The sequence below is a fragment of the Canis lupus genome, chromosome 17 (assembly GCF_011100685.1).
Source record: "Canis lupus familiaris isolate Mischka breed German Shepherd chromosome 17, alternate assembly UU_Cfam_GSD_1.0, whole genome shotgun sequence".
Taxonomy (NCBI): Eukaryota; Metazoa; Chordata; class Mammalia; order Carnivora; family Canidae; genus Canis; species Canis lupus.
In genome coordinates, this window is record NC_049238.1 from 38441191 (window position 1) to 38512800 (window position 71610).

Below are 71610 nucleotides of genomic sequence, written 5' to 3' on the forward strand. Positions count from 1 at the left end.
CCAGCTTAGCTCTATGTGGTGCCAAGTGGATACAGGTATGTTGTACCACCTGAACGCCTGCTAATCGCAAGCCAGGATAGGACCCATTCACACGAAAACACAGGGAAAATAGGACCAAAATGCCAGGCAGTCCCCAGAAAGTTGGGGAACCAGGCAACTCTCCACAAAGGACATAACTTACCTGAAGGAGACTGATGACATCTCAGTCCAGGAAAGAGCCTGAATCAGAGATACCAAGACCTCCATGGCTCCTGACCAAATGCCAGTTGGCCTATCATGGTTCAAGAGAAGGAGAGCAGCAAATGGGAATGGCAGCTCATTCTGGACGTTGAGGTGGGGCTGTGTTCCTTTTGGAGGCTCTGGAGGAAAACCCATTTCCTTGCGTTTTCCTGCTTGTGGAGGCCACCCACACTCCTTGGCTCCGTCAGCAATATCAGGCTGAGTCCTTATGCTGCCACTCCTCTGGTTCTCCCTTCCAACTGTGTCTTCCACTTTGAATGACCCTTATGATTCTATTGGGCCCACTTGGGCAATCCAGGATAATCTCCCTATTTTAACGTCAGCAGATTAGCAACCTTAATTTTGTGTGCAGTCTTAACTCTGCTTTGCCATCTAACCTAATACAGACGTGGACTCTGGGAATTAGCACATTGACATCTCTGGGGCCCATTATTCTGTCCACCACACACTGAGAAAAGCCAAATGGGGCAGAAGCAAGGAGAGCAAGAGACGGCTGATTATGGTGGACAAATGGTCAGCCCCTGCACTCCCTTCCAGCTGTCGGGCAAATTCCAGGGAGGTGGTGTGCTGGAGTTTTGGTTAGGAGGATCTAGCCTGGCCTGACCTGGCTTTCACACTTAATGACTGGTGACTTAGACGCTCTGAGTTAATTCCTCATCTGCAGAGAGGTGATGATAATACTTTAGGCACATTTATCTCACAAAGGTTCAATAAGATTTTATGTGGGAAAACACCTAACACATTCCAAGTGTTTGATTTTCTTCTGCTGTCACCCACGTCACCATATGTAGGAGCTTTTTTCTCCTTCTTAAGATTCATTTACTTAGTCAATGTACACGAAATGTGAATTATATGCTAAGTGCATATTAGGTGGTAAGGGAGAGCCAGCCTGAACTTCTGCTGACCTTCAAAACCACAGGAGAGAAAGGTAGATGCCAGATTATGCAAAGGGAAGCAGCAGAGAACGGAGAGGATGGTGAGGATGGTGAGGGGGTATGCCTTTCCCCATAGCTTGTGCATCATTCTGCTAAGCAGTATCTCAGAGAGTCCCAAATGACAGAGCAAGCATGCACGGGTGAAAGAAAATATGATTTAAGAGCGTGGGGTTTGAATTCAGCTCTAGATTTTTTTAAAGCTTTTTATTATGAAACGTTCCAAACAAGTAACAAAACAAGAGAATACAAGACTGTGCTGTCGAATTCAGTAGCCACTAGCCACATGTGGCTATTAAACACTCGAAATGCAACTAGTCTGAATTGAAATTGCTATAAGTATAAAATGCCCACCAATTTCAAAGCTTAGTATAAAAAAATGTAAAATATCTCATTAGTAATTTTTATATTATTTTAGGTTTGGTGAGGTAAATAAACTGTATTATTATAATTAACAGTACCTTTCATTCTTTTTAAAATGTGACTAGAAAAATTTAAATATGTATATAGCTCACATCAAATTTTTTTCTGAATCAAGCTAATATAGAATACTGAATCCCCACTTTAAATGGATCACTTAGCTTCAACAATTACCAACCTCTGAACATTCTTGCTTCATCTTTATCCCTGCCAGTCTCCACTCACACTGAATTATTTTGCAATAAAGTCAAGCTATTGTATTATTTCAAGTAGAAATATTGCAGCATGTATCTCAAAAAGAACTATCTGAAAGAGCACAGTTTTATTATACTTCAGAAAAATGAAATATACCAATTATATTTCAATAAAACTTGGAAAAAACTAATAATAATTATTTAATATTATCAAATAGAGATTCTTGATTCCAGACAAAATGGAATGGACACATTTCTTCATCTTTCTCCCTCAACCAAACTTCAAGTACTTGAAGTACAACCAAACACCAGAAAAAATAGGACAAATATAAGAAGATTCTGAGAGGTGAAAAGGAAAACTGGGTAGGAACCTCAGGATTTGAGGAATGACATGGTGATGAGTTCATAGATTTCCTTATTCTCTTTTCTTATATGTATGATGACTCCCCTCAATCTGGAAATACCAAAAGGTATAAAACAAAAACAAAACCAAAAACTAATCTCCAAGAAAATCTCTAGCCAAATGATTAGAAGAGAGGTGGCCTAGCAGAACAGAAACTTTTTTGAAAATACTCACTCTAGGGCAGTCCCGGTGGCCCAGCGGTTTAGCCTTGCCTTCTGCCCTGAGGTGTGATCCTGGAGACCTGGGCTCCCTGCATGGAGCCTGCTTCTCCCTCTGCCCGTGTCTCTGCCTCTCTCATCTCTGTGTGTGTCTCTCATGAATAAGTAAATAAAATCTTAGAAAAAAAAAAAAGAAAGAAAGAAAATACTCACTATAGTCCCACATTGGGCTCCCTGCTCAGCGGGGAGCCTACTTCTTCCTCTCCCTCTGCCCCTCCCCCTGCTTGTGATCTCTCTCCCTCACATATGAGCTCTCTCTCTCTTTCTCTCCCTCTCTTTCAAATAAATAAAATATTTTTTTAAAAAACGAAAATACTCACTTTACTCTAGTCAAACATCAGGGGAAAAACAAGGCACCTGTCAACAACTGCGGTCAAGTGGGAACCTAGGATTTAATCCATGCCCAGTGGTTATATTCCCTTTTCTACCCACCCCACCTCCTCATCCCACCATTTGCAGTGTCAGCAAAAACCTAGTGGGAAGCCTGAACTTCTGTGTTACCTGGAAGTAATGAGGTTGCACCTTTCTTTCCTCTGTTGGAGTAGGGTCAATGAGACCTGCTAGAATAGTATATTTAAATAATATCCAGAGTCTCATAAAAGTATACCTAGCATATCTAGCTTATGTTAGAAAAACACTCCTTATACCAAAAAATCAGGGATAATTCAATATGAATGAAAAAAAAAAAAGACAATGAGAAAGCGCTGATACAGAGATGACATAGAACTTGGAATAATCTGACAAGGATTTTAAAGTGTTCTCATGAAAGTGTTCTAATAAGCAATCATAAGCACATTTGAAGGAAATGAAAAAATAGAAAGCTTCAGGAAAGAAATAGAAGATAGAAAGAAGAACGAAATGGAAATTTTAGCATTGAAATGATAAGAACTGAAAGAAAAACTCACTCAATGGACTCAACAGCATAATGGCAGAGACAGAGGAAAGAATCAGTAAACTTGAAAATAAATCAAAATAAATTATCCAATCTAGGGGCACCTGGGTGGCTCAGTCAGTTAAGCATCTGCTTTGGCTTAGGTCATGATCCCAAGGTCGTGGAATCCAGCCCTGTGTTAGGGTCTCTGGTTGATGGGAGTCTGCTTCTGCCTCTCCCCTCCTTGCTCACATTGTCTCTCTCTTTCTTTCTGTCTCTCAAATAAATACATAAAATCTTCTAAAAAATTATCCAATCTAGGGCTGCCCCGGTGGCACAGTGGTTTAGCGCCGCCTGCAGCCGGGGGTGTGATCCTGGAGACCCAGGATCAAGTCCCAGGTCGGGCTTCCTGCATGGAGCCTGCTTCTCTCTCTGCCTGTGTCTCTGCCTCTCTTTCGCTCTCTCTGAATAAATAAATAAATAAATAAATCTTTAAAAAAAAATTATCCAATCTAAACAACACAAGGAAAATAGACCAAAAAAAAAAAAAAAAAAAAAGAACAGAATCTCAGGGATTTGTGGAACAATAATAAAAGATCTAATATTTATGTCATTGGAGTCCTGCAAAGAGAAGGGAAAAAGTGTGGGGCTGAAAAATATTCTATGAAATAATGGCTGAAATTGTCCCAAATTTCACAAAAGACATAAACAGATTAAAGAAACTGCTTAAACCTCAGAATAAACCCAGGGAAACCCATGCCAACATACATCATAATCAAACTTATTAAACTAAACAAAGAAAAATCTTGAAAGTAACAAAAGAGAAATGATACCTTATCTATAAGGGGAAAGATTGAATAATAGCATATTTCTCATCCAAATCATGAAGTCCAGAAAGAAGTAACATATTTTTTATTTTTTTTAGTAATCTCTACACTCAGCATGGGGCTCAAACTCATGACCCCACACATTTTTCAGGTTCTGAAAGAATTACCAACCCAGAATTCTATGTCCAAGAAAAGTAAGAAAAATATTCTTCAGGGGTGAAAGGGAAATGAAGACATTCTCAGATAAAGGAAAATTAAGACAATTTATTATCAGCAGACCTGCCCTATGAGAATGACTAAAGAAAATTCTCTAAATGGAAAGGAAATAATAGAAGACTTGTAGACTTTCAAAAAAGAAGGAAGAACATGGAAAAAGTACAATGTGAGTAATTACAACACAATAGACTTTTCTTCTCCTCTTGAGTTTTCTAAATTATGTTTGGTGGTTGAAGCAAAATTATAACATTATATGATATATTTTTCAGAGTATGTACAGTAAATATTTAAGATAATTATAAATTGGAAATATTTAAAATAATTATAAGATAAAATTATAAATGAGATAAAGGGACCTATAAAATTTCTACAGTAGTAAACTGGCATGTTACATATGTATATATAATATGTAGAGCAACTATAAAAAAACTATACATAAATATACATCCCAAAACACTATTGGTATATCAAAATTAAATTATTAAAAATATTCAAGTAATCCATAAAAAGGAAGGAAAAGAGAAACAGAAGAATAGAAAGAGAAGGAGTAAACAAAAAACAAAAAATGGCATACTTAAACCGTTTTATATCAACAATTACACTTGATGTAAATGATCTAAATATACCAGTTAAAAGACAGATTGGGCCAATTACTACAATAATATGCTCCAACTATATGCTAACTACAAGAAACTCACTTCAAATATGATGATATAGGTAGGTTAAATGTAAAAAGATAGCAAAAATACAATGCAAATTAATGCAAATATTAATCACAAGAAAGTAGGAAAGTCAATATTAATACCAGATAAAGTGGACTTTGGAGCAAATAAAATTAACACAGAGAAAGAAGAACAAAACAATGATTAAAGGATCAATTCACCAAAAAGTCATAGCAATCCTAAATATGTATGCACTAAATAATGGTGCTTCAAAAGATATAAAGCAAAAACTAATAGAACTGAAAGGAGAAATAGAGAAACTCATAATTACAGTTGGGACTTCAGCACTCCTTTCTCAACAGTTGATAGATCTGGTAGACAGAAAATCAGCAACCAATAAGGTCTAATTGACATTTATAGAACATTCTAGTGAGATGAAATCCATGATCCTAGGTTTCAGTGAATACTATTCTTTCTAAGCTTGGCACCCTTGGCATAACAGAAGTCTCTAAGTAAAGAGTATATAAAAAGACAAACATTTGGTAACTGCTGATTTTTTAATGATTCTTTTACTTTTTTTTTTTTTAAGATTTTATTTATTGATTCATGAGAGACACACACAGAGAGAGGCAGAGACATAGGCAAAGGGAGAAGCAGGCTCCATGCAGGGAGCCCTCTGGTGGGACTCGATCCTAGGTCTCCGGGATCATGCCCCAAGCTGAAGGCAGGCGCTCAACCACTGAGCCACCCAGGCATCCCAATTCTTTAACTTTTAAATGATTATTTATATGGTTATAAGAAAACTGGAGAAAACTCTGCCCCAACCAATAGGTTGAGAATATTGGCACTGAAGCATATGGTCTCTGGGTGGGATGAAGGAATTATTTTCAAAAAGAGTAGAGCTCAGGAGTCACCCTGGCTGTCCATGACTAGTGCCAAGTGTGTTCAAGAGGGGATTAAAGGAGACCCGAAGATAAGTTTTTCATAGCATCACCTGTCAAATTCACAAGATCACACCAGCAACATAGAGGACCAGAAAGAGAATCTGAGAACATTAATACTAGCACCAAATGTGGCTCCAGCACACAGCAGGCGCTTAATAAACATTTGTAGAACAAATAAATGAATGGTTCCAGCTCTGCTGTTCTAATTATCTATTGTGCCTTGTCACCTTTCTGAATTCTCTCGTGTAGATGGAGTGAGAACTTGGGTCTACTCATCCCTCCAGCCCCTTCCAGCTCTCACAATCCTTAATGCTGCCTCATACTGCAAAGCACTTTCACACACGAGATCACTCATAACGTGATCTTTTTTTTTTTTTTTAAAGATTTTATTTATTTATTCATGAGACACAGGAGAGAGAGAAAGAGAAGCAGAGACACAGGCAGAGGGAGAAGCAGGCTCCATTTCATGCAGGAAGCCTGACGTGGGACTCGATCCTGGATCTCCAGGATCAGGCCCTGGGCAGAAGGTGGCGCTAAACTGCTGAGCCATCCGGGCTGCCCTCATACCCCTTTTAAAGATAAGAACACTTAGTGCCTTAGAACACTTGGTGCCTGGCGCATATGTAGTAACTGTTAGCTATGATTTGTCCTTCTCAAAAATCCTATTAACATAGCAGAAAAAAAAAAGATATTATTAGTACTATTTTCTAGATGTGGGGAATGAGAATGATGTTTCCATTTTTACCATTTCCCGCCGCATCAGTCATTTTGCAAATCAACATGTTTTCACAGCCGCCTCCTTGTAATTTTTGGAGTGGCCAGTGAAATGCCCAAGGTGCTGACATCCCTTGTTGCAGGCAAAGAGGGACTTGAACACATGTTCAAGTTTGTCTCCTAAGCCCTTCATTGTCATCCTTTCATAAAGGCACTGTTTTTAGCTTGACTGTCTCTCTTTTTTTTTTTTTTTTTATCTAAAACACTTGCCAAATTAGTAAACTGCAGCTGCAGAATCAATCAGGAATTCAAAAGCTAGTCAATATAAATATAAATGGAAGCACAAAGGGAAAAACAATGCATGAAAAAGAAAAAAACTCAGAATTTGCCCCAAATCATGTACTAAATTGAATCATCTTAGGATCCCCACGTTACAGAAGGGGAAGCCAAGGCACAGAAAGTCTATGGAACTTGCCCAGTCACACAGCTCATAAGCAGAGGAATCAGGATCTGAACCCAGGCCCTCAGGCTCTAGACTTTTTGTTTCTCACCACCTTTCTACAGTTGCTTCCTATAAGAGGAAAGTGAGGCTCTGGTCATTCGCCCCCAGTTACACACAGCTTAATTGCACTCAGAGCTCCGATTAAAACACAGGTCTGAACTGAAGCCCAGGCTTGAGTGGTTCAAAGAGGTAAAGGGAGGGATTTGGCATTTCCTGAGTAAGCTTCTGCTAGTGCAGGGTCTGTACCTTGCACTTCTCCGACCACGGGAATTGGGCAACAGGACCCACATTTTTCAGATAAAGATACTGAGGTTCTGAAAGGCCCAGAAAAGTTTGGTACAAAGAAGCTGAGTCTTCTGTCTTCCAAGCTGCAGGTTGCACCACTGTTTCTCAGTTGCACCCTCAGGCTTGGGGGAGCCAGGGGACAGGCCACTGCTGTAGTATGGCTGCTGTGGTCATGCTCTGGCAAGAATGAACCCCCTTCTGTTCAAGCAGTCAGCAGTTGAGTTCAGTCAGAATCTCAAATCAGATTCCTATCTGTGATCACATAAGGTGGTAATTCAGATCACTCAGGCCAGGAGTTCCCAAAAGCCCAGTGTGCTGGCTGTGATAGGAAGGACCAGAGCAGGCCATGAAGAGAGGCGTATGGGGCAGACAGGTCCTGTCCCATCCCTCAGCTGTCCTCTTGTTGCACAGAATCTAAGGACATAGGGCTGGCCCAAGTAAGACTTACAGAACGGGCCTGCATTAAAATAGAAGTAAAAGTGGGAGAAAGGGAGAGAGCTCCTCCTAATTCCCCTTGGGGTCAGAAGAGAGACCTCCCAGGATTACAGGGCACTGGACCTGGAGGCACGAGAACAGGACTTTTAGCTGTGCTTCTACCTCTTTTCAAGTGGTAAGACCTCAATCAAGGGGTCACTAATCATCTACGAGGACAGGGGCCCTTGGCCAGCTTTGGACATGCGACCATGGAATATGAGTGAGCAGAGAATCAGACCCAGGCTCATATCTGTGCACAGTGGGGCCTAAGAGAAGGTAATACAGCTGCACTGTGACTCAGTTTCCTCACCTGTAAATCAACAGAATCACACCTACTTTACCTGCCACCCATTCCCTGTCCTCAGGGCTTTAAGTATTGGCTTCATTCTTTCTTTATTTATTTGAGAGAAAGAGTGTGGGAGCAGCAGGGAGAGCAAAGAGAGAGGGAGAGAATCTCAAGCAGACTCCTCTGAACACGGAGCCCTGTGGGGGGTTCGATCTCACTACACTGAGATCATGACCTGGGCCAAAAATCAAGAGTTGGACACTTCACCCACTGAGTCACCCAAGCACTCCTTATGCATCTGCTTCTTACCTGGGTGTCTTCCATGGCTTCCTGTCAGGTCTCCCTGTGTCTCGGCTGGCCTGGACTGCTCATCTGCATCCTCTCCTAGCTAGTCTTACCCTCTGTCTGTTATGGGTTGAATGGTGCCCCCCAAAAGATCTGTTGAATTCCTAACCACAAGTATCCATGAATGCCACCTTATTTAGAGTAGAGGTTTTTGTAGACCATGGCCCATCCACCCCATTCATGTTAAAACTCTAACTTCCAACGTGACTATATTTGGAGATGGGGCCTTCAAAGAGGTAATTAGGTAAAATCAGGTCACAGGTTGGGGTGTCCTTGTAAGAAGAGGAGGAGACAGCAAGGATACATGTGCCCAGAAGGGCCACATGAGCACATGGCACAAAGGCAGCCATCCACAAACCAAGGAGAGAGGTCTCAGGAGAAACCAAACCTGATCTTGGACTTCCAGCCTTCAGAGCTGTGGGAAAACAAAGTCTGTTGTTTAAGTCACCCCATCTGTGCTATTTTATTGTGGCATCCAGAGCAGACTATACAGGGCCTGATATGGATTCTAGCTGGTGTGTGTGGCACACTGCCTGCCCTTTATGATCCCCACTTTGCATCCATCTTCCCATCTTGTCCTGTCTGTCTTATGGATTCCAAGCTCCAGCATCAGAGAAGGCAAGCCTTTCAAAGAGTGCTAACCAGCTCCATAATACGCACTCCAATCCTATAACACATCCCAGAGTTTGCTTCTCTGACTGAAGACTGAATTATTCTGAGGAGAGCTTCTTGTACAGGCCAATAGGGTGGCCCTGATAAGATTGAAACTGAGATGAGTTAAAGAATGTGAACTGCCCAAGGATGTGGGCACACTGACAGCACACCCATGCATCTCTCTCAGAGCTTGGGTGGGAGGGAGCTGGACTGCCCCTTAGGGACCCTTCAGCAGCCCTCTAGGAGGGAGGGAACATAGGCAGAGGTGAGCTGAGCAGATGGGGCCAGGCATGCACCCAGTCCGCTGAGCAGATGCTGGCAGTCCCACCTGCAAGCTGCCAGGCTCTGTGCAAGATCAAAACCCCACAGCCCCAGCACCTGTGCACCAGGCAGCCCAGCCCAGCTTTGGCAGGTAAGGACCCAAGAGTCAGCTGCTTCCTCCCACTTCTTCCCATGTGACAAAGCCCAGAGCCTACAGCTGTCAGGGATTAGAGTCCACTGCCCTAGGTCACTAAGGGGTTAATCTACAGGCGGTTTCCAGATCTTACAGCTTTTTCTCTTGCTGCCTCCCTGCTCTCCCTTGCTGTGTTGTTTAATGTGGGCTCTGAGATTGGGGCAATCCTCAACTGCAGGCCTCTTAAGCAGTCTGATGCTGCCTTTAGGAATAATTTTTTTAAAAGATTGTATTTATTTATTCATAAGAAACACAGAGATAGAGGCAGAGACACAGGCAGAGGGAGAAGCAGGCTCTATGCAGGGAGCCTGATGCGGGACTCAGTCCCTGGACTCCAGGATCATACCCGGAGCCGAAGACAGACACTCAACCACTGAGCCACCCAGGCATCCCTAGGAATAGTTTTTAAAGAACAGAGCCAACCCTCAGAGTTTCAAATATCCTGGCCCAGGAGTCCAGAGGCCTGGTGGAAAAGCAGAAATCAAAGAGAAACCACTGTGTGCCAGACACAGGGTAACTTATTGAGCTCCTACTACATCCCAGGTGGGTTTATGGTTATAATCTCAGCAATCTAGGAAGTAGGTTTTAGCATCTGCATTTTCCAGAGAATTCCCTGAGGCTCTGAGAAATTAGGCAATTTAAAGAAGGTCACAGGGAGATTAAAAAAAAAAAACAACAACAGGAAAATCAAAACCCAGTTTTTCAGACCATAGAGTCCTTCCTCATCTCACTCCCTGAGCCCAGATGAGGTGTGAGTTAGTAGTGGTGAGAGAAACATAACATAGCAGTGGCTCCACCACGGAGTCCAACCAGGGGCAGCCTCAGCATTATCTGCAACCTTGTTAGAAATTCTCAGGCCCACCCCAGAATGTCAGAAACTTTCTGAGTCAGAAACTCTGGCACTGATACCCAGGCATTGCTGCCTTATGCCTTGGCTATTTTACCCTCAGACCAACCTCAAGGATGATGCACATCGTTGTCCTCTTTTGTCTGATGACATTTTCTGATGAACACTGGATTCAAACCTTGACCCCACCACTTCCTAGCTGTGTGACTTAGCCAAGCTACAGGCCTGGTCTGAGCCTTACACTCCTTATCTGTAAAATGGGACAGCTGTGCCTCTACCTGCAAGGGTGGCGTGCCATGAGCTCAGTGCCATGCCTGGCACGTAGCAAGGTTAAGACAGCTGACAGATGGTACTGCTGTGGTTTGTCAGGGCTCTGAGAAGATAATGAAGAGGCTCTCTCTAACTGCCTAAGGGCTGACTCCCCTCAGGACCCCTGGAAGGGACAGGGTCCCGCAGCCCTTCTTCTGCTCACAGCAGGTGGGGCGCCTCAGCGTCCCAGCCTCCAGAATTTGAGAGAGCACACAGCGGCTCTGAGGCCCTACTCAGGCTTACTCTAGCTCCCTGACTCTGGACTTGTCATTCACCTTCTCTGGGCCTCAGTTTCCTGTAAAGAGAAGGGGGGGCGGAGTTTTCTTGATTGGAGGACTCCCTGGGCCCTGTGTGGGGCAGGGCTTCAAGCACCATCCAGGCACTGATAGACAGATCATTCCAGAGACTGTAACCATAAAAGAAAAACTGTACACCAGATGCCCTCATCTATCCTAACTGTTCAGAGACATTAAAATATGAATTTCCAAATTAAGGAAGCACAGCGTCCTTGGCCTTAGATCACTTGGCTCTCCTTACACAGCCAACTTTGCTCCTGAGGCTCCTCAAAGAGGCAGCAGGAAGTATCAAGGTCCTTATCTCTTCCTCCTGGACAGATCTGGCTCCATGGTGGGGAACCTTGTCTCCTGCCTGCAGAGGCTAACCCCACATTTAGCAATTTCTGGCTCCAGGAAAAGGCAGTCATGCTAATGCTGAATGCTTGTGCAGATTTCTACCCCTCACATCTTATCCCTTTCCTTTCATATTCAATCACTGAAAAAGAGCCTCCCCTTTATGTAATGGTAGAGGATTTCTGGTCTCATCCGCTCTTCAGAGCCACTCTCAGTGCACAGTGTCCTTGGTCTCATTTTCCAGAAGCTTGTACAACTAGAAAGCAGCGAGGTTGGGATTTAAACTCTGTCTTCTAACTACAAGTGAGCGCACTTTAGAACTAGCATCCCGGAGAGGCGTCCAGCGCTCTGCTTCAGGGGGAAGGATGCAGGTTCAGATGGTCCAGCTTCCAGTCCTGGCTCGGCAACTTTCCTGGCTGTGTGGCCTTTAATAACTCAATCAACTTCTCTGAATTAAGTGTCATTTGGGGCTGTAATCATATAAGTTGAGAGCAGCAACCCTGGTTATTTTAATTTAAAAAATTTTTTTATTTATTCATGAAAAACAGAGAGAGAGAGAGAGAGAGAGAGAGAGAGAGAGGCAGAGACACAGGCAGAGGGAGAAGCAGGCTCCATGCAGGGAGTCCCACGTGGGACTCGGTCCTGGGTCCCCAGGATCACACCTTGGGCCAAAGGCAGTGCTAAACTGCTGAGCCACCTGGGCTGCCCCCCTGGTTATTTTATAGGAAGAGGAGGCTCTGATTTGATAAATAATGACTGGACCTTCATTGTTTCATAGTAATAGTGGTTTATTTGGTGGTAGGCAAAATCTTTGAGGAATAGAGCCCACAGAGTGGTGGCTAAATAACAAAGAGACTTCAAATGATGGCCAGGTTGGGGACTGGCCCATGCACAGGTGCCAGTCAGAGTCTTCGGCCTGCTTTTCCTGAGATGGTCTCTCAGAAAAGAGGCCCAATCAAGTAGTCCTGGTGGCAGTTTTCCTGCAGGATATCTCCCTGTGTGACCCCAACAGGGGTTCATCTGCCTGTCTTTGAATGCTTCCAATGATGGGAGTTTCTCTCTTAGGGTAAACTCTTGCGAGTTGGATGGCTCTAATTGATATTAGACTCTTCCACAGAGCATGTCGGAACTAGCCTCCCTTGACCCCGAACTTCTGGTCTCAATCTGGCCTCTGAGGCCCCAGGGTAAGTCTAGGGCAAGAGCCCTCTGGATACTTGCAGACTCTGGAGTCTCTGCCAGCAAAGTCTCATGTTTGTTTTGAGTCCATGGCCCTGGCACCTGTAACTACCCCCCATTGTACTCCCAGAATATTTTGGCAGAATTTAAAAATTAAAGTTAATTAAATTCATGTAAGGAATTTCATTGCCCCTCCCATGCTTACACCCCAAGGGATAATAGTAATAACACTACCACCCATTCCCCCATCTGTTTAGCACTTCATTTCCTTCAAAGCGCCCCTGTATTTTTTATTTCAATTGATCTCTGCACCCCCCCAATGAAATGGGTCAATGGAGGATTAGCATCCTCATTTCAGTGGTGAGGAATCTGAGTTTCAGAGGTGCAGTGAGCTGTGCAAGAGAGCAGGAACTTGTTGGGGCTCCCGAAACCATGGTTAGCACTTTGTCTATTACGGCTCATTATCAAAACATTATAATGCCAGGTCACACACACACACAAAAAATCCACTTCTAAGAATTTATCCCACGGGCATATTTATTCAAAAATGCACCTATTTTTGTACAAGAATAACTATCACAGCGTTGCTGGTAAATGATTGTTTGCTGTCTGATTGTCCATCAGTGGAGAACTGGTTAAATATTGTGCAACAGTCTTTAATAGAACACTACACCACTTTCAAAACTGTTAGGTGACTTCATGCAGTCTGGGGGTAATATGCCTGCTGTTTGGCTGAACCATGTAGTATTGAGGGGGGGAGAAATGCATTTTTAAAAAGTGGATGTAATATTCCATTTTTAATTCAGAAATCTATACATTTCCATGCACAGAAAAGCTTAAAGGATCCACAGCTGCTATCAACAGTGGTCATCTTTTATTGTGCATTGGGCAGGTGGGGAGGGTCAGGGCATGTGGAGTAAAGGCAAAGGTGACTCTTTACATTTCTCTAAGTTTTCATCTTTTGAACAACAAATGCATAAATTTTAAAAAGACTCATAATAGTCTTTCATTCTTTACATTAGAGTTTTGTTTTATAATAAATATACATTTTTAAAAATTTCTATTTATATATGATAGTCACAGAGAGAGAGAGAGAGAGAGGCAGAGACATAGGCAGAGGGAGAAGCAGGCTCCATGCACCTGGGAGCCCAACGTGGGATTCGATCCCAGGTCTCCAGGATCGCGCCCTGGGCCAAAGGCAGGCGCTAAACCGCTGCGCCACCCAGGGATCCCAAATATACATTTTTATTTGAAAAAATACATGTCTATTTCCCAAAGCATTGGCACACAATAGTTTTATTTGATTTCAAAGTGAGCACATTGCAGAGCTGCAGTGAAGTGTATGCTAAGTTGGTCTTCACTGAACTATCCATCTCATCCTCAATGATAGTGCTTTACAAAGACTCTCTTATATCCATGGATAATCTTGGGGCACACGGCAGGTGGAGCTCATGAAGTTCAATTGTTAATGAGGCTCATGGAGAACTCTTTCAAACAGGTGTTTGAAAATTTTAACAGCAAGGACAGAAAAGGCTGTAATGGAGGATCTATGCTATAAATTACAATAACTGTAATAGTCAAAATAACCAAAGCTATTATTACTGCCATTGTGTAATTTGAAACTCCCCAAGGCTGCCCGATGCTAGAAGCAAGTCCATCTTGTCTACTTTTGTATTTCCAGCATTTAAGACAGTGCCTGGAGTACAGTAGATGCTCAATGAACATTGCTTAACCGACTGAACCACCAAGGCACCCGGCTCAGGAATTTTAAAACAAAAGGGCAGTTAGTTGTCAAAAAAAATTAATATTCATGGTTTCTTCTAGTTGTTAGAAACCCTGGCAGATCAATCCTCTTGATTCTGCCTCAAGGTTGGCAGGTGGATGGCAGGACCTTGAGGCTGATCTAGAAGGGGAAGCCCATTTGCAGTCACAGCTCAGTAGTGATCCTAGCCACCCACCGGACATCCTGCGCATACTGGCCCCTTGACAGCTCTCTCCTGAAATCCCATGGTGATGTTTCCTAACTTGGAGATTGACAAAGGTTCTGGACTTTGTTTAAAAATATCTACTGCATCTTTAGTTTATTGTCCTAAATTTCATAATCAAATCGTTCTTTGTATCCCCATGTATCCACATCCTTTAGCTTCTAGGTAGAGGCTGGAGCTCCCTACTTCCTGCCCTCTTCAGTTTATCAGGGCTCTACTTTCTTACCATAGATGGTTCTAAGGTTGTAGGGCTGTCCGGTCAAGAAGGCGGTAGGGAGGGCTTCTTCATGATTAAGTGATGGCCCCTACAGAATACCTGAGAACATCCACAGCGTAGACTGCATAATCCTGACCCTAGGCTAAGATTTCAAGTCTTGGGTTGCAGGGAGTCCTCAAATTTCTGTGGTCTGCCCAGCTCACCAGGGCCATGACCTTGCAGCAATTCAGAGCCAGGCAGACAGTGTGCCCCTGGGCCACAGGACCCCAGGACCCTAAACACATCTAGGGAATTCACATTGTTCCAGTCCTGCCCACTTGGTAACACCCTTAATGAAAGGCTTTTTAGTGATTCATCTAAAATAGGATTGTTCTTAGTAATCTCTTCTAACTATCCCAGGATCTGATGAACTTGGTCCTCCTGCCACACCCAGGGCTGCCACAGCCTCACCTCACTTCTCTGCTTTCCTCGGAATGTGTAGAAATCCTGTCTGTGTGAAGGGAATCCCACTGAATGCTCCATATTTGAGGGAATCTGAATTCCGATCCCCTAGCTACCTATTGCCGTGAAACAATATTATCACAAATTTAGCAACACACATTTAAGGTGAAGGGGATTAAAAGGTACAAACCTTCAGCTACAAAATAAGTCACAGAGATGAAAAGTACAACAGAGGGAACATAGTTAATAATACTGTAATAACGTTGTATGGTGACTACGCTAACCACGGTGAGCACTGCGTAGTATAATGATCAAATCACATTGTTGTACAGATGAAACTAACAGAACATTCTATGTTAGCTCTACTTAGTAATAAAAAAATTTAAAAGCCCACATATTTATTATTTCACAGTTTCTGTTGGTCAGGAGTTTGGGCTCAGCTAAGATCTACTTTGGGATCTCCTACAAGGCTGTAGGCAGTGTCACCCAGCGCTGGGGTCCCTGAAGTTGGACTGGGGAAAGATCTACTTCCAAGCTCCTGTGGCAGTTGGCGGGATTTCAGTCCTTGCCCGTCGTTGGATGAGGGCTTCAGTCCCTTGCCTGCTCTTTTCTGCTGCCAACCCCCGGTTTCTTGTCACAGGAGTCTCTCTGTAAGGCGGCTCACAACACAGCAGGTGGCTTTGCCAAAGCTGCAAAGGGAGCCAGTCTGGTAGCAAGGCGGGCTTACAGCCCTGTGTGGCGTCATCAGGGGGCGTGGCAGCCTTTGCTGCATTCTATTGGTTAGAAGTCAGTCACAGGTCCTGTCCACGCTCAAGGGGAGGGATTCCACAGAGGTGAGAACACCTGAAAGCAACAGTCATGGGGCCATTTAGAGCCTGCCCACCACAGGGATCTGCAAACTTTTGTAGAAGCCTGGAAAGGACATATTTTAGGCTGTCAGACTATTCATCTCTGCCCTTGGAGCACAAAATCAACCATAGACAGGACTTAAACAAATCAGTGTGTTCTAATGGAACTTTATGGACACTGAAATTTGAGTTTCATATCATTTTTACAGTGACAAAATGTCATTCATCTTTTGATTTCCCCACCCTCCCCCCACAACTATTTAAAAATATAAAACCATTCTTAGATTGTGGGCCATACCAAAATAGGCAGTGGGCTAGATTTGGCATGTAGGTCATGGTTTGCCTGGCCTGCCCTCGTCTATCAGTTAGGCAAATTAAATTTTTGTATACCAGATTCTCTTAATATGAGTTATCCAGAATTGGAGGCCGTAAGGCAACCTGTATGCACACGGTCAATTTCTGGTGTTGGCTTTTAGAGATCGTTCAGTTTCTAGACTCTACCCCACTATGTTGAAGGAGGGAGATAGTCCCACATTTGCCTGACCTCAATATCCCTTCACTCTCACTCCGGCAGGTCAGCCACAGAGAAAGGCATGTTTGTCCTGAACTGGCTTGTCCTACAGATAGAAATCATCCTCTGACCAGAACATACAGTCCATTGATGAGGGCACACAAGTCCAGAGGGGCAAAGTGACTGTTCCCCACTACCAGGGCTGGGCCTGGACTCTTAATGTCCCTTCCTGTCTCCCATGTCAGCCTGCACTGCTCTTTTCTTGTTCTACTCTCTCTCATTCTCTCTCTCTTTCCTAACCCAGCCACCAATCCCTCAAGCAGACCAAGAGCTCTCTAAGGCCTGATGAAGTATCTCCCTTTCTTCTGCTCACTCATCCCTTCTCTTCTCACCTCTGCCATTGACTGGGGACTAAGGGATGGGAGCCAGGTGCACAGTGGCACAGGCAGGGGGAGGGTAGCAAGTTCTAACAGAGTCCAAGTGAAATCAATGGGTATCTATTAAAAAAACATTCACAGATTCTTCTGTGTGAATCTATACTTGTTGAGCCACTGGCTTGGGAGCTGCAGAAAATGTTTGTCCCTGTATATCCTCCAGGGACTCCCCTTCGACTGAGAGGGGCTAGTCCCACATGACCAGTAGCTACTCAGGCTGTTAGCATTCAATTCTAGTTCAAAGGTTTGTGAATAATAAATGAGTAGTTACTCAGGGAAATTACACCTAGAGGCTTAAAATAGAGTTTGTCCCTAGACTCTAGAGTGATCTTCTAAAAGATTAATGGCATCATGTCTACCCTTACTCAAAATCCTTAGAATAAAATCCAAACTCTTCTCTGCAGGTTACAGGCCTTGCCTGATCTAGCCCTGCCTGCTTCTTCGGTCACTCCTAAGCCTGCCTTCATGTTTCCTGCGCCCCCTTTCGTTTCCCAAACAGCCAGGCACAGGCCCACTCAGGGTATTTGCTCTTGCTGTTCTTTCTGCCTAGAATGTTCCTACCAGGGCTTTTTGAAGGGTTGATTCCTCCTCATTCAGGTCTTGATTTAAATGAAGTTCCCTCAGAGGGGCCCCCTCCAACCTCCCCTCTGAAGGAGTCCTGCACACTCTGCTCTGCTGGTCTTTTGGTTCCTTCACACCCTTAATTACCTCCTCCAATCATTCTCTTTGTGGGTTTATCATCTTTCTCTCAATTGCTACAATACTTATGGTAGAACATGATGCATGGGGTGACTCCATAAATATCTATTGATAGAACCAAACAATGCTTCCCTTCTTTTATAAGAAATAGTTGCAACCCAATTGTCCTTTAGGGTCTAAACAAACCAAGGTACCTCTGCATCATCAATCCTACTCAGCAAAGGAAATGTATAAACTATTGATACATGCAACAACTTGCATGGGGACCTCAAGCAGATTATGCTAAGTTAAAAAAAAACAATTTCAAACGGTTACATATTGTATGATCCACTTATATAACATTCTTGAACTATCAAAACCATAGTGATAGAGAAGAGATCAGTGGTTACCAGGGCTGGAGACCTGGAGACTGGGGAAAGGATGAGAATCTATGAAGGGCTGGCAACGGGGGCCCTGTGGTGATAGAACAGTTCTGAATCTTGATGGTAGAGGTGGTTACACAAAGCTACATGTTTGATAATTGCACAGAGCTATGTATACACAGACACAAATGAGTGCTTGTAAAACCGGTGAGATCTAAGCAAATTCTCTGGATGATGCCAATGTCAGCTGCCTGGTTTGAGAGGCTCTGTAAGATGTAGGGAGTAGGCTCGGGATAGGCTGGGCAAAAGGTGCATAGACCTCCCTACACATTGTTTTTGCAACCTCCTGTGAATCTATAATCGCTTAAAAATAAAAAGTTAAAATGTTCTGCAAGAACAATGACAAAAAAAGAGACAGGTTTAAATGTTTTTAGCATTAAATTTATTTGTGTAAGCTCTTTTGTTATTGCCATTGTGATACAAAGTGTATCTAGTTCAATGAAAAGCCTTTTTTTTTTTTCAAAAAGAGTTGATCAACATGTTTTTCCTCTGATATATATTTTTAAAGATTTTATTTATTTATTCATGAGAGACAGAGAGAGAGAGAGAGAGAGAGGCAGAGACACAGGCAGAGGGAGAAGCAGGCTCCACTCAGGGAGCCTGACACGGGAATCAATCCCGGGTCTCCAGGATCACGCCCTGGGCCTAAGGCAGGCGCTAAATCGCTGAGCCACCCAGGGATCCACACCTCTGATATTCATAAACAATTTTTTTGTCTTATTTTGGGGTTGGTTATTTGTCCCTGGTTAATACCTACTGTGGATAGAGCCGTACAGATTACACAGGGCTTTGACAGGTACCATTTCATTGGAGTTTATTAGTACAGAGGTGGTGATTTGACTGGCCTTTCCATTTTATGGATGAGAAAGCCGAGGCTCAGAAACAAAATGCTATACCTTAACCAAGAGGTAGAGCCTGAGTGATTCAGGGCCCACATGTCCTAATTCCAAATTACCTCCCTTCCCCTTACCACCAATGACACAAGTTTGAGTAACTGTTTGGAGATCTCACATTCATCTAAACATATACTTTTATTCCGACTCTGAAGCCCTATACCCTTGTCTCCTCTAGAGGGGCGGTGGCTTCCAGCCCCAACCAACTCCAAGAAGCTAATTAGCACTTCTTTTTAAAAAACTCAAGGTGGACTAAGAGAGAAAGAGATTCTGTTAGTTGTTGCTCATTTGCGGATGTTTTCCTTGTAAAACCACATCAAAGCAGGGAAGCCCACCATGGACTTGGCCGGAAACCAAAGCTCCGCTGGCCAATCTGAGAAGCGGCAAGTTCCATCAGGCAGAAAACCATTTTATCTTCTGGGCTCAGATTCCTCACTTAGAGCTGATGGAGGCGGAGCATCCCCCCAAGCAGCAAAGCTCTCCCTTAGCCCCCAGCTGTCTTAGGGAGCCCCTGACTTGGGGAGCCCTGCCCTATGTGGGCCTGGTTGAGGCAGGAGATGAGCCCCTGAACAAACCCCACAGATGGTCACTGAGGGCCTACCAGGTGCAGAGCATATGGTGAATGTGACTTTGGGGAGTAACCACATCATATTCAGGTACTGAAAAATGAAAATGTGTTTTCATCTTCCAGAAAGGCATCACCAAACATGTGTTGATTTTGTGGGAAGAGAAACCAGAGGAATCATCCTGTTAGATGCTAAGAGTGTGTTCTACAGGGTGTTGCAGGAAACACAGTAAAAATGCCATGGGCCCTCCTGCCCCACCGTATACCACTCTCTAGGAGATTCCAGCATTCAGAACACAGAGAAACACCGAAGATCTCCCGGGGAGATGTCTAGATTAGATTCGAAGGAAGCGCAGGATTTACAGGATATAGGTATAGGTGTGGGGCATGGAGGGGGAGTGGTGTGCCTACTGAGGAGGGCATTTCAGCAAGAAGCATTAAGGACACACTGCTGCATGTGTTCCCGCCTCTCCGAATGTAACTGTGTTCATGTCTATCTCCTTGTACCCTCTGATCTCCCGGGGGGCTGAGCCCATGGCTTTCATCTTTATGTCTCAATTGTCTAGCACTATACCTGGCACATAATAGGCACAGATACACTTTAAGTGGATGAATGGATATAGATAAATGAATGAATGAATGGGTTAGCCTCTAAGTAATGGAGATTAATCAATGATTCCTGAGCTGTGGAGGTGACACAATTTTATGTTTTAGGAATACCACAGTGACAGCCCTGTGTAAGCCCTGTATTAGGATGAGAGTTGAGGATTTTAATCATTGGGTGTTTTAAATCTGAGAGGGTAAGGCCAATCACTTGAATTCCTCTCACCCCCCAATCTGATCTCTGGTCTTTTAAATAAAGAGCTCAGTGTAGGCTTAGTGCATACAGGAACCGAAAGACCTTGAGTACATTGGAGATCTGAGGTTTCAACTAAATGAGACAGTAACCTTCCCATTCACTGTTCCTTACAGGGACCTTGGACTTGATAAATATGAGTTAAATATGAGTTGATTCATTAAAGAAAAAGACTTGGGAATTTCATACCTACGGAGGTGTGGACACATTTTGGTTCATCACATTTGATCTCTCTTCCTATGTGGGAAGAATTCCCTACTTATAAATCTTGGTGAGAAGAGCCCACCTCACACTAAGGAAGCAGAAACTTATGAAATTCCTTACCCAGCTGTCCTTAGAGTGAGAGCACGGTCATAAGACCAAAGCTCACAAGTCAGAAGTCCCCACCTGCCTTGGCTTTAGTGAGGTGCCAATGACACCTCAGCCATGAACTTCCTATGGGGAAAATATCACACAGATGGACAGGAGATCACTGCAGATGTTAGTGATAATCCAGAGAACATTCAGCAGATCCAGTGACTCTTCCCTGCTGCCAAAGGACATAGTTAGCTACAGCCCTGCCCCCTCACCTAAGAGATGCCTCCTTAAAGGAGAAGCATGAACAGATCTAACATAGGGGCAGGGCCTTTGACTGACAAGTGAAGACTCCTTGATTTAGTATCTCAGGCTCTAGACAATGCTCATGTCAAAGGCTGGAGGGTATTTGAATTTTTTTTCCTATACCAATTGTTCTAAATGTTTTGAGGAGACTACACTTTGAAGTTGTTTCAGACTAGATGAGAAGTTAAAATCATAATGTAGAGGCTAAAAATAGAGACCCTGGGATCAGACAAACTAGCATTTGGCTCTAAAATCCTCTAGCTGTGTGACTTTGGCACCTGGCATGCAGTGAGTCCACTTATTTGGGGCTATTATTATTATTATCACTAACTGGGGAGACTTTGAGGACTCAGGGTTGGAGAGAAAGAGAAGAGACAGGCTGACTCCAAGAACCCCACCCAAGCACCTGGCTGAGCCGAGGCAGACAGTGGAAGGGGGATTAAACATATTCAGCAGAACCCTGAGGGCAGACGGAGACCCAATGGTAGAAGCTAGAAGGTGATGTGTTTGGCCTCACTACCAGACTTTCTAATAATAATCTGAAGATGTGCCAGGGTCATTCGGTGGATAGTAAATAGTATGGGAAGTATTTAAGCCAGAGTTAGGAAAATGTTTGCTGAGCCATTGGCAAGGGGATTTAAGTGGACAGTAGATTCAATCAAAAGTTTAAACAGTGCAACTTCCCTTTTTTCTTTTTTTATAAGATTTTATTTATTTATTTATTTATTTTTAGACCACAAGCAGGGAGAGGGGCATAGGGAGAGGGAGAAAGATCCCAGGCTCAGCGTGCAGAACTCTATCTCATCATCCCCAAGATCACAACCTGAGCCGAAATCAAGAGTAGTATGTGAAACCAATTGAGCCACCCAGGCACCCTTTAAAAAAAGATTTTGTTTATTCATGAGAGACACAGAGAGAGGTAGAGACATAGGCAGAGGGAGAAGCTCCCCTTCAGGGAGCCTGATGTGGGACCTGATCCCAGGACCCGGGGATTACAACCTGAGCCCAAGGCAGACGCTCAACCACTGAGCCACCCAGATGCTCCTGAAACTTTCTTTTTATTTATTTATTTATTTTTAATTTTTTAAAATTTTTTTGAAACTTTCTTTTTAAATGAATCTTTCTGTGAAACCCCAGTCAATGCTGAGAGTATCCAAAAAGCATACTAAGCATGTGCTCAGAACACTGGACAAATAGGGAGAAGGAGAGAGAAAGTTCCATTTGAATAATGCACCAAAATGTTTCCATCAGCAAGACTAGAGATGAGCCACTTTATTTTATTTAGATGAGCCACTTTAATGTCAGTAAGTAGGGATGGGAGCTTCTGGGTCTTCTCAGTATTCAGGGCCGTTTAAGGTCTTAATCTGGTCCTGTGCCCATTGTAACAACAGATCTAAGCAGAACTAGTTTAGAGACAGCAGGAGCAAGAGTCAGGAGCCCCCTCACTACCCGGAAGGATTCCTCCAGAGACATGGACCCTAGTCTGAAAAGTCCCAGAGAGCCTTCCAGTCCTGGGATTAGGGCAAGTTCTTCTCACCTTTACAACCTGGCTCAAGTCAAGCCTTACTCAAGTTTCATCTGTGATAGTATTTAATTATAATTTATTTTGTAATTTTAACTTTTCAATTTTCCCTTGTCTATTATCTTATTTAACTCTCACAACATTCCCGGGGGCGGAGGGGGGTGGGGGGCTTGAAGGATGTCTCTTTTATCCAGATTTTATCAGTAAGGAAACAAATCTAGATCACATGAAGATGAGACATAGGAGCTGAGGGAGACGTGTTGGTACCATAGTGATGACTGATATGCATGCCAGGGTCATCCATTTGTGCAGCTCCCTTATCCCCCCTGAACCCACTTCAGCCCAAACCCCAATGTATCACTTTTATTTTATGATAGATTTCTGCTGCTTCCCTCCCCAGCCTTGTGACTTAGGGCTCTAATAGTATTCATGGCCCCTTGACTACCAGGATCAGAGAGGCTAAATTTCTGCAAGAACCTACTAACATGTCAGGAGCTGTTTTTGCAATAATGGTACATGGCTCTCCGCTGCAAATGCCTTGAACTTGCTGCAGAACCCTAAGTATTGTGTTGTTGCTCTTTTATTGGGGTGTACAGAAGCTCCACAGACATAGACCATAGATGTGTCTGATGCCATGCAATCTCCCAGGGTGTACTAGCCAGCAGCAGGGCTGCTTGTTCTATAGTCTAGACCTGTAGAGCCTGCTTTTGCTCCGGGCCCCACTCAAAGCTAGCAGCCTTCCCTCACACCTAATAAATGAACCACAGTGGGATTCCTAAGCATGGAATATATAGCTTCGGAAACCCAAAGAATGTTTACGTTTCTTTCTCAGAAGCAGGAGTTTAAAGGTGCAGTAAGTTGTCCTTTTTTTGGAAGGTTAATCTGATCGTGGTTCAAACCACTGGACCCTTAAAAACTTTATCAATATAGTCTATCCCTGAACCTGTTACGGTTTTTCCTAGAATGCATGTCTAAAGCACAAGTCTTTTACCATGGAATCCATGGCATTTGCTACTTTTTGTGCATTTGATCAAATTAGCATGATTTTACCAATATGTCACAGAGACCAAGGTGCAGCCTGTGTGCTATGGGATGTTAGTAGGTGTTGCATCAGAAAAGCTCAAGCTCTATTAGCCATATTTTTGCTCTAAAAATATTGAAAATATCTACTTAAGAAAAACACCAGACACATTCATATACGTGCCATTGATATAATTTCGACACTCTGCTTTTTAAAAATGATATGCCATCTTGAAAAATGGTAGGAAGCATTACCTAATACACACATGTGACATCTAATATAACCTCTATCGATGGGATTGAACAATTGACTCTGGTGTGATTCTTCAATGATCATGATCAGCCTCATTGCATGTTCTGACATATGTTCACCAATATATTGGTGACATGATTCAACATTTTTTGTATCCTAAACATAGCTACTCCCCCATATCATCTTCATGGATCCAGAAGGAAGTTTCAAAGAAAAAGCAGAATCATGTGCTCCCACGCTGGATTTGAATCATAGAACCACACAATTAAGCAGCCTCCTTATGAAGAGAATTTCTAAAAACATTGAGAGAAGAGCTGTTCATAATGAATAAATTAATTCCCAACCATCAGAATAACTACAGTAAAAACACAACACAAACAATACAAAGTAGGAAATTGATCTTTTCTCCTTTGCTACATTGTACTGGTGACAGAAACAGAATATGGAAATACACCTGATGTTGAACCTGATAAAGAAGATCCTAACCAGCCCGTTTGCTCCTATTATTAAGTGAAAAGGTGGTTTTTAAATAATTCAAAAAGAATTCTTTCAATTGAAATAATTTTGAGGGGGTCATATTAATAAAAAATATAAAATATACATATTTAAAACCTTGATCTATTTAATTATTCATGAAATACACTGGCTTACTGTAGAGAATATGGCAATTCTATTCTAAACTAAAAACACAACTTATATAATAAGAAGTATTATATAATACTATATAATTTCTTGCTACAATTAATCTGGAAGACCATGTCCTTCCATCTGGTGTGATCCAAGCGCATGATTCTAATCACCTTGGTGGCCCTTCAATCCACTATACTTTAAAAAATGTAGCTCATCATCATGAGTTGGAGAAACATGGTCACAAGAGCCAGTAGATGTGCGTTAGAGCCTTGGAGTTGGAGTGTCTGGTTTTGAACCTCCTTTTCTGCCATTTCCTACCTGTGAGCCTGGGCAAGTTTCTCAACCTCTTTTAGTCTCATTTTCTGGCTTTGGTCCAAGAGCAGAGCTCCAGTTTCTTGGGGGATAAGACAGTCCCGCTAAATTAATGGTAGCTGTTAATATTTGCCAGATACATGCAGAGTCTGTGATGAGGAAGATTCCACAGAGGAGTGCTGACAGGGGCTGTGGGGCCAGCAGCCTCTTCACGAAAGGCTCACTCATTGTTCCCACTCTGGGGTTTGCCTTCAGCCCCCTGAAAGTGCCTGTCCTGCCCCCCACCCCTGCCAAACAGCCAGAGGGGCCCAGGACTTTGGTCCTATCTTGGTGAGCTGCTGGACAACCCCAACTGTTGTCTCCTTCCTACATTTGTCTTCACCAACGCATTTTGACACTGCCTGGCAACTGGCAGTTTCTCTGGGAGCAGCTGCCTTGCGCTGGTTCTAGATTTTTGCCCTTGATGGGTTCCAGAAACCCTCTGTCTCTCACACCCTGTTCAGGGACCGAAGGACATACAACTACCACCACCCCCTACCCCTCCGCAGCTGTTGGGACTTCAGCTGCAGGCAGTCCTGAGCCCTACTACGTAGAAATAGTCTCAGCTGAGGACAGTCCCATCACCCCATGTCCCCCATTCTGGGGTGAGCCCACATCCAGTGAGTAATTGATATGGGGGGGGGGGGCAAACACTGCCCACTCACGCTTTTTTCCTTCCCTCCCACGGGAAGTTTGCCCTAGAATCACCCTTCTGGGTCCCTGCTCCCCCAGGCCATCCCATCCCCCAGCCAGGATCGCCCTGCTCTGAGCCCCTTCCCCCAGGCTGCTCTGCCAGCATCAGCTTTGGAAAGGTTCTCAGGCCAAAATCTCCCTTCCTGGACTTCTTGTGTCAAAGCTCCTGCTTTGTTTTGTTTCTCATGGGGAAGGAAAGAGAGGGAGACTCCCAGAGGAGAGGAGGGAAAAGTAGGGGTGAGAATAATAAGCCTGCACATCTGTAAAGCCTGAGCTAGTTGGCAAAGGGATTTTTTTTATCCACAGTATTTTAGAGAGGAGGAAAAAGTCACGCCTACCTTCAGGCAGTGAAACTACAGGTGATCTTTGTTTTCTTTTCTTTTCTTTTCTTTTTTTTTTCTTTTTGCTTTTCTGTATTTTCAGGATTTTGGTGTGGGTTGTTTTTGTTTTTTGCTTTGTTTTGTTTTGCGATGAGCAAATAATCAAAAGAAAAAAAACCCCTCCACAATTAAGCTATTTTGAAGAAGAAGGAGGAGGCAAGGTCGGGAGGCTGGAGGGCTAGATCCCTCTCGCTCTCGCGTCCCTCAGCCCCCCCCCACCCCCACCCCCGCCCCCTAAGGAGAAAGTAGCGCGGTCCGAGGGCGGCGGTGGGCAGAGGAAGTGAGGCTGCGCGAAGCTCAGAGGCAGCTCAAAGCCGGGATTTCTGGCTGAGCAGATTCCCCCATTCTTTGCTTCCAGCCCCAAATCCCACGCTTACTCACTTCACAGCACCTACTTTTAACCTGCCAAATGCCACTAAATCTGCAAATTAAACCTCTGATTACAGAATTCCTTTTGATGTAAAAAAAAATGTGGGGATTTTTAAAATGTAATTATTCATACACTAAGATTTTAATGGTGCTGCTTTTCTCCCTCTCTCGCCTTTTTTTTTTCCAGGGCCGGGTGATTCCCCGGTGCGGGCCTGCCCAGGCAGCACCGCGGGCGGCGCGCAGGAAGGAGCCTGCAGGAGCTGTCTGCTGCCGCGCGGCCGCTCCGCCCTGGGCAGGCTGCAAGGGGTCTGGGCAGCAGCTGCCCCCGGCCTCCGCCCCGCGGCCTCCCCAGCTGGGCGACCAGATGACAGCCACCTGCGAGGCTGGAGGCTGCCGTGTGAGTCCCAAACCGGGGAGCCTGGACCGAGAGCTGAAGTCCTGGCTTCCGCTGCAGGCTCAAGGTCCCCGACACTGGGGCATGGGAAGTGCTTGGATGGGAATGCTGGGGGCAGCCTCTGCTCCCCAGGACGGAGCACTGGGGAGACGCCCGGCCGGCCCACATTTTTCCAGGCTGTGCCTCACTCCCCGCCTGAGCTGCAACCAGACTGATCTTTCTTTAAATTTTACTTATTTATTCATGACACACACACACACACACACACACACACACACACACACACACAGGCAGAGACACAGGCAGAGGGAGAAGCAGGCTCCATGCAGGGAGCCCGACGTGGGACTCGATCCTAGGTCTCCACGAGTGTCGATCCCTGGGGCTGAAGGCAGCGCTAAACCGCTGAGCCACCCAGGCTGCCCCTGATGGATCTTTCTTTCTTTTCTTTTTTCTTTTTTCTTCTTTCTTTCTATCTATCTTTCTTTCTTTCTCTTCTTTCTTTTTCTTTTTCTTTCTTTCTTTCTTCTCTTTCTCTTTCTTTCTTTCTTTTTCTTTCTTTCTTCTTTCTTCCTCCTTTCCTTCCTTTCTTCCTTCCTCCCTCCCTTCCTTCCTCCCTCCCTCCCTTCCTTCCTTAATTTTAAGATTTTATTTCTTTATTCATGAGAGACAGAGGCAGAGACATAGGCAGAGGGAGAAGCAGGCTTCATACAGGAAACCCTATGCGGACTGGATCCCAGGATCCAAAGGCAGATGCTCAACCACTGAGTCACCCAGGTGCCCCTGATCTTTTTTTTTTTTTTTTTTTTTGTGGTAAAATACACCTAAAATCTACCATTTTAACCATCTTTAAGTATCCAGGCATTAAGGACATTCCTAATAGTGAATGACTGTGACCACCATCCATCTCCAGATGATTTTCATCCTCCCAAACTGAAACTCTGCACCCTGTAGCACTAACCACCCATTCCCTTCTCTCCTGACCTACCCCCCTACAACCACCACTCTCTTTTCTATCAGTTTGCCTCTTCTAGGTACTTCATGGAAGTGGAGTCACATGATGGTTGTCGTTTTGGGTCTGGCTCTTTCACTTATTATAATGTCTTCAGGTTCAACCATGTTGTAGCACAGGTCAGAATTTCTTTTCAAGACTGGATAATATGCCAATGTATGGGTATATTGCATTTTATTTATCCATCCTTCTGCTGGCCGATGCTTGGGTTGCTTCTGCCTTTTGGCTCTTGTGAATAGTGCAGCTTGAATGTGGGTATACAAGTATCTGTTCAATTCTCTGCTTTCAATTCTTTTTTTTTTTTAAGATTTTATTTATTTATTTATTTATTTATTTATTTATTTATTTATTTGATAGAGAGCACAAGCAGGGGAAGCAGGAGGCAGAGGGAGAGGGAGGCCAAGGGAGAGGGAGAAGCATGCTTCCCACTGAGCAGGGAGCCCGATGTGGGGATAGATCCCAGGGATGTGGGGCTCCATTGCAGGATACCAGGACCATGACCTGAGCCAAAGGCAGATGCTTAAGCAACTAAGCCACCCAGGTGCCCCTCTGCTTTTAATTCTTTGAGGTATATACCTGAAAGTAGAATTACTGGATCACGTGGCACAGAATGATCTTTTAAATATGGGAGTTAAACTATTTTGTCCCAACCTTCTCTTGGAGCTTACAATGGTCTGCCTGTTGGGAGTCCCTGCCAGGGCTCAGGGAGCTCATGTCATCCCACCATATTCTTGCACAACTGACAGAGCCAGGGGGTTTTCAAACGCCCCAGCACACCCTACCTCCAAGCCCCTGCTCCAGCTTGTGACACCCCCCTAGAATGTTCTTGAGCTGGCTATCTAGTCCTCATGCCCGGGGTAGCAGCCCCTCAGGGACCCTCCCCTGACCATTCCACCTAAAGCTGGCCCTGTCCCTCCCCTGTCTCCACCACATCTTTACCTTCTGCTTGCTTCCCTTCACAGCCACATCACAGTCTGGACTTACCTTGCTTTTGTATTTATTTCTCTGTTGCCTGCTCCTTGCCTTCCCCAGTATGAAAGCTCTGGAGGAGGAGGCACTTCATAACCCTGCACCTAAAGCCATGCCTGGCTCATAGGGTCTGTCTCCTTTGGCTTGGAGATGGCCATCTTCTCCCTGTGTCTTCACATCATCTTCCTTCTGTATATGTCTGTGTCCTAATCTTTTTTTAGAAAGACACTGGTCATATTGGATTAGGCCCCCCCCCCACAATGACCCCATTTTAACTTAATTACCTCTTTAAAGACCCTATTTCCAAATACAGTTACATTCTCTGGTACTGGGGTTTAGGACTTCAACCATACAAATATTTGGAGGAGTATAATCAGTCCACAATGGCTAATAGACCATTAGCTAGACCCTACCATCCTTTGGCAAGATACTTGACTCAATACCTCTAGGAAGCTTTCATGGACTGTCCAACACTGAAGCAGTGACTTCTCCCTTCCCAGAACTACCACAAGAAATTAACCACTGCTCCCACCACTTCATGTCTGTGTGGGCATATGGTACATGTATGTTTGTGCAGATGCATGTTTGTGTGTGGAGAAGGGCGCACATAGGTCTTCGGCAACTACTAGAGAGTGGAACCTACCTTTTTCTTGAGGATGCCTCCTCATGCATGGTACCAAGCACATAGTAGGGGCTTTAAAAATACTTAATATTCAGCTGACCACTGGCCCCAAACCTAACTGAGAACAATATATTTTATTCTGAGGAATCCCATCCCCTCCTTCTGAAGAACCATTGCACATAAAAGATGCAGCCCAATGGGGGCGGGGGGCAGTTTCAGAACCCAGGGGTGTGGGAACCAGGAAGGAACACAGAGAATGTGGGGCCAATACCACTATTCATAGGCAAGGACACTGCAGCATGGAGAGGGGGTAAGGTATGTCTGACAGTGCCCGGCCAGATAGGGGCAGAAGCAGGAGCCAGAATGGGGCCTTCTGATTCCCAGGCCACTCTTCTGTCCACCACAAGCAGCACCTCTGTCTCCAGGATAGGCCTAGAACCAGACCCACACACTCAAACATAGCAAGCGATCTTTTATTCAGAAAAAAGTGGGGAGAGGGGGCATTCTGGTTCATTGAGAGTAACCACTTAAATCGGAAAGATGATTTTCAAAGAATAGTGTACACCAAAAGGGAAGATTCCAGAAACGAAAATGGCCTGGTTCAGATGAATCCCTTGGTTTAATGATGCTGCTGGCCTCACTGGTGTTGGTGAGGTCTCAGTGTCACTATCCTGAGCACCATCTCCAGCAGCCTGTCCACTGTGAGGTATGTGAGTTTGGGGGTCCCCTGCAAGTTGAGATCTACAACAAATTTCTAATCTGAACATGCTTACTGACTCCATTTCTCTTTCCTCAAACTGAGAGCAGATAAAGGCCCCACCCAGTTTCCTTATTCACCATATTTGCACCATTACCATTTTATTTATTAACCAAATTTTCACTATCCCATCCTCTACATTACCTCCAAAGTATTCTTTCTAGAATATAAATCACACCATCTCAGTCCCTTCTTCCAATTATTTTGTCCTTCACCCTGCTCACCCACATCATCACCTCTAGGGGTGAGCCATAGGCTCTTTAGAATCACCTGGAAGCTGTTCCTGATATAGCCCCTGCCTCCTTGTGTGTACACACTCTATCACTAGGATGCATTTAACTATAAGGCATAGAAAACAACTCAAACAGATTTAAATATAACCTTTCTTATGATTGCCCCTCATTAGAGGCCCAGAGGAAGGAAGCTGAGGGACGTTTAGTTCAGAGGTTTATAGCATTGCTGAGAGCCGAGGGCCTTGCCCCATCTCTGCCATTCTCAAGGGGACAAGGTGGCTGCAGTGGCTCCAAGTATCTTTGCCTCCCATTCCAATGTCAAGAGGCAGAACCGATCCTGGATGAACTTTCCCTTGCATCTCACGGGCCAATGCTAAGTAACAGGCCCCGTTTGAAATTGGCCTGGGCAACAGAGTACCGTGATTGGCTTACACCAGCCTGCATTTCCCCAAGACCCAGGGCTCATCCCAACTTTTTCCTCTGAAGCCTTTTCTATCTCACCCCTGGCAGGGCTACTGAATGTCTCCTCATCCAGTTATTCAACATAAACTGAGCATCTGAGAGGTGCCAGGCATGGGGACATGGTAGTAAGCAAAATCAGACATGGTGTTGCCCTCATTTTGTCCCTATTTCTATTAAAGGACTCAACATATTTATTGTTTTGTGGAGCGTGTGATATTAGGCAGCTTCCTCGTGTATAAAAGGAGGATAACACTGTCCACTTTATTGTTGCCAGAGTTAAAGATAATACACACACCGAACCCCAGGATGTGCCCAGTTTGTAGTTGATGTAACTCTCTACAGATTTGTTTCCCCCAGATGAAGGTACTTTTCTGGTGTGTGATCTCCTTTGACAGGCTAGAATAATATTTTCAAATGCCTAAAATAAAGTACATGAGATCAGAAAGGAAACCAATTATACTGAGAGGCCGTTATTAAAATATTTTAAAATACTTGTAATATAGAAACACAGTATCTGCTCTTTATTGGTAGTTAAATAACATAATATAATGTCCAATCTAATATTATTTCAAAGTGGTGGTGAGTGTTAATAGTATTTCATAGTACCTACCATTCCTATAAGGTCCTGTGAGAATGTCTGACTTCTGGTTCTGGCAAAGTCCCTGGTGCTGCTATTGTTAATCTTTGGTTGCCAACATTTACATTTTAAGGAAGTACTAACTTCTAGTCATAGGTGAGGGAAAATAAAGCTGTAGTTTTCTCCCATTCAGGTTCTCACACCTCTCGAATTCTATCCATGGACCCTTTGGGAATTATTAGGCCTCAAATTCAAAACCTGCCCCTGGAGCTGGGGGTGATATGGCCTATTTTCCCCAGGGCCTGAAAAGACTATCCAATAAGAACTCAATATCCATAAGACTTAGTAAATACACACACACACACACACACATACACACACACACATATAGAAAATGAGAACATACAGAAAGGTGCAGACTGGGCTTTCTTTTCAGACCCTAGAGTCTGGAAGTGCTTTAAACAATTTCTTTTCACTTGCGGCAGTGCTGTGTATTCAATTTCTTTCATATTCCAAATTTTGTAAAATGGCTACTTAAAACCTGCAGGGAACTACCCAAAAGCCAATGACTAATCCCAAGGAGAACCCCCAGCCTAGAAGGGGCAGCCTGAGTGTGCTCCTAGGAGCTAGTAGTGTGCAAAGTGAGAGAGTCTCAGAGCTCTCAAGCTGACCTGACTGACTAGCCCTAGACCTTGGCTAAGCCAACTCTCTCCTCTCTGAGGTTTCGTGCTCATCTGTATAAAGCACAGGTTGAGTTTCCAAGATCTATAAAGAACTTATTAAACTCAACACCAAAGAAACAAACAATCCAATCATGAAATGGGCAAAAGACATGAACAGAAATCTCACAGAGGAAGACATAGACATGGCCAACATGCACATGAGAAAATGCTCTGCATCACTGGCCATCAGGGAAATACAAATCAAAACCACAATGAGATACCACCTCACACCAGTGAGAATGGGGAAAATCAACAAGACAGGAAACCACAATTGTTGGAGAGGATGCAGAGAAAAGGGAACCCTCTTGTACTGTTGGTGGGAATGTGAACTGGTGCAGCCACTCTGGAAAACTGTGGAGGTTCCTCAAAGAGTTAAAAATAGACCTGCCCTACGACCCAGCAATTGCACTGTTGGGGATTTACTCCAAAGATACAGATGCAATGAAACGCTGGGATACCTGCACCCCGATGTTTCTAGCAGCAAGGTCCACAATAGCCAAACTGTGGAAGGAGCCTCGGTGTCCATCAAAAGATGAATGGATTAAGAAGATGTGGTTTATGCATACAATGGAATATTACTCAGCTATTAGAAATGACGAATACCTACCATTTGCTTCAACGTGGATGGAACTGGAGGGTATTATGCTAAGTGAAATGAGTCAATCGGAGAAGGACAAACATTATATGTTCTCATTCATTTGGGGAATATAAATAATAGTGAAAGGGAATATAAGGGAAGGGAGAAGAAATGGGTAGGAAATATCAGAAAGGGAGACAGAACATAAAGACTCCTAACTCTGGGAAACGAACTAGGGGTGGTGGAAGGGGAGGAGGGTAGGGGGTGGGGGTGACTGGGTGACGGGCACTGAGGGGGGCACTTGACAGGATGAGCACTGGGTGTTATTCTGTATGTTGGCAAATTGAACACCAATAAAAAATAAATTTATTATTAAAATAAAAAAGCACAGGTTGTTGGGACGCCTGGGTGGCTCAGTGGTTGAGCGTCTGCCTTCGGCTCGGGCTCCCTGCATGGAGCCTGCTTCTGTCTCTGCCTCCCTTTCTCTGTGTCTCTCAGAATAAATAAATAAAATCTTTAAAATAAATAAATAAAAAGCTCGGGTTGGGGGAAATGACATTTGTCATATGGGGCTCTGGACATCCAGAGCTTTTTTTTTTTTTAATAAGGATTTTATTTATAGGGATTTTACTTATTTATTCTGAGAGAAAGTGAGTGAGTGTGCAGGAACAGGGCAGAGGGAGAGGGAGAAGCAGACTCCCCATGGAGCAAGGAGCCCACCCGAATCAGGATTCATCCCAGGACCGTGGAATCATGACCTGAGCTGAAGCCAGAGGCTTAACTGACTGAGCCACCCAGGAACTCCCCATCCTTGCTATTTAAGAATTCTCAATCAGTGGTGTGGCTTTTTAAAGATTTATTTATTTATTCATGAGAGACACGGGAGAGAGAGGCAAAGACACAGGCAGAGGGAGAAGCAGGGTCCCCACGGGGAGCCCAGTGTGGGACTCGATCCCAGATCCTGAGATCATGACCTGAGCCGAAGGCAGACGCCCAACCACTGAGCCACCCAGGTGTCCCAATGGTGTGGGTTTTTTGTATGTGATTTTTGTGCGTGTCCAGCCACCTTAAAATGAAATGCATAATTCCAGAGTCTGCATTTGTATTTGTATTTACAATTCACAAGCAACAATACTGTCTCAATTGTCACAAGCCAGTAAGGAAGGGTAGACCCCGTGACAAATACCTGGTGAGTTGGTGCCAAGCAAAGGTCCTATGGCATCAATCACAACATGCTGTGCTTGGGATGTTTCCCTGTGATTTGAAAGGAAGAGGGAAGGGAGAATGAAATTACTCCATCACAAACAGAGGACAAATCAGCTAAACCCACGAGGACACCACCAAAACCCTGCCTGCAGACTTCAGTGCCCTAGGTCTGGGGCTCTGGAGGTTTGAGTGTGGCATGTGATTTATCATTCATGAGATGACTTTGAACTTTGATTGCATTTGTAGATTTGTTCTCATTTAATTTGAATTTTTATTTCTGTTTATCTTTGTATGAGAGTTATCAGTATAAGGAGTTCACAAGTAGTTTTATGTTTGTACATGTTTGAGTAGCGTTATTACAAAACAAAAACTACTTAAGACAACATTGGAAGCATCTGTGATATATATTTTTATTATTTTTAAAGGAAGGAGGCCCCAGTATTAAATCTGAGAATGGACTAAAGAAACTCTGCCACCACCCCCTCTCAGACCTTCAGGGTTTCTAATTCCTAGAGAACAAAGTCAGACCTACCTGCATGTAGGGGGTGGGGATGGGGCTGGAGTCCGTCACCTCGGAGGGAGAGGGCCTTGGGGTGTGTTCTGCTGCCCTCTGCGGGCCATGTGAATCACTGGCTGGCTCCTCCTGGGCTTGGAGAATTTGGAGGGATTTTTTTTTTGTCCAGAGATTGGGGGAAAGGAGGGCAAAAGTGACCTTTATTTGCAGGAGCATTGTACAGAGCTGAGCCCTCACCCTTCTGATCCCTCAAGACCTAAACTGAATCCATTCTATAAGCAAGCACTGTCTCCGCTTGGGGATTTGGCTTGGATAAGGAAGGGTAAAGGAAGACTGTGATCCAGGTGGCCGAGGAATTGAATAGGAGGTGGGAGAGGTGACACTCTGTGGATCCTCCTAGAAGCCACACCAGAGGAAGGCTCTAGTGGTTTCACCCTGCGTGGAAGGACCCAGAGCTTTGCTTGGGTTCTTAGTTTTGTACTTGTTATGGTTGGCCTTGGTTACTTAGCTCCTGATCATTCATTCAGAAGAAAGAGGTCCCTCTGCCTTCTTAGATCTATGTGATGACCAAACTATTGAGGAGGAGAAGGAAACAGTTCTGAATCTAGGAGGACCACCTCGGCACCTAACAGACCCCTGGACACTCAACCCAGCCTTCTTCTCTCCAACCACTCCCTCTCCCTGCCATCATCTTTCCTTTTCTGGGTCTGCAGCCCTCCTGCCAGTTCTTTTCTAGTCAGCCACTCACTGAGGCCATACTCAGGAAGGCTAAGTTTGGGGGCTAGGTCTTGTTTGATGGGGTATTGGACAGGAGTCTTGCAAAAATGTTTAAGTATTCGGGGAGCAGACCCCTAAACCAATCACTGCAACACTGTGGGTCAGTGTTGGAGCTGGATGGGGAAGAGGGGGGCCACAGGAGGGCTGCCGGGCTCCTGCATTCAAGAGCTGGTCACTCACAGCCTTGGGGCCTGGGTGTTGTCACAGGCTTTTATCCTTCTACATAAGTTAACCCCAGCCCTGTCTTTTCCTACCCTTTCTCTCTCCCTGGGAACCCAACACAGGGCCCAGCACCTGGTAGGCTGAAGGGTGGATCTGGGGAGAAGCTTTCTTGAGCAGGACAGAGAAATCATCCCTCTCCCCCTTTAGGAGGTTAATGGCCCGGCCCTCCTCATGTTGCTCACCCTTTATTTGGGGACACAGAAAACTCAACAAAGTCTCCCCAGCTCCGCCCATCTGGGTCTTCCCAGTGGGCCCACACGGCAGGGCCTCCCTGTCAGCCACTGAAAAGCCTCTCAGATCTTCTGTCACGCCACTTGCCTCCCAAGACAACACCCACCCCACTCAGCAGACTCTTGTTCCCAGCCTTCCCCAGTGAGGACCCCAGCTCCAAGTGGGAACCTGAGCCAGGGGCAAGCCCCCAGCAAAAGTTCTGGCTCCCTGCTCCTCCCCAGAGCACCTGGCTTTCTCAGACTCAGCCATCTCCCCATCTAACCTTCGGATGACCACAGATCCTGATTTCAAGAGAACCCAAAGGCCATCTGGCCCAAAGTGCCTCTTCTAGGCTAGCACGACGTTCAAGCTCACAGACCCTACACTCAGCCTCGCATCTCTCCTCCACCACTCACTGGCTGGGGTGGCCTTCAGCAAATGGCTTAACCTCTCTGTGTTTCATTTCCTCATCTCTAAAATGGAGATCCTAATAGTCCTTTCTCAGATAATCCTCATGACTGTTAGAGGAGTCCATGTCTGGGAAGTACTTCACCAAGGGCTCAGCCAGTCACTAATGCTCAATAAAGGGCATCATTCCATCCCCATCGTCGTTGCAAATCAGCAAGGCTTGTTAACAAGCTAGCAGAGCCACTACTGGCCAATCCATCCCATTGAACCCCCAAACGAGCCCCACAGAGCCTGTTGCCAGGCACATTGGCTGGGCAAGGCACCTCCAACCCTGTGCCCAGAGCTGTGCCAGCACTGTGGGGCTGCAGACCAACTGGGTCCTTGAGGAAGAGGCAGTCTTGTAGGCAAGATAAGACTAATTCAAAAAGCAATTAGTAAAAAATACAAGATAGCTTAAAAGTACTAAATTGTTCAGTGCAGACTATAATTGTGTTAATAAGAAGAACTATTTGTGCAGCATTTTCGCATTTACCTAGCACTTGGGAATACATTATCTCATGTAATCCTCAAAACAAACCAGCCAGGTAAGGACTGGAATTAGCCAACAAGGAGCCTGAGGCTCATGAAGGTGATGTGGCTTGTGATCACATGGCCAGTACATGGTGCTCTCAGGAAGGACAGCCCATTCTAACTCTGTCTGGGGCCAGTGAGACATATGTGTGTGTAGAAGTATGTGTGCGTGCAGGCATGTATGGGTATGTAGATGTGTGTGCGCACACTGGTGTGTAGATGTATGTGTGTGCAGATATGTATGGGTATGTAGATGTATGTGTGTGTGCAGGTGTGTATGGCTGTGCAGATATGTGTGGGTGTGTGTATGGGTATGTAGATGTGTAAGTATATGGGTGTGTAGATGTGTGTGGGTGTGTGTAGATGTATGCGCAGGTGTGTATGGGCGTGTAGATGTTAATGAGTGCATGCAGGTCTGTATGTATGTGTGTAGATGTGTATGTGTGTGTGTGTGTGTGTGTGTGTGTGTGTCCGTGTGAGGACAGCTAGGCTGCTTGTATGTTCATGGTGCAGGTGCTTCTTTGATTTTCTCTCATGCCTGCCCTGCTCTTCTACTTGCCTCCAAGATTCCCCATGGCCAGATGCAGTTCATGTTTCGCATCTATTTGCACTGTGTCTAGTGGCTTCATTCTGGGTCCCTTCCTCCAGGTATGGTGACCACTTAGGTCTCTGAACCATCCAAAGGGTGGGGATTTTTGTGACCCCTATGATCTCAACACTCCCCTGAGGCCCTCAGAAATACGGTAGCAAAAGATAAGGAGCTTGCAGCTCAGGGCAGCCCGCAGTGGGCCCTGGGGGCCAGTGCCAGTGCCAATTGGGAGACCCACAAACCTGGGCCACAGCAGCCCCTGGCGGGCCTCTCAGAGACACAAAACCATGTTCCCACATCCATCCATGGAAGAGAGGGCAGAGAAGAATCCAGAAGCAGGGCCACAGCCTGGGAAGGATGGGAAGTGGTGGATAACAGAGCAGCTACCGAAGACAGTGTGAAGGAAACTATACATTGAACTTGAAACCACAGTATCTGGGTTCAAGTCTTAGCCTCTCTGCCTCTTAGTGGTGCCACCCCAGCCACCTAGGTACTCATCTCTGCCTCAGTTTCTTTACCTGCAAAATGCAGATAATAGGAAGACTTAAATCACAGGTTTTCAGGATTCAATTACTTACATGGCAAAGCATTCTCTGGTGTGTAGCACGTACTTTTAGGCCCACATAATGACTTCTGTGGACCCTGGGTGCTTTCACTTTCATGGGCCTCTTCCTCCATAAAAAAATGTTTAAAATTCTATTGTATGACTATGTTGAATAGAAGCCATGCTGGATTGTATTCGTTGTTTCTTTTCTTTTCTTTTCTTTTCTTTTCTTTTCTTTTCTTTCTTTCTTTCTTTCTTTTTTTTTTTTTTTTTAAGATTTTACTTATTTATTCATGAGAGACACACACAGAGAGAGAGAGAGAGAGAGAGAGGCAGAGACACAGACAGAGGGAGAAGCAGGCTCCATGCAGGGAGCCCGATGTGAGACTTGATCCCAGGACTCCAGGATCACGCCCTGGGCTGAAGGCAGACGCTCAACCGCTGAGCCACCCAGACGTCCCTCATTATTTCTTTTGATTTTTAAAAGAAATGAAAACATTTTCGTAGGTCTTTAAATGTATCGTGACTCCTAAGCATCAGACCTATAGTGCCTAGTGGATAAACAGACTCTGGGGCTCCATCATGTTTGCTAATGAAGATATTACAGGGTCTCAACAACTGCGCAGTGCTTTGGCCTGGAAGGGTCATTGTCATTCCTTTAGGAATGCTCTATCATCCTCCTGTGGGTCCAGCATTCCTGTCCTTCCCTCTTTGTACTGAATGTCATGCTTCAATGTCCAATTTTCCAGTAGGAGGGCATTCTCTCCCTGGGCATCACAGAGATGTAGGGCTGGCATGCTCTGCTGTGGGAATGGCAGGCAGAGATCAACCTGGGTGACCAGCTCCTTTAGACCCCAGGGCATGGGTATGGGGCTAAGGAGGCTGGATACACCCCCCCTCCCTCACCCCTACCCCGCAGCCCTCAGAATGGTAACAACAGCGCCCTCTAGTGTCCCCCCAAACTCCCTGCGTGCGTGCCTGCCTCACCTATGTTCCAAAGCACCACCCCCTCCATGTCCAGAGCATAGGGCTTGTGTGGACCTTCACATGTTTGTGTTGGTCTAAACCCCTCCCCCTCGATTCATGCAGTAATTTAAACCCGCAACAATCTGCAGTGTGTTCATGTGGACCCGAAGCCAATGCTAAACTGCTGTCCACAGAAATGCAATGTGAACTACAAAGGCAAGCCACATATAAAACTTTAAATATCCTAGTAAAAGGAAAAGAAACAATTAAAGTTGATGATATATTTTATTTAACACAATACATCAAAAAATATCCTTTCAACTTGTGATCAATATAAAATTATTACTGAGATATTTCAGATTTTTTTTCATTCGAAGTCTTAGAAATCCAGCATGTATTTTACACTTACGGTGTATTTTAATTAGAACACTAAATTTTCATTGGGAATACGTATCTATATTTAAACTTCATAAAATTTATAGCAGAAAAAGCAGATTCACATACCCGCATCTTTCCAAAACTACTTAAAAGATTTTAATGACTGAATCAAGTATTAGTTTTGAAATTTAAATGTAAATTAATTTTTTTACATTTATTTTTTAAAGATTTTATTTATTTATTCATAGAGACACAGAGAGAGGGGGGGGGGGCAGAGACACAGGCAGAGGGAGAAGCAGGCTCCATGCAGGGAGCCCGACGTGGGACTCGATCCTGGATCTCCGGGATCACGCCCTGGGCTGAAGGTGGCGCTAAACCACTGAGCCACCCAGGCTGCCCGTAAATTAAAATTTTTTTAAATTAAAAATTCAGCTCTTCAGTTGCACTATTTGCATTTCAAGTGCTCAGAGTCACATGTGGCTAGTAGCTACTGAATTCCCCAGTGCAAGGCTAGATCATGAAAACTGTAGGAGCAATAAAGTATGCCCTTGTGGAAGTAAAGTACACCTCACAATTGATAAATTATTTATCCACTTAAATTCCCCAGCCAGGGTTTCCCAAATTAGAGTGCACAGAAGACTTAGGGAATCTGTAAGAATGTCAGATGTCCACCCCAGACCCAGATATTCATCTATGAAGGTGGCCAGAAGTGTGCATTTTGAGGAGATCCCAGGGCCAGTATAGTTTATATATAATTTAGTAGTAGCTTACATATAATTTAGTATCCACATGTTGGGAGAACAAATTCTAAAAACATTTTGATCAGTAGGGGCAAATCCAAAAAGTTTCAGCCCATTGTGTAAAGCAGTGATTCTTGTCTTCAAGAAACTTCGAGATGGGGAGATGATATCTGATGTGGGGAACCACAAAACAGGGTAGAAGGAAAGCTACTGTTGAAGTTCTGCCAGAATCAGGAACCATTGATCCCATCTGGCCTGATGAAGGACAACTCTGCAGTAAACAATCTGCAGGACTTATCAAAGAAGGACAGTCTCCCAGAGGCCAAGGCAGGGTGGAAAGCATGGAGAGGGGAGAAAGTGAGTCATATTTTCAGAGGAAAAGACAGTGTGACCTCTCTGAGGCAGCATGATTATGGAGGTACCTAAGGAAATGCAGGCATCTGGACCTTATTTAGTGGTTAATGCTGCTATGACACATGCCCTGGATTAACACAACAGGGGAATCTGATAGAAGAGCAAGAGAGCAACTTGATTGTGTTTGCACTTTGGGGTGCATGCTTTCCCACATGGCCTTGATTTGGTGATACCAAATCTTGACTCTGTCCACCACCACCATGCACGCTACCTGTTCCCCTGCCTGTTCTGTTGCCCCTCAGTGCCGGACAAGTCTAGAGCAGCAGGAAGACGCAGCACACCCTCTGGCACCCTGCTACCACCCAGTAGCCACTAGTCTCTGCTCACAAGCCATAGAGTCATCATCGCACTGAACGTGCACTTTTACTCCAGGGAGTCCCACGCTTCTAACAAGAGGGGAGCCTCTGACGAGGCAGGTGAATACCTCTGGATCTGGCTTGGAGACCAGATAAACCAAGGCTCAGAGACTGTGAACCTCAGACCTGTGTTAATGGATGGAGAAGCCCCCACCTGCAGAGATTCAGGATAAGGGGTCTCACCCCTGGAGTTGAGGCCCACCTTGAGCTCAAGCTCTTCATCGGCAGGTCTGAAACGATGACATGCTTCAGGGATGCTCCTGCACCATCTGGAACACCCCATCCACCCATACCCCCACACCCAGCAGCTCCAGTAACCGGGCACAGGACCACCACGGTGAGAACACAGCAGCCATAAAAGCAAAGCCAGCACCAGACCATGCTCAGCAGCCTCCTGAGATTCTCTTAATGACAACTCTTAATGAGGAGAAAGTGCACAAAGCAATTCAGAGGGCAAGCCTCCCTGGGGTCTGAAGCCTGAAGGAAGTCCATCCAACCCGGCCTGGCTATTTGGGAGCATTCAGAAAGTGACCCCTCTGCTGCCAGCCCAGACTCTCAATGGTGTCCCGAAGCATCAGTGTCCAGTCGTCACCCTTCCGCATTGGGGTGCAGCGCGTCTCCTTGAGCTCCAGAGCTAGGATCTCTGCAGGGGTCTCTGGGGTCAGCCCGGCTGCCAGGACAGCTTCTGGGAACTTGGCTGCAGAGGCGGGGGCCAGACAGCACCGGGGAAAGCTGTGGGGTGGTGCAGGTGGCAACAGGAGGGCAGGCGAGAAAACAGAGGGACAGATATGGAAAGGAGAAGGCAAGGAGGGAGGAGATGAAGGAACAGGGGAGGTAGGGATAGGGTGGTGCACAGAGAGGAAAGGAAGAGAGAGAAAGAGGCAGATGTTGGGTACTTTCAACTCCTCTCTACAATGACGCTGCCAGGAAAACTGCTCCTCTTTGCTGGAGACCCAGTTCACCCACTACCTCACAGCAACCATACCCAAACATTGATCACACACCCTCCTCCAGGACCACAGTTCTCAGGGCACAGTTCCACACAGCACCAGTCAAGCCCATGAAAGCCATTCATGCAGATTCCTGTCTCCCTTGCTTGGGGAAGAGGAGGGCCCTTGAAAGCCAGAGTACCCCAGTGACCCAGGCGCCTGTGGCCCATACCTGGGCTGCTGCCTATCCATCTGCTGATAATGGTAACCCACAGCCACAGCTGAGTGAGGGCACAGCAAGTACTGGTTCTCTTCCCAACAGCGACTCATGGTCCAGGTGATGGCCTCATCCGACATGGACTCAGACGTCATTGCCCCTGAAAGCTGACAGGTCCCAGGGTCAGAGGGGTGGGAATCAGGGCCAGGGGAAACCCAGGGAAAGTGACTAAAAACTCACTATATAACATAGGCAGGCAACACCAGAGATTCAGATGGTATCAGCTCAGACAGAAGCTCAGACAAAGAGCTCAGCTTTAGCTCAGAGAAAAATCTAGCTCCCTATGTTTCCCAGTTTTAAGTTGATTCACTCAGCTTGGGGGAAGGATCATCTGAGTTTCAGGTCAATGAATTCAGTTAGGATTAGCTCATGAATCAGCAAATTAGTATATAGTCTTGTTCCACAAATGGACACAACACAGGAGGTTATGGGGACTCAGACATTTCTGGTGCCTTGTCATCGGTGTACTCCCTTCCGGTGGGTGAAAGAACACCTTCCCAGCCCAGGTCACACCTCCTCCAGGAAGCCTCCCCCAATCCTCAGACAGAGGAAGACTCCCTTCTCACTGGCCCCTCAGTGTGGAGGGTTGATCTGATCATTCTTTGAAAATTTATTGTGTGCTATTGATGTGGGTTCACAGAAGACAAAGAATGTGTTCTATCTTTGTATCTCCAGCACCTAGCACAGTTCTTAGCTTACAGGGGATACAGGGAATACAGGAATGAAGGAATGAGTGATGGCTGTTCCAGCAGGTGGAAAGTCTTGTATGTGTACAGCCAGGGAGGGAATGAAGCAGTGTGGGATCTGGTGTCTGTTTCCCTGGAGCACCTCATTTACATGAGGAGAAGGAATGCGGGATTGAAACAAACCATTAACCAAATAAGTTGATCTTTGCTTGTGGTATGGTCTGAATGTTTGTGTTCTCTGTCCCCCAAACCCAAATTCATATGTGAAAAATTTAATTCCAATGTGATGGTATCTGAAGGTGGGACTTTGGGGAGGTAACTAGGTCAGGAGGGTGGAGCCATCATGAATGGAATTAGTGTCTTTATAAGAAGAGGCCAGAGAGCTTGCTAAATGTCTTTCGACCATGTGAAGCTATGAGGAAACACTGGCAGCTGCCACTTCTATGGAAGTTGCTCCCACCAGAACCCAACCAGGCTGGCACCCTGATCTCGGACTTCTGGCATCCAGAACCGAGAGAGATTAATGTCTGTTGTTTATAAGCCACCCAGTCTCTGGTACTCTGTGATAGTGGCCCAAGCTAAGACAGGTGGCATCACAGGGAACATTGAAATTCCACTGTGGTCTGCATGGGTGGTGGCTAAGCCCAGAGAACTATATCTAGTTCTGGGAACAACCCTTGAAGACAGTCATTGACTGTGTAAAATTCGGTCATATAAGGGACAGCTAAAGGAACTGGAAAGACTCAACAGAGAAACGAAGATTCTCTTGGAATATGGGAATCATACTATTCCCCAGGGCACAGGTGCGAAGGAGGAGACCCCAGCTCAGCATACAGAACTTCGTAATGATGAGAGCTGGTGTGAGGTAGTGAGGTCCTGGTCACTGGACATACAGTCTGGATGAGCTGATGGGATGTGGTAGAGAAAATTAAAGACAACATCAACATATGAAATCCTTTTTCTTAATGTAAAATAAGTGGACCATCACCAGGTTGCATTATAATAAAAGTAATCGGGGCACCTTGGTGGCTCAATCAGTTAAGTGTCCAACTCTTGATTTTGGCTCAGGTCATGATCTCAGGGTTGTGAGATCAAGCCCCACATTAGCCTCTGTGCTGAGCATGGAGCCTGCTTAAGATTCTCTCTCTCCCTCTGTCTCTCCTTCCCCCTGCCCCTGTCCACTCACACACACTCCCTCTCAAAAAAAGTAATAAACAAATTAAATAAAAGCAATCCTTCTTAACTAGATTCCTACCACTCTGAAGAAATAAAATTACTCCTTTTCCAGAAAGAAAGAAAGAAAGAAAGAAAGAAAGAAAGAAAGAAAGAAAGCAAGCTCAAGAGGACAGATGTCTCTGTTCATACCAGTTGGGCAAAGTAGCTTCCAATTGTTGCTACTGCTGAAAATCAACAATAATAAATAAAAATAATAATAATAGTCAATGTATCAAGCCCTGAATTACCAGGCAGTATACAAAGTGTTTCATGGGTATTATTTGACTTAAATCTTCAACAATGATAGGCATTCTCATTAGCCCCTGCTTCACTTATGAGGAAATTGAGGCACAGAGTTTAAGAAACAGGCCCAAGTTCTCATAGCCAGCTTAGAGCCAAGCCCTGTCTGACTCTAAACCAATGCTTTCTACTACCTCCCCTCATTCACTAAATTAATTCACAGAAAGTGACTGCAAAAGTACCTGGCTCATAACAGGTGCTCAAGAAACAGGTACCCTCTTTCCTTAGACAGATTTTCAAATCACTGTTGGGTTTCATGGCTACACCCTTCACCTTCTCTGTGATGCATGAATGGTGAGGTGACTGACCTTGCTGTGCAGTTCCTTGGGTAGACTCATGCTTTGGGTCCTTTCAAACTGCTCCATGAGAGTTCTTGTCCCCTGGCTGTCAGAGCCAGATAGCAGCCAGAAGATCCTCTCCATGTTGTAGGGCACCTGGGCAGGAAGGCAGGGTGCCAGTGTGTAGGGCCACACTGTTGTCCGTTCTTGACCATGCCCACTCAATCAACACCTGGACCAGGTGCACACTTTCCCACAGGTCCTACCTGAATGTCCATAGCTGAGGCCAAGGTTGGTTCAACAGCCGCAGACAGAGAGAAGTCTCCCTGCTGCACAGTCCTGTGGATGATGTCGTTGTGGTTCACTGCTGCGACCAGGCGGATGGGCAGGCCCATCTTCTGAGCAATGCACCCAGCTTAAGACAAGAAGGGAGAAGAACAAAGTTTTCTCAGACATGATACCCCAAGTACAAGAAATAGACGAGATTTAGACATACCAGACTTCATCAAAACTAAGAAACTTTTGTGCTTTTTGAAGATTTTGAAGACTTGTGCTTCAAAGACACTATCTAGAAAATGAAAAGGCAGCTCACAGAATGGGAAAAAATATTTGCAGATTGTATATCTGATTAAGGATACAGAATATGCAGATAACTCTTACAAATCAACAATAAAAATACTAGTAGCTCAATTTAAAATTGGGCAAAAAGACTTGGACAAACATTTCTTCAGGAGATATACACATGGCCAGTGAGAACATAAAAGATACTCAACTTAAGGAAAACACAAACCAAAGTCACAAGGACATACCATTGCATGTCCATTAGGATGGCTAGAATCAAAGCATTGGTGGGATGTGGAGAAACTGAAACACTCATATGTTGCTGGTGGAAATTTAAAATGGTGCAGCTGCCTTGGAAAAGTCTGACAGTTCCTCAAAAAGTTACACCTAGAGTTACCATGTGACCCAGAAATTCCACTTGTAGGTATATATGCTCAAGAGAAGGGAAAATACAGGAACGCACAAAAACTTACATACCAATGTTTATAGCAGCATTATTCATAATAGTTATAAAACTGAAGCAACCCAAATGTCCAATAATGGATAAACGGATACACAAAATGTGGTATACGTGCACAGTGGAATATTATTCAGCCATAAAAAGGAAAAAAGTATTCATACATGTTATAATATTGATGAAACTTGAAAACATATAAAGTGAAAGAAGGTAGACACAAAAGGACCCAAGTTGCATGATTCCATTTGTATAAAATGTCCAGAACAGGCAAATCGATAGAGACAAAAACAGATCAATGGTTGCCTGGAGCTGGGGGAATGAGAGGAATCGGGGAGTAACCACTAACAGGAACAGGGTTCCTTTCCAAGGTGATGAAATGTTCTGAAATTGACTGTGGGGGTGGCTGCACAAATCTGCACATATACTAAAGACTGTTCAGTTGTATACTTTAAACGGGTGAAGTGTATAGTATGTGAATCATATAACAATAAAGCAGTCTCTCTCACACACACACCAGGCACACATGCCTGCTACCACTTGCAGAAGAGAAAATGAAGGTTCCCTGCGGAAGGGCACATGCTCTTGACCCTGACTCAGCCTCCTAGAAGCAGCGCCTTCAGATAGACCACACCTCCTGGAGAGGCCCCATGGAGAAGGACAGAGCAGTGCCCTCGGCCCACCCTGCCAGCAGTTTCTGTTTGCATGGAACAAACAAGGAATTCCTCACCCTGAGAGAGGGAGAGAGTCCTAAAAGGTAGTCATCTAAGGAAGGTTTTACATAATTCACGAATGGTTCATCTGTGGCGGGTCATTAAGAGGAGTTAGGGATCACATCACCCCAACATCACTCTGAATTTTGCAAAGCACTTTCACATTCTTACTTCCTTTGATCCGCCTGTAAACCCCATGCTATTGGTGTATGGCAGAGGAGATACAGATGTTCAAAAGGGCCCAGGGGCTTAAATTTAAACAGCTGGTTCCTGATGGAGCAGATATCGATAGGAACACTCTCTGCAAGTGTTCGTTTTGTGCCCACCACTGTGGTAGGCACCAGGACATGTGCAGGCAGCACCATTCATGCAAATGGGGAGCCCAGTGTGTTTTCTCCCCCAATGAAGATGACTGAGCTATCCTTGCCTAACCGCCAGCCCCATTCTTCCCACCCTCATGGTAGTGGAAGAAGTCAGGGAGCCTCCTGACTGCTAGGATGCTTTCCTGGTCTCACTGAAGCCACCTTTGGCACCCATCAGAAGCAATGCTGCCGACAGAACCATCAGAAACAGTGGTGCCCGTTAGGAGGCAGCCTAGCAAGCTCAAGAGGATGCAGGCTCTGGAGGTGGTGATTCTGGCTCTGCCATGCCCCGTGTGTAAGCAGGGGCAAGCTGGCTAACTTAGCTGTGTCTCCACTTCCTCATTATAAAGCAGGGATGGGAGTACCATCCTCATAGGTGCACATGAGGATTAAATAAGTTGATATGTGAAAAGCACTTAGAGGGCTGCCTGATGCACAGTAAGTGCTAGATAAATGTTTATTATTATTATTATTTAAGATGATTTTACTGCCACACAGCAGCACAGCACTTCACCCTTACAAAGTTCAAGTACACACATGAAGGATCTCACTTGCATTTCACGGTAGCCCTGAGAGATATGATAAGCTATCCAATATTGCTTTTACACCCGAGCAGCTGAATCTAAGGGACTGCTCCATGGCCATTCAGCTGGGGCCAGAACCCTAAGTCCACACCTTTTTCCACCTTACATGGTCTCTGGGTAGTATTCTAGGAGTGGGAACATGTTGTGCCAGTTGCCCTCATACTAGGCAGCTGGCTGAGGCTGGGGGTAAAGTCCGGATATCTGGAGGTGGGGAGTGCCAGGCCAAACCAGAAGTTGAACCTTAACCTCATCTCTCCACACTCTCTTGAGTGGGGTTAGCCCATCCTTCCCCGCTGCAGCAAAAGGCTGGGATGTCCTCCCAGGGACTTCGGGGGAGGTTTGCTAGGGGCTCCTTCTGTGTGGTTGCCTGTCACCTTCAGCACGAGGACTCGAACTTTCTCCTCCCAGTTGTAGCCAAAGGGCAGCTGGAAGAACTAGGGCCACAGGCATTTTTCTGGAAAGCCCATTTCTGCCCAGGGGTTAACTTACCTGCAAGGTTACCAGCAGCCCCTGTGGGCACAACCACCTCCACGGGGGGCAGGGGGCATGTGTCTAAGGATGGTGCACACCGGAAATAAGCAAAGAAGTGATGGGCCATTTGCACAAGGACTCGGGCCCAGTTGATTGAATTCAGACTCATCAGATTGTGCTTCTTGACAAAAGCCACGTCGGCAAACACGGCCTTGATGGGCTCATCAAGCTCATCGCTGTTGCCCTCCACTGTCAGGGGAGAGAGCAGAGGGTAGCTGTCAGAAGCATGAAGAACCCCCACATCGCCAGTACTTGCCTACAAGGCCCTCCCACACTGGGCCCATCCAGCTGGGACCTTCACTCGGCTTTAGTTTCTGCTCGCCCAGGTCTTGGCCTGGCTTTCTAGACTCAAAATTAAGCAACTCAGGGTGCCTAGGTGGCTCAGTGTTTGAGCATCTGCCTTTGGCTCAGGGTTCGATCTCTGGGTCCTGGGATTGAGTCCCACATCAGGCTCCCTCTGGGGAGCCTGCTTCTGCCTCTACCTGTGTCTCTGCCTCTCTTTGTGTCTCTCATGAATAAATAAAATCTTTAAAAAAATTAAGCAACTCAATGAAAGAAACAACGTCTCATATTCTTGTGGTCATACTTCCAACATTTCTACCATTATAAGATATTAGACATAAATGATCAACCTTCTAGGTGGGATATTGGGAAAAGAACTCTTCCCTGGGGGATCCCTGGGTGGCTCAGCAGTTTAGCGCCTGCCTTTGTCCCAGGGCACGATCCTGGAGTCCCAGGATCGAGTCCCACATCAGGCTCCCGGCATGGAGCCTGCTTCTCCCTCCTCCTGTGTCTCTGCCTCTCTCTCTCTCTATGTCTATCATAAATAACTAACTAACTAACTAACTAACTAAATAAATAAATCTTTAGGAAAAAAAAAAAAAGAACTCTTCCTTGGAGCCCATGCCCACCTGCCCTACTCTCCAGGAAGAAGGAGAGATGGTTTCTGAGGCTATGAGGTGGCAAGAAGCTGATCCTTTCTTTACCCCATGGTCCTCCACCGGGGCTTGGGGATAGAGTTATTGTTCCCATATGCTCTGCCTTTCTCTCAGATCACAGAGAGGCATTCTGATCTCTGCTCCATGTGGTAGGTAAGCTGGCATGGACCTTTCCTCCCCGAACTGGGTGTGGACACAATTTAATTTATGGATGAATTACTGGGGAAATTTATGGTGAGTTGGCTATGAGTCCAAGTTTTGCTTCTCAATCCTACTCAATGAGCAATCAAGCCAATATTGATCTCTTATCTGGAACCTGGGTTTATTTCTCCACCAGATCCAAACTTGAAGGTGAGAGGTAAGATTTACTGCAGGAAGTGCCAGAATAGGCGTCAAGGTTGTTATTCATTCCACTGTATAGCAGCAATGAGGCCAGGGGGCTGACTCTAGATCCACCCACACGACAGTGGGATGTCTCTGGAGTTCTAGGAAAAGATTCACTGCTCTTAAGATGGAGCCACAGGAGGAGAGACTTAGTTACATTAAGTAAGCATCACATGCCACAAGGGAAATGAGCCTTAGGATTGGGGAAGGCAGAGCAGAGAATGCAAAGAATCTGGGTCCTCACTGACAGACAGTTGAGTCGCTAAATCAGCTGTTTGGAACCTATCTCACCACTAGACATTCACTTACATAAGCTGGAAAATATTCTTGTTCAAGTTCTGACTTAGATTTTCTGTTACTTCCAGCCAAAAATATCCCAAATAATCTATAACTAGCACCTGCTGATTATTTTGCACTTAAGAAGAACCAAGTATAAAATATATATGGAAAATGATGACTTTAAAAAACATTCGGTGTCCAACACACAACAATCCAGGTGGCCCTTTCCTACTCCCTGGGCTCCCTAGTCTAAGAGAAAAAAACATAACCACTCAGCTCTGGAACGAACACACATCCTCCTAGAAACCAAATCAGAAGATTCCAGAAAGGAAAGGAAGGACCTGAACAGTGCTATTTAGAAACAAAAATTAATTTCTTTAAAGTCTGCTGTATTATTAGTTCTTGAAGCTCAGAACATGTGCAAAACAGAAATGCCTCTTGGGCTCTACATTTATGACATGTTGCACTCATCGTCATCCACATTTCTACTACTATTTTACAAATGCACTGTTCTCCACTCTGTGGTCAGGAACCAAGCTTACATATAAGCTCTGAGGTAAAAGCCTTCCAATATCTGCTATAAGGCAAGGAGGGAGTACCTCCTTGGTACTCCTCTGGCAGAACAGAGGTACAGAATGTTATTCTTTGCTTTGATTCTAGGCAAAGATAGTTCTAACTCCATAACTAGCAATTATAGTGCTTAGGGTATAATAGGGACCCTTGGGAGCCCAGATTATCATATATCAAAATTTTGCAATGAGTGCAGGAAAATGCAGCCAAATATGGGCAACCACCAATGCTAATGTGTAAGATTTTCCAACATCTGCATTAGCTAAACCCAGAAATTTTCATTGGAATGTGTATGTGCTTGCTAAAGAAAAGAGAAGGGCTTTTTGCTTACTTTTGAACATATCGACGAAGGATCTTCATGCTACTCCCATGGGTAAGGTTTCTTTGCACTATGCTTTTGCTCCTTGACAAAACCGGTGTTATATGAAAACATCCCCTATGGGATTACACCAGAAGGCCAGGTGAGTTGGGGGAGGAATGTCTTTTGCCATCACATTTGCTCTCCTGCTAAGTGAGTGATCAAACCAAGCCAGGCCTCCTGGACAGCTTTCCCAAGGCCACAGTCTACAAAACCTCACCAAGACCCCCTACTCCTCATATCCCCCACCCCTACTTTGTGGCTACCTGGGGTCTAGCTAGGTGTGAAAAGTGGAAATAAGATGGACGGCTCCACTCAAGCTCATCCTGCCCTTTTACAGTTGATTTCTACAGAATAGATGCTGATATTAAAGGAGATATTCTTTTGCCCCTTTTGCTCTTCTGCAAGTACAATATGGCAAAATTTATGATGTGGCCCAGGAAGAGGTATCTCCAAAAATGGATACTACCGAGTAGTTTCCTAGATTGCTAACCAAATGCATGACTTACTTGTTTCTATCCTATAAGGGAGGGCATGAGCTGTTAACATGTAAGGACATTCTTTTAAAATAGTTATTTAACATGTTTGTGCTCTCTAAAGTTCAATGCCCTGGAACAAAACCCAAGGCACTTGGCTCAGGCTATGGGTCTGGTGGCTGCCTGTATATGGCACCAGTAGGCTGAACTTACATAGAGGTGGCACTCTTTGGGGTATGGTTTTCAACCTACACTTCTTGGGTCCTACTGTCAGTACTTGTTTATGCACTTGTCATCTCTGATAGCTTATAAAACTGTGTTGCCAAGAGCTTGTCTAGAGCTGAGCCAAGGAATATACCAACCTCATGACTGATGAAGAAAGGAAGGGACAGAGAAAAAAGAGGAAGGATGGTCAACTAATCACCTGACTAGTTGTATTCCAGCCAACTTCCCAAAATAGACCCATTCAAGGTGGTCATGCTTTACCTGGAGCCTCCATCCCAGCACTCACCTCCAAACACATGGACATTCTCCCTCAGCACTGTGGTCATCTGGAGCTCTTGAATCTTTGTGCAGTGACCCTTGGGCAGCAGAACGATGATGTCTATGTTCTTTGTCCCTTGAACACTCTCAATGGCAGCACTCCCTGTGTCTCCAGATGTTCCTGGGTATGCAGAAAAAATAACCCTCCTTCTTTAGATCAAGGTAGATGGAGAAGGAAAGAAATAGCCCCCAAAGCATTCCTGCCACATGAGGCAATGTCTACTTCAAATACCTGAAGAGTTGGAATCTAGTACTTAATCTGGGGTCCATGAACTTCCTAGAGATCCTGGGACAGAAATCAAGGAATCTGTGTGGACTTGGTACCAGGTAACCTTATACAATTTGTGTACTTAAAATACTACTCTGAGAAGGTTCCGTAGTCTCCACCGGACTAAGGGGTCCGTGGCACAGGAAGATTACAAATCCTGCTCTAGAAGAACCAGTAATACAAACTCCTTGAGATATATCAATGCAGGGCATCCTATGGATGAATACTAGCAAGTGAGGCACCTCAGGGGCTCCGGCCCTCACGCCCGCAACACACACCTACAACCACAGTGATGTGCTTCTCCTTCTTCTCCAGGAAGTACTGTAAGAACTGTGCTGTGCAGCACAGGGACAGGTCCTTAAACGCATACGTGGCCCCATGCCACAGCTCCAACACATTCAGCCCATTCCTCAACCTGGACAGATGGACCACCTCTCTGTGGCGGAATCTGCCGAAGGCCCGGTCGATCAGATCTGTGAGGGGAGAGGGGTTGGACAGTGGAGGAAGGGCATTATCTCTTCCTCAGGTTCTCCCCTCCCCCCCCCACTTCTTTACACTTTTGAATTTGAAGTTTCTATCTCCTGCTACCAGATAAGAGACCAGAAACGTTTATCCCAAATGAGACTGCATAGGAGTATAATTACATAATCCTAGAAAAAAGTCTGAAAAGACATGAACAACACTGTTCATAGATTCCTCACAGAGATGCCCCCTAGAGAAGAGAAATTGTGCTGTAAGACTCCCATTTTCTACTTTATAAACTTTATCATTAGGATTTCTCATGTGCATGTAGGTCAGCAGAGGCTCAATTCAACAATTGTGAAACAAACAAATCAGTGTCTCATCTCTTCTAATGCTCCTTCCTAAAGACCAGACGTTGTTTGTTTTTGCTATACGAAATTTCACACCTGTGATACCAGAACCTTGGGATGGTTTACATATAATCCTATCTAAGGCAGGTCATCTTAGGTGGTGCTCCTCAAACCTTAATTGACAGACCAATCACCTGGGATCTTAAAATGCAGATTCTAGTGCAGTAGGTCTGAAGAAGTCTGAGAATTCTAGTAAGTGCCCAGGCAATGCCATCAGTGCTATCAGACCACATTCTTGAGTGGTCCCCTTCTTTCCAGCCCTAAACTCTCAACATCGCATTGTGGATTATTTCACATTTGGCCTATAGACCAGCAGCCCATGGACACTTGCTAGGAATGCAGAATTTTCAGGTGCATCCTAGACCTACTGAATCAGAATCTGTATTTTAACAGGATCTCCAGGGCACCTGGGTGGCTTAGCCATATTTTAACAGGATCTCCAGGGCACCTGGATGGCTCAGCCAGTTGAGCATTTGCCTTGGGCTCAGGTCATGATCCTGGAGTCCCAGGATCTAGCCTGCTTCTCCCTCTCCCTCTTCCCCTCCCCCTGTTCCTTCTCTCTCAAACAAATAAATGAAATCTTTAAAAAACAAAACAAAACAAAACAACAACAAAACCAGGATCCCCAGAGGAGTCCATGGGTACATTCTAGTTTGAGAGGATAGTTTGGTCCAGGACACTCTCAAGGTCCCTTCCGAAATTACCATTCAAGGAAACAGAACAGCTATCTAAAGGCCCAGGTGCTTTATATACAGGTAGGAAATATCCCAACATTCAAGCATCTCAGGATGTTGGTGAAGTCTCTGGTCTTGAAGAGGTTTTTTTTTTTTTTTTTTTTTTTTTTTCTTGAAGAGGTTTTTGAGAAACATTGTCTGCAGACCACCATGGCATTCATCTCATTGAAGATAGAAGGTGGAATGGATGAACTCTTTGGGGATATTTACATTTCTGGGGTTCTAGAATCTGGGGGGGGGGGGGAAACTCCAAAGTTTGGGAAATAGGACTAGAAACCGCCTAGGGGTTAAGTGATGGATTTGCAGCTCTGTGGGGGTGCTGGACTGGCAGTGGAGTGAGGTGGGAGAGAAGGGAGGCTGGGGGATGCTCACCATTTAAGACTTCTTTTGGAATGAGCTCAGGACCAATGAAGAGGGTGCACAGCTCCTTCACCAGGCTGGGGTAGGAGAGCACACTCCACTGATGCAGGGTCTCTATGCCCAGCTGTGGGAGCTCCTCGGGCATGAAGAGACCCCCATCGGGAGCATAGCCAGAGAAGAGAGCCCCCTCAAAGTCGACCCGTGGGGCCATCCCCCGAGTGCTGACATACCACATGATCCTGGCAGCCTGCAGAGGGAACAGTCCCACAGGAAGAAGCTGAAGTATACACAGCACTTTCAGCTAGCCCCCAGACCACCACTCATAGGTGTAAGCATCCCCGCCCAAGAGACTGGATCCCTGTCAAGTCTCATGACAGCTTCATCTGAGACTGTCCAAATCATGACCTCTCCAGTTGACATGAGGCAAATCCATGGACCTTGGGAGAGGAGGTACCAAGTCATGCCAGGAAAGGAGAAAGTTTAATCCTCGCTGTCGAGCAATAAGGGAACTGGGAAAAGACCATAGCAATAAGGCCACTGCCATTCTGACAGTCCTCTTGTTAAGGAGAGGGCCACTACAGTTGGCTATACACCCTTTTGAGAGACACCTCCGTCCACTTGTGCCCAAAAAGTAACCACCTTCAATGGTTATACAGCAATGTTGCCTAGGTTATAATTGAGTAGTTCCTCACTCTGGTAGTTTGTTGGAATCAACTTGGGAGCTTTAAAAGAAATATTCCTATCTGAGACCCTCCCTGGATCAATCAGGTTAGACCCTCTAGGAGAGAGGCTCCATGTATGAAGCTATTGCGCAGCCAGGGTTAAAAATACGGTAACAAACTTGTCCCACTTTCCCCAGGACCTTCCTAGTTTCAAAGCCGAAAGTCCCATGTCCCAAGAAACTCCTCCAGGCAGACAAACTAGAACAGCCCCGTCATATTCATTAAAAACCAGTGCCCTACCTCTCAGCCTAATTCTGGAGTTGTTAGAAGTGCTGGCAAGTACCCTTAGTACTGTCTAGCCAAGGCTAACTGGCCCTGTGGGGACTCAGGACTCTCTGATTGGGGTTGTGGGAAGGGCGAGTGTCCAAGGGCACCCGAGGTCTAACTCTGGTCACAATGCCGCATCAGTTAGGCACCCAGGAGCCAGGTGCCATGTCTGAGCTGAGCTTGAGCTCTGAATACCTTTCTCTGGGTGAATTCAGGAGCTCTGGTTTTAAAGCCCCAAGGCCAGGAAACATTTCGGGAAGGACCCAGCGAGATGAAGAAATTTTCTGATAAAGGTGGGGGCAGGGCAGGGACTTGGACCCCCAAGGGCTGAGTCCCCGGCAACTGATCACGGACAGCGCCCCTGGGTGGGGGGGGGGGTTGGCCCCAGCAGGCTCAAGGCAGGCCCCTGTCACCCTGTCAAGGAGGTCCTCCCAGTCACCCACCAGGCCCTGGGTCAGGCAAGGAGGTTTTGATAAGGCCTCCAGGACACGGCGCGCTCCCAGCTTCTGAAAACAGGGCGCACTTCTCGGTTTCCGCCTCTGCGGGTCCTGCCGAAACCCTACAGGAGGCGCGAAGCCTGGAAAACCCTCGAGCCTCGGGTTCCTCCAAGTCCGAGAGGGCGAGAGGGCGAGAGGGCGCCGCGGCTGGAGCGGGCAGAAGGGGCCGGCGAGGCTGACGCGGCCACGCGAGGTCAACCGCGACCGGTTCAGCAGCGCAGATTAACCCCTACCGCTCCCCCGGCAGAGCGCCGCGAGCGGCCGCGGGAGGCGGAGGCGGCCAGGGGCCCAGGCGCCGGCTCGTGCGCGGGGCTGGCTAGGCCAGGGGGGCGCCCGCCGGCCTGGCGCGGTCACCGCGGCGAGCGAGCGGGCGAGCGAGCGAGCGGCGCCCCGCTCGGGATCGGCCGGCCTGGGACCCAGGGGCCGGAGGGGCTGCCGGGGCCCGGCGGGGGCGGTTACCGGACTGGCGGCGCGGGCGGCTGCGGGGCGCGGCCCCGGGGAGCAGGCGCGCGGGCGGGGCGGGGCGGGGCGGGGCGGGGCGGGGCGGGGCGCGCGGACGGGGCGGGGCGGGGCGCGCGGGGCGGGGCGGGGCGCGCGGACGGGGCGGGGCGGGGCGCGCGGGGCGGGCAGAAAGCACGCGTTTATTCCTCACTGGGCATTTTTTTGTTTGTTTTTTGGTGTTTTTTTTGGTATGCATTTTTTTTTATCGGGGTTCGATTTGCCAACTTATATATAGCATAACACCCAGTGCTCATCACTGGGCTCGTTTTTTAAGGCACCCGGCTAATCACTTACTCATATTCAGTCTCTTAATCTTCACTCCCGCCCTTATGTTTTTCGGATTGGAAGACATAAAATGGAGAAAAAAAGCGCTTTTCTTCTTTGGGTTTCATGCTTCTGACCTGCAAGATCAGACATCTGGACAAATTCCCTGTTCCTCAGACTAGGGCCAGTAGTAGTACATCAGAGATTCGGAATCCACAGCGTTGCATGGCCCTGTCTTAGCTCAACAAGTCCTTGGAAGAAAACACTTTTTATTAAGTATAGATCTATTCTAGAGTAAAATCCTCCCCGATTTTATTTATTTATTTATTTATTTAAAGAAGTAAGATACTTGACAAAATGTCCTCCAGATATGGCAAATGCCCCTGGATTCATGTTCATCCTCCTGGGTCCCAATTCACTTAGGAGGCAAAGTTTGAGAAGCTGGACTGATGTCAAATCAGGTTCAGCCGATGCCTCTGTGCTGGGCCTGGTCACTGATGCAGGCCCAACTGGGACTCATGGGGACAGAGGACATGGATGACTGCCCTCCCCCTTTCTTCCTCCTCTTTATGACATTCTCCTAAACCTGTGGTCTCTGCTTATTCAAGTTATCTCTCTCCAGATTTTGGCCCACACATACTCATTTGACGTATCCATACAAGTCCGTGTACCTGCCATTGACTGACTCAAGTCTGGATGGGTCCCAGATTCCAGAAAGAGTTTGACTGGTCATCGTTTTTCATGGACTATTGCTGTAGAGTTCACACAGAGGCCAGGGAGCCATTCTCAGAGAGGGATACAAGCCAGGCAGGACCCCCCCAAAGGTATCTATCCCTTGTATCAGGTATACTTTACCACTCAAAGGCCAGGGAAACTGAGAAACCTGGCAAAAATGCCCTAAAATGCAGCCGTATATGTTACAATGCCATAAACAGCAGGAAGGAGTCTCAAAAACTCCACAAGTACAAAAGTATCTTCCACAGAATTCTATTAGGTCTCTTGTCAGACTTACAGGAGCCTACAGGACTGCTTCATTATTCTGTAAGCAGAAGGGAAAATCAGAAGCTTTGTATAAATCATCACACACACACACACACACACACACACACACACCCCACTGCCCTTAAAGGAGAGAAGCAAAAAGCTTCTTTAATTTGTTAGGAATCCCCGCCCAGGACATTCAGAACAATGCAGCTATAGAAAATAAAAACTTATGCATGACCTATGAGGAGTACAGAAGTGCCAAGCAGGAATAGTAGAAATGTGGAGTTCTCTGAGACTTTTACACTGGACCATTTAGTGTTTTTTAAGATTAAAAATTGCTTTTATTTATTGACTTCGCTTACACATTAGAGTGCTTAGCTGTCAAAGCAGAGCCCTGGGGCTCTTGCTGGGCTAGTCCTTCCCTGTGTCCCTACAAACCCTCTAAGAGAGGCTTTTTTTTTTTTTTTTTAAGATTTTATTTTTTCATGCGAGACACAGGCAGAGAGAGAAGCAGGCTTGCTGTAGGGAGCCTGATGTGGGACTCAATCCTGGGACCCTGGGATCACACCCTAGGCCAAAGGCAGATGCTCAACCACTGAGCCACCCAGGTGCCCCTCAAATTATCAAGAAAAAAACTGACTAGTATCATTCCAATTACCCTTCCCCCCCATAAATAGACAAGTAGATCCTAAAATTTATATGGAAATGCAAGGGACTCAGAATAATGAAAATAATCTTAAAAAGAAATTACAAAGGTGAGAGACTTAACGCTTCCTGAGTTTAAAACCTAGTACAAAGCTGTAGTAGTCAGGTCAGTGTGGTGCTGACATCAGAATAGACATACAAATCCATGGAATAGAATTGATAGTCCAGAAATAAAGCCCATACATGTATGGCCAACTGATGTTTTTTTTTTTTTTTTCAAAGATTTTATTTATTTATTTGAGAGGGAGAAAGAGAGGCACAAGCAGAGGGAGCTGCAGGCAGAGGGAAAGGGAGAAACATGCTCCTAGCTGAACAGAGAGCCTGATGAGGGACTCCATCATCCTAGGACCCCAGGATCATGGCCTGAGCCAAAGCCAGATGTTTAATCAACTGAGCCACCTAGGTACTCCAGTCAATTGATTTTTAATAAGGGTACCAAGTCTCTTCAATGAGGAGAATGATGATAGGATAACTAGACATCTACATACAAATGAGTAAATTTGTTTTTTTTTTAAGATTTTATTTATTTATTCATGAGAGACACACAGAGAGAGGCAGAAACATAGGCAGAGAGAGAAGCAGGCTCCATGCAGGGAGCCCAATGTGGGACTCTATCCCAGGACTCCAGGACTACACCCTGGGCCAAAGGCAGATGCTTAACCACTGAGCCATCCAGGGATCCCCCAAATGAGTAAATTTGGACCCCTACCTCATACCCTATGCAAAATTTACCTCAAAATGGACTAAAGATGTAAATGTAAGAATTGAAACTATGAAACTCTTAGAAGAAAACAATGGAAATTTTCATGACCTTGGATTAGGTAACGGTTTCTTAGATGTGGCACCAAAATCAAATGCAACAACAGAAAAAATAGACAAATTTAGCTTCATAAAAAAATTAAAGCTTTTGTGCATCAGAGGAAACTATTAAGTGAGAAGACAATTTACAGAATAGGAGAACATAGGGGCACCTGGGTGGCTCATTTGGTTAAGCGTCTAACTCTTAGTTTTGGCTCAGGTCTTGAGCTCAGTGTTGTGGGATCGCGCCCCACATGGGCTCAGTGTGGAGTCTGCTTGAGACCCTTTCCCTCTTCCACTCCCTTTATCCCTCCCCCTGCTTGTGCATGCATGCGTGCACTCTATCTCTAAAATAAATTAATAAAATCTTTAAAAAAAAGAATAGGAGAGCACATTTGCAAATCATAAATCTGGTAAGAGTCAAGTATCTAGAATATATAAGAAGCTCCTACGACTCAATAATAAAAAGGCAATGTAATTTTAAAATAGGCAGAGGACTTAAATAGACATCTCTCCAAAGAAGAGATACAAATGGCTAGCAAGCACATAAAAAGATACTCAACATCATTAGTCATTAGGAAATGCACATCAAAACAAGTATGAGATACCACTTCATGCCTACTAGGATGGCTTGCATCAGAAAGATTGTGTTGGTGAAGATGTGGAATAATTGGAACCCTCATACATGCACTGAGACCCATTGCTGGTGGGAAAGTAAAATGGAATAGCCACTTTGGAAAACAATTTTCCACTTCCTCAAAATGTTAAAGAGGTACCAGATGACCCAGTATTCTATTCCTAGGGGCATGCCCAAGAGAATAGAGAACATACCTTCCTACAAAATCTTGAACACAAATGTTCATAGCAGCATTATTCATAATTGACTCAAAATGGAAATGACCCAAATGTTCATCAGCTGATGAATGGACAAACAAAATGTGGTATATCCGTACAGTGGAACAGTATTCATCCATAAAATAAATACTGTAGCATGGATCATCATCCTATGGCATGGATAAAACTTGGAAACATTCTGCTAGTGAAAGAAGCCAGACATAAGAGTCTACATCTTGTATGGTTCTCTTTATATGAAATGTCCAGAATGGGCAAACCCCTAGAGACAGAAAGGAGATTAGTGGTTGCAGGGCTGAGTGAGAGGGGAAAAAAGGAATGACTGCTAATGAGGACACAGTTTCTTTGGGGGATAATTTAAGTGTTCTGGAATTGGACAGTGGTGATGGTTGCACAAATTTGTAATATATTAAAAATACCGAATTATACACTTTAGGGGGTGAGTTAATGCTTTGTGAACTATGTCATAGTAAAAAAAAAATTGCAAACCCCCTCTCCTCCCAATTGGCTGGGAGTCAGGACACATTATACAAAACAGCTGCCCAGAGAGAAAAGCTCTGAAGGCTGGAAGGGACCGACTCATCCCTGAGAAGGGCATGCTGCTCCTGCCAGGAGTACAAAACAAGTGGAGAGTGGTTTTAGTTCAGGTCTAATTCATCAGTAAACAACCTTAGAAATCATTCATAAAAACTCAGGAAAGGCCAACCAAGCCTTTTTCAATGCTGGAAGTTTTTTTCTGTGTATTCATTATGCATTCTTTGCTACTGTTGGTTTTTTTTTTTTTTTTAAGATTACTTATTTATTTATTCATGAGAGACACACAGACAGAGAGAGGCAGGGACGCAGGCAGAGGGAGAAGCAGGCTCCATGCAGGGAGCCTGACGTGAGACTGGATCCCGGGTTTCCATCCCAGGTTTCCAGAATCCCGCGCTGGGCTGAAGGCGGCGCTAAACCGCTGAGCCACCCAGGCTGCTCATCTTTGCTACTGTTCTAAATAAATTCTTCCGTTGCTGAATTTATTTGGAAGAGCAGTCAATGGTGCATAATTAATGCCAGTCAGAGATGCCCTTTAACATTCTGACATCTGGTTTTACTCCATACCTTCTGAGAAACCTGCAGAATACACTGGGGAAGAGGCCTAATAGTTCTGTAGCTGACGTCACTTCAGGTGCTGCTCTCTGACCATCTGAGCAGAATGGACATTTATAATAGATGTTTGTTGTAAGGACTGGGTGCTGGTTGCTCAGTCATGTCTTTTTCCTTCCCCGGGGCCCGTGCTAAGTATTTCATGCGTCGTGTGCATGAAGGCATCTGTGCCAAGTTCAAAGGTACTTTTGTTCATGCAAATAGGAAGTCATGCCTGCCCGATCATCTCCACTGAAGCAGAATTAAGTAAAAGCCTAGACTCATGTTGCATTATCTTGAGACCATTGTCCAGACTGACCTGTGTGCTCTGCCTGTTTCCTCAGAGTGGTAATAATTGTAAATGGCTTGTACGATTTGGCAGTCATAGGTGTTGTTGGTTGTCAGGATGTGAGCTCTTGTGCCAGCTTTATGTGGACTTGGATACATCATGTCATGGGAGCAGCCTCTTTGTTCTGGGAGGAGACCTGGTTCCATGCTGGACCTGCCCTTTGCTCTTCCATTCTCTCAGCCAAGACTCACATTTCCTAAGAGTTTCCACATAGATCAATCCATTTATCCTCCCAGTTGCCACGTCATGACAATTTTCAGGAGCTGAGATTCAGCGAGTTTGTAGCCTTCTGAAGGGCATACCATTAGAAAGCAGTGCAGCTGGGGTTCACCCTAGGTCTCCCAATCCCACATCCAATTTCTTCTCATCTTGCCACAACTGTAAGTTGCTTGGAACTTGGAAAAGATTTTTTTCACTAATGAGAAATTATGAAAACCTGGGAAAGATAGCAGTGTAAGAGCAGGTTTACCAACATCCCAGGACAGACCACTGTGAGGTGCTTGACCAACATCTGCTCTCACCTACTCCCCTAATGTGGCAAGATGGGCAGCTAGAAAACTCACATGTGTCCTCAAACTTTTCTGCATTTAGAAGTGGCCAAGAGACCAAGTTCTGGCCAATGAGATATGAGCTAAAAATTCTGGGAAGGGTTCCAGGACAACTTTTATAAGGAATAGACTCAACTAATGAGTACACCTGAGACTCAGATTTGTAGCCTGGTGTTAAGTCAGAAACCGCAAAGGACCTGAGATGTTACCCTACTTGGAAGCTAATGCTAGCCTACCACACTATGCATATTTACTTTTAGGTGACATGAGGTATTCTGGATCAGACAAACAGTTGATCACTCCTGGCAAAAGCAACCAGAGCAGCACCTTAGCACAAGTTCCCTACATCCCAGCTGCCAGAGAAGGACATGGTGAGAACCAGATGTCATCTGCACATACAGCAAGGTTGATATCACAGGAGAAGAACCCTGAAATTAGGAGTTTCTTAGGCCATTGGCACATCTGACCCTTGAGATGACTCATTGATCAAGGCTCCAGGAAAGAGGGAAGACATCAACAGGTTTATTATCTTGGAATATAAGAAATGTCTCTAGGATGTAGAAGGAGAGGGATTTAACTCTCTCAATCTCTCTGGAGGTCTCTACCTTTAGGGAGACACTATCTCCAGATTCCTAGGCCTTTTCTAGCCAAGTACACCCTTTGTACAGAAATCCTGGACCAGGCAAAACTATGAAATATCCATGGAGAGTTTTCCCCCAGCACCTAGAGGCTCTGGAACCACTTTGCACCATAGAGGACAGCCACAAACAAAGGAGAGAGGGACCGAGAGATAGAAGGTCCCTGAATCTTTGGTGGCATCCTTGAGCAGCTGACCCAGCCCTGGACTCACTTGTTTAAACCTTGGTTTCTCAGGGTTTCTCCTGCTAGAAGCCAAATAGGAATCTTAACTGTTATGTGTCTTCTATCACAAACTGAAGCCCAAAAAGAAGGGAGTGGGCAGGCAAATGAGAAAAAGAATCATTACAAAACTAGAGTATGGAAAGATGGCTGTTCCATCTTCAATACAATATGCTGTACACAGAACCCTTTATCCACCACCTACTCTTCCTTCACTCAGTGAATGGCCCCTCTATTGATTCAGTTGCTGAAACTCCTAAGTAGGAATACTTGTTTTTTCCTTTCTCCTTATCCCCTAGATGCAATCCACCAACAAGGTTGTAGCCACAGAATCTACCTCCTTGGCCCATGTGCCACCATCTCTACTTCCTCTCAATAGCCCCCTCAACTCTCCCAACCCACCATCCCTTCTCTTAGCACAGGACTGGTCCCAGCACACCAGTCATTAAGTTCTCAATAGTTCTTGTCACTGTTCGAATTTAGTTCTGAGCCCATGTGGCCCGAGAGAATTTTTTACCCTCACCTTGAACTTTTCCAACCTTCACCCACTGTAATAAGCAGCACTCAGTACTCAAGCACTCAGCTTTCACCCCTTTAAGAACAAGCAATCATTTTCATATCTTTAGGCATTGCCATTCCCTCTGACAAAATGCTCTTCCCAGCCTCTTCCATGACTGGCTTTTTCTCACAACTGAGGTATCGCTTTTTCTCACAACTGAGGTATCACTTTTTCTCACAACTGAGGTATCTGCACTCACGTCCTCTCCTCAGAGAACCCTCCCTGACCACTCTCCTTCCCCTGTTTCTCTCTGTCAAACTATCCTATTTTCTTTATAGCACGTACCAGATATTGAAGTTCTCTTGCTTGTTGTTGCTGTTGTTCAATTTTCGTCCACCTGCCCACAGAAGCGTCAGCTGCTTGGGAGCAGACCCTTGCCCCATTCACTGCTGCCCCTGCAGGCCCCAGGCCCAGCACCACCCACAGAAGCTCTTAATAATGGTGCGCTTGGGCGGTGCAACAGCTGCCTCTCTTTTCTAGGAGCGAGAGGGTAGATACTGCTTCAGAACAGCCTTTGAACACCCTCAGAGCTCACCTTTCCCCAGCCACTGCCTTATGGTCGGGTTCCATTGTCTTCATGGCACTTACTGCATCACATTCTTGAGCTTGTTGGTTGTTTTCTCCCTTCTCTATCCTAATGGAAGCTCTCGGAGGACACAGACCTTATGTGTTGTGTCCACCACTCTCTTGCCCAGGCACCAAAAAGATTACTGGCCACACTGAATGCATGCTTACTGAATGAACGAATAAAATGCATAGAAAACAAAATGACTTGCTTAAGTTGTCAGCCAACTAAATGTCACTGGTTAGGCATTTAGCAAAGGCCAGCCTGCCAAAGTTGGTTGGAGCCTGATAAGAAATTCCATAATTGGTGACCAAGCTAACCGTCCCTGGATTGTAATGGTCAGCAGGGACATTGTCAAGCTTCAGGATGAAAACACGTTTTTTGCAGGTGAATGCATTGAGAACTAGAAAATCTGCATAGACTGAAGTGGTCTTAAATGTAGAAAAGGAACCTCCAGCTGCATAAATTTCTTTTTCCAGGTGAGACAAGCAGCCATTTCCTATGGCCCCAATCTGAGGATAAACCCTATTCAAAGAATACTTTCTTTCCCCTGTTGATAGCATTAGATCAGGGGTTCTTACACTCCAGGGTATATAAATATTACCTAGGCCTATGCTTTTCAAACTTGGACACCCAAAATCTTCACCTGAGGATTTTTTAAATGTGGACTCTAATTCAGTAGATCTGGGATATGGCTGAGGTTCTGCATTTTAGCAACTTCCCAGGTGAGACCAATGTTGCTGGTCTGAGGACTACACTTCGCTACTTAAGTAGCAAGTACGTAGGAAGTTTGTTTAAAATGCAGATTCCTGGGCTCACTCTCCAAGCTCCTAATCCAGCAGGTCAGTAGGAGGGGCCCAGGGATCTTTGTTTTTAACAAGTGGCCCAGGTGAGTCTGATTCAAATGGTCTGCTGACATATTTAGAGATATTTTGCATTTGACCATTGTCATAAAGAAACTCAAGAAGAGTGATGAGCTAACAAGCTGTCTTGAAGAAAGGTAGCAAGTGGCAGGGGGAGAAATAGCTGAAGGTTTTGAGCAGTGGTAGAGAGGGAGCTCTTTAAGGATATCCTCTAGCGGGTGGTGAGGAAGAGTGACACAAAATAATGCTTGCAATGCAGTGTTTGCAAACGGCCCTTGTTCAGACACCTGAAAACGTCTAGCCCAGAAGCTCAGGCATGGGCTACTGAAATTTTAATGCAGAGCATGGCATCGTTCATGACAATGATCCTGGGTTCATATTTAGGGAAAAAAAAATGAGCAATGGTTCCTTTTCACGGGCAGTGAGAAATAGAAGAGTATACAATTCTAGCCCCCTCTCCTGCATGCTCCCTTTTACTCTCTCTGCTCCAGCTACAATGGTACTCAACAGCTCCCCCACACAAACAAACATAGCAACTAGGGGCTTTACATTTGCTTTTCCCTCTGTCCAGAATGCTCTTTCTAAAGAGGTCTTCTGGCCTGATGCAGCCAGGTCTCTGCTCCATGGTCTCCAAATTAGAAAGGGCTTCCATAATCACTCAGCCTAAAGCAATGGTTCATTATCCCCCTATCTTGCTTTATTAATCTGCATAAACTTATCACCACCAGACACTGTAGAGGGCCATTGGTTTCTCTTCACCATATTGGAAGCTCCTAGAAGAGCAGGGAATAGTTCTGTTCTATCCTCCTGATTTATCCCCAGTGTTTAGCACAGTCCCTGTCATGTGATGCATGCTCAATAAAATACTTGCTTAAGGAGGAAGGAAACCATGACCACAGTGATGGGGATGCCGTCCCTCTTTGTACCCTGATACCTTTCCTTCCTACCAAGGTTCTCATCACCACCTTGCCATGGATAAGAAAAAGCAGTTGACTCTCTTTAATGACTAATGTGACCTTGAGTGTAGTTACATATGGTTTTCAACAAATTTGAGAGAGGCAAAATGGGGTAAGATCAGCATAGTATTGATTACTTCAGATGAATAGGGAACTACAGGTTGACAGGTTGACACAGGTCTGGGTCACACAGAACAATCTGAGATGACATAGGACACGGATCACTGGAAGTTAAGAGAATATGAGTTGGGCAGGCTAGTGATAGATTAAGCCAAAGATGGGAGAAGATGCTCACCATCTAGAACAGGGATCAGCAAACTATGGCCCATGGGCAAAATCTGGCCCATTGCCTGTTTCTGTAGATAAAGTTTACAATACAGGCTACTTTTTAAAAATATATGCCACTGAGCTGAGCTTGCCTGAATGGAGTAGGAAAAGGAGTGATGACACTCAACCACATGTACCTCAAGCTGTATCAGAGGAGGAGAGAGCAGCATGTTTCCCCAAGTGTAGAAATGGGACAAGTTACTCAGGGCTTGAGTAACTTTCTGCTGAAAGAGGCAGAGACCCCTGGGAGCAGACCTTAGAAACACCACCAGCATCTTCAGGAATTGAATGTGAATGTGGGCCTCTGCCCTCCCATGTTGGTGAGTTATTGGATATGACTGCCCCAGAAGGAGGTGTGACAGTACAATCAGTGTCTACAGTTGTATCTCTAGCTAATACCAACCTCAAAGAAGGCTGTGGGCTGAACAGCTTCTTTCTGCAGTTCCCAGCAGCTGAGGAAGAGGCTCTTTCTTCCTAAAGGAGGAGATGGGCAGAGCATCACAGCATCCACTGCATTTAGAAAATGATTTAAGAGGAGTAGATGTCTCATTCTCTTGGAGCTGACATTACAAAGGTGATAGATATTTACTCTGTCATTCATTCATTTTTATTTTATTACTTATACATAATTATAAATCTGATGTATGATATATAATTATATTCCATATATATTGGTATATATATATAAGTACCTGCTACTTTGCACCTACAAAGTAGCAGGTACTAGGCCAGGCCCTAGACATGAAACAAGATTTCTGTCCTTCAGGAACCTACATTCTGGGGAGCAGAGGGAGAGAGACACGCACAGTCCAGCTGAGGAGTTCTCTAAGGGAAGCAAGCCCAAGCCTGGCTCAGCACAGAGAGATGGGGCTCAGGATCACACCTAAGGCCTCATGGAAGAGGTGCAGCCCCTGTGACTCAGTTTTGCAGATATAGGTAGAACAGAATAGGGCTTCTTTTTACCCACAGGCAGGAAGTTGTCTGATGCAGAGTCTGTGGCTCCCTTCTCTCTTAGCTGGTGCCAAGACCCCAGGGCCATCTTTCTCTGATATGTGGTTCCAGCATAAACCATAGTGCCTCCATTCAGTGCCACTAGATGACAGTATTGGGCCAAAAGTGCTGCCACAGCTAAACTGCTTTATTGCAGTCAGCGGCAGATCCGGTTGTGGTTTATCCTGCAGGTGGGCAGAGTGGGAGTAGTGTTGAGTGCCTGGGAGCAGCAATAGGATTCACATTTTTTTTTTTTACTTTAATTCATCAAATTGCATATGGCATATATATATTCATGTGCCCAAAGGATTGAAAAATCAAGCAAATGGTAGAGTATTGATCTCCATAGTAGACTGAAATCACTGTTCCATGTTTTCCTAGAAAATTGGCAAACTGGAATTTTCATGGGAATGATCTTTTCTTATGATGTCTTCCCTGCCTCCTGGCCAGGCACCAAGTGTACACATTGGTGACGTTATACTTAATATTTTTCATGATCTTCAGTTGGCACCATAGTCTGTGGCTTTTACCCCCATCTTCTCTAAGTAGATGATGATTGGAAAGCAGCTATTGTGAAATGTTTGTGATATGTTAGAAGATAAGTCGGACCTTCCCTGATAGTTTATGGATGTAAAACCAGAGTTGAGAGTCTCATCTCCAAGGTCACTTGATTTATTTCAAGTAATCTCCTTCTTGTGGGATTAAAGTTCTCATTTCTTTTTTCTTTTCTTTTCTTTTTTTTTTTAAGATTTTATTCATTCACTTGATGGGGGGGAGGGCAGAGAGAGAGAGAAGAGAGAGCACAAGCAGGAGGAGTGCCAGGAAGAAGGAGAGGGAGGAGCAGCCTCCCTGCTGAGCAGAGAGCCCAATGCAGGGCTCAGGGCTCCATCCCAGGACCCAGGGATTATGACGGATTGTACCCAACTAAGCCACCCAGGTGCCCCAAAATTCTCATTTCTTATTAACTAAGCCACTATTGTCTCTGTGTTTTGTAACTTTAGGGAAACTGTATTTTAAAGAATATCAGCAGATATTTTACAAGGCAAAGTTATTCATTCAACGAACATGCATCAGGCATTTGCTAGATGCAAAAGCACTACATGAGGGTGGAGAGTTGAAGGGGACTATAGTGGTCTCAACCTTGCAGACACTGACAAGTGGGGAAGCAAAGGATATGACACAACCAAGTGCCTTTATAGAGGAATGATCTTTTTTAAAAAATTTAACACAGATGGAAGAACAACACATGAAAAAATTATGGACAGTTCTATCAACTCCGCATGAGTTGAGGAAATAATATAGAGGGAAAAGAGTGCAGACAGAGGAATGAAGCTGACACTGAAGTTGAAGAGCAGGTGGCAGAGAGGCAGCTGGTTGGCATTGCAACCCAGGAGGAAAAAAGGATCTCCTCTCTTACCCACATGTGTCTGGAGAGAAGGTTTATGAGGGATTCCTAGGTTTCTTGAGGGTTCAGAGCAGCAGTGAAAGGCAGCAGGGAACATAGAGCACAGACCATGGGCCACTCCCTTCAGGAGAGGGGGGGTTGGACTTATTGTGGCATGTGAAATGGCATAGGTCAGTTGTGCATCTAGAACATTCCCCTACCAGAAAGATGGCAGAGGTGAGCCCAGATGGGCCCCTGGAGACCACCAAACAAGTCTTATGATTCTAATCACCCATGATAATAACTTAGTTGATAATATCTACAGCTGAAAAAAGTAGAGAAGAAGGATGAAAGAAGGAAGGAAAGATCATAAAACAATGTTATTTAGAAATGTGGGGGGAAATGCCAAGAAAAGAAAGCCAAAGGAATTGGAAGTGGTTGCAGTTATCTTACTACCTTACTGTATAGATGTGGTTTTTAATGTTTTCTTTTTCTTTCTTTTTTCTTAAAGTAGGTTCCACACCCACATGGAGCCCAATCTGGGGCTTGAATTCACGGCCCTGACATCAAAACTCAGCTGAGATCAAGAGTTGGGCACTTAACTGACTGAGCCACCCAGGCACCTGTAGGATGGTCCAGGACTCTTAAACTTTAGTGTGCCCTAAAACCCTGAGGGAGCTTGCTAAACTCCTGGCCCAACCCTCTGACTGAGCAGGTCTGAGGCAGGCCTAGACATCCAAATGCTTAGCTTGATACAAAGTGGTTCAGAGGAGGACCCCTAGGTGGCTCAGTGGTTGGGCATCTGCCTTTGGTTCAGGGAGTGATCCCAGGGTCCTGGAATCAAGTCCCACACCAGGCTCCCCACAGGGAGCCTGCTTCTCCCTCTGCTTTTTTTTTTTTTTTTTTTTTTTAGATTTTTTTTTTTTTCCCTCTGCTTTTATCTCTGCCTCTCTCTCTGGGTCTCTCATGAATAAATAAATAAAATCTTTTTAAAAAAGTGGTTCAGAGGACTGCTTTGAGTACTTCTGCTCTAAATTCTAAGGGATAGAAAGCAGAATGGAGCCAAGCCCCAAATTCTCTTTCAGGCCCACTTCTCCTACCTGTGGGATGTTGAGCCAACTACTTCACTTCTCTGTTTCCCCATCTTATCAAGGGATTGCATTAGATCAAAGCTTCTTCAACTTTTTGAGAGGTGAAGGTTGAGAATCTAATGAAAGTGTTACCAGAAAAATACAGTATACTTTGCAGACAATTCAGGGTGTTCCTAGCCCATTAGAAGTCCCTTAGATTTTTGGTTACAATCTTTTGGAAGGAGCATTCTTCAAGGAATTGATGAATGATGTTCAAGCTGATCTAGATTCTGGAGACTATTGGTAGGCTGGCTGGGTAGAGAGGCAGGACTCCCACCCAGACAGCAACTTTAGTCCTAACCCATGGGTGGTCTCATGCATTGAATGAGCACTTCACACTGCATTTCATGGGATTGAAGAGCGGGTCACTAACTTAGCAGATAGAAATCTCCCCTACCTTGCCAAGACACCAGCAGCTAAGTCTCTTGGGAATGATGAGGGACCAAGGAGATCCAGGGTTATAAGATAGTAGAACGTCTCAGAAGAATTGCATTTAATAAAAAATTGACTCTAAGAAAGATAAATCAGCTTGGGGAAGTGGCCCCAGCCCTACACTTCTCTTTCAGATCCTAGAAAAAAATGGTCTTTCTAGATAAAAAACAGTTTTGATAATGGTCATGACACTCATTCTTCGTCTAGTTCGTGGGCTCAGATGCACTGAGAAGGGGTAGGACAACCTGTGCAGATATGAGGCCCAAAGGTCTTGAGTCACCTTTGTCATGCCTGACAAGACCTTTCATCCAGACAAGCCAGGGTACAGTTCTGCCTATTATCTAGTGCCGTTGAAGGCCTCTAGATTGAGTGCTGAGTTCAGACCATTTCAGGCATAATCAGAGGAGCCATTGGCTCCTGATGCTTCCCTAATCTCAATGAGATTAATTGAATCTGTGGCACGTGGCCAGCTGGTCAATGGTCAATGGGCCAAGGTTTAGATAGGAAGAGGAAACTCAGGGTCACTACAGTTGTGAGCCACCCACAGGGACATGTGTGCTTGCACAGAACTCCTGACCATTGTTCATCATCCTCTCAGCCTGGAAGAGAGGCTGTATGTAGAAGGATGTGAGACTCGCTCAAGATACCTATGTCCCATATCTGCCTACTGTCCTCCTCTGCTCGTTTCTAGCCTCAATAGTCCATTACATAATAACAGGTTATGTAACATAGCAGAATAAGATTGTCAACTTATTCTGAGATTATGCCTTCTTTGTCTTTGGTTTTGGTTTTCTGTTATTTATAGTATGACATGATTATAGTAAATTAAATGTCAGACAAAAAAGAATATAAATGGCATGATTGCATTTATACAAAACTCTAGAAAATTCAAACTAACCCAGTAACAGAAAACAGGTCAGTGGCTGTTTAGGAATGCAGGCAGTTGGATGGCAAGGAGTGGGGGGAGGAATCACAGCAGACCATGAAGAAACCCTGGACTGTGACAAATCCTTCTTTGTCTTGATTGTAGTGATGGTTTTAGGGGTTCATACATATGTCAGACTTATCAAATTATACATTTTAAATATGTGCAGTTTATTGTATATCAATTACACTTTGATAGAGCTGTTAAAAAATTAATCTCTTGGTATAAAATAGTTCAATAAGGTTGCCAGATTTCTGTCAACAACAAAAACAAAAACATTTAGGTATACCAGCAATAATCAATTCAAAAATATAATCACATCTCCAATATCAGCAAAAATCACAAAGCATCTAGGAATTGACTTTATAAAACATTGGATACCTCCATGGGGAAATTAAAAAAATTTTAAACTCTATTAAAGAATTTAAGAGGATGTGCATTTGATAGGATGACTCAATATTATAAGGATGACAATTCTCTGTAGATTGATACAGATACAGACATAGGTATAGAAAGTTCTTGATTTACCAGAAATGCACAGAGCTCCAAGAAAGAGAAAGTAAAGTACCATCTGAACATGGTTTAAGTTTCATTAGCAAAGAAGGTGTTAGGAAACAATCAATAGTGTGGAGTACATTACTAAACACGGTGTAGGGAAACATTTCTGACCTGGAGTCAAGCGCGTAGGGTTTGAATACCAACTCCCATACAAGAGCACTGGAATTTTGGGTCAATCTCTTAATGTTTTTGGCCTCTTACAATCATCCACAAAAGCAGAGTCTAGACCGTCAGATCTCTATAGTATATTTAGCTCCATATTTTACCATAGAGGTAAGAGACTTCAGGAAGGTTGAGTGAGTGGCTTAATCCCCAGCTCCCTATTCCTATACCTTCAACTGCTTCATAGCAGCCCAGGTATTAAGGAGGTGCTTCCAGCTCCCAGGATCCTTCGCGCTTGTCCTTTATGAAGATATCCACATGAATAATCTCTATTAATCCTCCCAGCAAAGGCAAGGTACAGCCAGCCAGTGCTCCTGGGAGGATCAAAGCTCTGGCAACTTCTCATGGACAATGGCCACAACTTGTTAATATCTTGGTTGAGCAAAGTCCTAGCACAAGGTAAATGCTTGATAAATACTTGTTGAATGAGTGAATAAGTAATTTGCTTCTTATTCTACAAATGGGAAAATTATGATCAGAGAAGCTGATGGATGCACCTGCAGGATGGTGTAGCCAAGAATCTGTGATACCTGACTACAAATCCTACACTCTTTTCAACTGGTGGCACTGCTTATTTCTCATGTCCATTAAAGATTGGGAACAGAGGTGGAAGTAAGAAGCAGGTGCCTTCCCCAAGGATCCCTGAAGAAAATTGGCAGCAATAAATTGTACAGGTTGCAGTCTGAGTCTGTGAATGGTTCAAGGTACAATTCGAGGCCATCTTGTTATATTCCTTTGAGGGCCAGAGTAGTCTCCTTAAGATGGGATGCAGTGATCTCTGATGGAGATTTGAATGGAGAGGCTGGATGATTGTTAACTTGCAGGACAGGTGGGGGGTTTCCAAAGGGTGTGGAAAAGGTAGTAAAGGGTGCACCTTGGGGGAGATTCCAGGGTGCTCAAACAGGCTTCCAGCAACACATCAACCTGATCAGCAGAGTCAAGGGCCACACTTTACTCATGAAGTGCAGAAGTTTCCTTGTTTTTTTCCCCTTTTCTCTTATAACATGGATTCAAGCTTCTTTCTATGATTATGTGGCACCCATCACTTGGTCCTGATATGCACTCTGAGGGTGAGAGGAAGAAATGGCTTACACTGCCCAAACCAGGCAG

The 71610-nt window shown here is 45.0% G+C and overlaps 1 protein-coding gene and 2 long non-coding RNA genes across 8 annotated transcripts; 1 reads left to right on the plus strand and 2 right to left on the minus strand.

The window, feature by feature from the left end:
* Positions 1–16011: 16011 nt before the first annotated feature.
* Positions 16012–24436, plus strand: LOC102154359. Its single transcript, XR_005372455.1, has 3 exons — positions 16012–16078; positions 19744–19989; positions 24035–24436. It is a non-coding gene; the product is annotated as an uncharacterized LOC102154359 (long non-coding RNA).
* Positions 23806–36736, minus strand: LOC111090625. Its single transcript, XR_005372456.1, has 4 exons — positions 34352–36736; positions 33800–33867; positions 28679–28869; positions 23806–24161 (listed from the first exon to the last, which is right to left on the minus strand). It is a non-coding gene; the product is annotated as an uncharacterized LOC111090625 (long non-coding RNA).
* Positions 36737–38885: 2149 nt separating this feature from the next.
* Positions 38886–55176, minus strand: THNSL2 (threonine synthase like 2). Of its 6 annotated transcripts, none has more exons than XM_038561510.1 (9): positions 55125–55176; positions 53192–53426; positions 51492–51686; positions 50914–51066; positions 47356–47586; positions 44459–44607; positions 44223–44348; positions 41669–41820; positions 38886–41239 (listed from the first exon to the last, which is right to left on the minus strand). In XM_038561510.1, the coding sequence occupies exons 2-9, from the start codon at positions 53412–53414 to the stop codon at positions 41014–41016; spliced, it is 1455 nt and encodes a 484-aa protein (XP_038417438.1). In that variant the 5' UTR covers positions 53415–53426; positions 55125–55176; the 3' UTR covers positions 38886–41013. The 6 variants fall into 6 exon arrangements, with proteins under 6 accessions (XP_038417438.1, XP_038417439.1, XP_038417435.1 ...); XM_038561511.1 differs by lacking the exon at positions 55125–55176 and adding an exon at positions 54612–54864 and having other exon boundaries at positions 38886–41204; XM_038561507.1 differs by lacking the exon at positions 55125–55176 and adding an exon at positions 54612–54863.
* Between the last annotated feature and the right edge of the window lie 16434 nt (positions 55177–71610).

What these genes read in the sequence shown, in the direction of transcription:
- THNSL2 (XM_038561510.1), bottom strand. Translation starts at nt 53,414, where the DNA reads ATGTGGTATGTCAGCACTCGGGGGATGGCCCCACGGGTCGACTTTGAG. An exon ending in GAATGTCCATGTGTTTGGAG is followed by an intron (nt 47,587 to 50,913) that starts GTGAGTGCTGGG and finishes CTCCCCTGACAG; the next exon opens with TGGAGGGCAACAGCGATGAG. An exon ending in GGCTGCTGGTAACCTTGCAG is followed by an intron (nt 44,608 to 47,355) that starts GTAAGTTAACCC and finishes TCTTGTCTTAAG; the next exon opens with CTGGGTGCATTGCTCAGAAG.